Raw genomic sequence first — 72089 nt, forward strand, 5'->3', positions numbered from 1 at the left:
GTACTCCCTCACCATCCTTTTACAGTGCTCCAGCCGACTCAGCCTTGACTGGGGAGCGGTGACACAGTCTTGCTGGGGAGCCAGAAAGCTGTTAAAAGCTTTGGAGAGTGTTCCCCTGCCTGTGCTGTACATGCTGCCTGATCTCCGCGCCTCCCCTGCTACCTGGCCCTTGGAACTGCGCCTTCGGCCACTAGCGCTGTCGGATGGGAATTTTACCATCAACTTGTCCGCCAGGGTCCTGTGGTATAGCATCACTCTCGAACCCCTTTCCTCTTCAGGTATGAGAGTGGAAAGGTTCTCCTTATACCGTGGGTCGAGCAGTGTGTACACCCAGTAATCCGTAGTGGCCAGAATGCGTGTAACGCGAGGGTCACGAGAAAGGCATCCTAACATGAAGTCAGCCATGTGTGCCAGGGTACCTGTACGCAACACATGGCTGTCCTCACTAGGAAGATCACTTTCAGGATCCTCCTCCTCCTCCCCCTCCTCAGGCCATACACGCTGAAAGGATGACAGGCAAGCAGCATGGGTACCCTCAGCAGTGGGCCAAGCTGTCTTTTCCCCCTCCTCCTCCTGCTCCTCCTCCTCCTCCTCCTCCTCCTCAATGCGCTGAGATATAGACAGGAGGGTGCTCTGACTATCCAGTGACATACTGTCTTCCCCCGCCTCCATTTCCGAGCGCAAAGCGTCTGCCTTTATGCTTTGCAGGGAACTTCTCAAGAGGCATAGCAGAGGAATGGTGATGCTAATGATTGCAGCATCGCCGCTCACCATCTGGGTAGACTCCTCAAAGTTTCCAAGGACCTGGCAGATGTCTGCCAACCAGGCCCACTCTTCTGTAAAGAATTGAGGAGGCTGACTCCCACTACGCCGCCCATGTTGGAGTTGGTATTCCACTATAGCTCTACTCTGCTCATACAGCCTGGCCAACATGTGGAGCGTAGAGTTCCACCATGTGGGCACGTCGCACAGCAGTCGGTGCACTGGCAGATTAAACCGATGTTGCAGGGTGCCTAGGGTGGCAGCGTCCGTGTGGGACTTGCGGAAATGTGCGCAGAGCCGGCGCACCTTTTCGAGCAGGTCTGACAAGCGTGGGTAGCTTTTCAGAAAGCGCTGAACCACCAAATTAAAGACGTTGGCCAGGCATGGCACGTGCGTGAGGCTGCCGAGCTGCAGAGCCGCCACCAGGTTACGGCCGTTGTCCCACACGACCATGCCCGGTTGGAGGCTCAACGGCGCAAGCCAGCGGTCGGTCTGCTCTGTCAAACCCTGCAGCAGTTCGTGGGCCGTGTGCCTCTTCTCTCCTAAGCTGAGTAGTTTCAGCACGGCCTGCTGACGCTTGCCCACCGCTGTGCTGCCACGCCGCGCGACACACTGACTGCTGTCGACGTGCTGCTGCTGACACATCTTGATTGCGAGACAGAGGTTGCGTAGGAGGAGGAGGGTGGTTTAGTGGTGGAAGCATACACCGCCGCAGATACCACCACCGAGCTGGGGCCCGCAATTCTGGGGGTGGGTAGGACGTGAGCGGTCCCAGCCTCCACTAAATTCACCCAATGTGCCGTCAGGGAGATATAGTGGCCCTGCCCGCCTGTGCTTGTCCACGTGTCCGTTGTTAAGTGGACCTTGGCAGTAACCGCGTTGGTGAGGGCGCGTACAATGTTGCGGGAGACGTGGTCGTGTAGGGCTGGGACGGCACATCGGGAAAAGTAGTGGTGACTGGGAACCGAGTAGCGCGGGGCCGCCGCCATCATGCTTTTGAAAGCCTCCGTTTCCACAAGCCTATATGGCAGCATCTCCAGGCTGATCAATTTGGCTATGTGCACGTTTAACGCTTGAGCGTGCGGGTGCGTGGCGGCTTACTTGCGCTTGCGCTCAAACACTTGCGCTAGCGACGGCTGGACGGTGCGCTGAGAGACATTGGTGGATGGGGCCGAGGACAGTGGAGGTGAGGGTGTGGGTGCAGGCCGGGAGATGGTAGTGCCTGTGTCCTGAGAGGGGTGTTGGATCTCAGTGGCAGGTTGTGGCACAGGGGGAGAGGCAGTGGTGCAAACCGGAGGCGCTGAACGGCCTTCGTCCCACCTTGTGGGGTGCTTGGCCATCATATGCCTGCGCATGCTGGTGGTGGTGAGGCTGGTGGTGGTGGCTCCCCGGCTGATCTTGGCGCGACAAAGGTTGCACACCACTGTTCGTCGGTCGTCTGCGCTCTCAGTGAAAAACTGCCAGACCTTTGAGCACCTCGGCCTCTGCAGGGGGCACTTTGGGAAACAGTTGGTGGATTATTCGGTCTGGCCCTTCCTCTACCCCTGGCCACCGCACTGCCTCTTCCAACCTGCCCTGAGGCTGCACTTGCCTCCCCCTCTGAAGACCTGTCCTCAGTAGGCTTAGCAAACCAGGTGGGGTCAGTCACCTCATCGTCCTGCTGCTCTTCCTCTGAATCCTCTGTGCGCTCCTCCCTCGAACTTACTGCAATTACTACTACCTGAGTGATAGACAACTGTGTCTCATCCTCGTCGTCCTCCTCACCCACTGAAAGCTCTTGAGACAGTTGCCGGAAGTCCCCAGCCTCATCCCCCGGAACTTTCCAAAGGTTGGGCATCGGTCACGACAAACTCCTCCGGTGGGATAGGAACCATTGCTGCCCATTCTGGGCAGGGGCCCGAGAACAGTTCCTGGAGTCTGCCTGCTCCTCAGAATGTGTCATTGTAATGGAGTGAGGAGGCTGGGAGGAAGGAGGAGCAGCAGCCAGAGGATTCAGAGTTGCAGCAGTGGACGGCGTAGAACTCTGGGTGGTCGATAGATTGCTGGATGCACTTTCTGCCATCCACGACAGGACCTGCTCACACTGCTCATTTTCTAATAAAGGTCTACCGCGTGGACCCATTAATTGTGAGATTAATCTTGGGACGCCAGAAACGTGCCTCTCTCCTAATCCCGCAGCAGTCGGCTGCGATACACCTGGATCAGGAGCTCGGCCTGTGCCCACACCCTGACTTGGGCCTCCGCGTCTTCGCCCGCGTCCACGTCCTCTAGGCCTACCCCTACCCCTCAGCATGGTGTATTACCAGTAGTGCAGAAACAGAACGCTGTAATTAAATGTGCCGCTTATTGGCCTGTGGTTGGAGGCTGACTTCGCTTACGGAACGCACAGCAGAGCCAGGAAAGAATTTTGTGCAAGCCTGTAGTGAGACGTAGGTGCGTATGACTGAGCTAGTGGAATTCACAGCGCAGAAGCAGTCAAGTGTTCAAAGGCCACTAGTAGGCCTTAAGTGTTTTGCTTCTATTTTTTTAAAGGCTGAGCTGAGACAGCAGACAGATACTGTAGGCAGCGTATATATGTATACTGTTTCCCTCTGGACGGGATGACGGCGGTGATGTAACGAGCAACGCAGAGCCAGGAAAGAATTTTGCGCAAGCCTGCTGTAACACTTAGCTGCGTATTAATTAGGACTACTACCCCCAGCAGAGACGCAGTACACTGAGGACGGTCACAGGCAGCCCAAATAGATTTTTTTTTTCCCAAATTTTTTTGAAAAAGCCCACTGCCTATATAGACAGTATATCTCTTTCACCTTTCCCACTGTCCCTGCCTCACCACTACTGGCCCTATACTATGTAAAATTACTGCAGACTGAGGACGCAATGCTCTGCACGGCCGATATACAAAAAAAAAAAAACGTGCAACACTGCTAAAAGCAGCCTCAACAGTACTGCACACGGTCAGATGTGGCCCTAAGAAGGACTGTTGGGGTTCTTGAAGCCTAAAATAACTCCTAACACTCTCCCTATAGCAGCTCCAGCATCAGCAGCACTTTCCCTGATCTATGTCAGAATGCATCTGTGGCGAGCCGCGGGAGGGGCCGATTTAAATACTCGGGTGACACCTGATCTCGCCAGCCACTCACTGCAGGGGGGTGGTATAGGGCTTGAACGTCGCAGGGCGAAGTTGTAATGCCTTCCCTGTCTTTCTATTGGCCAGAAACGCGCTAACATCTCAGAGATGAAAGTGAAAGTAACTTGAACATCGTGTGGTGCTCGCCTCGAGTAATGAGCATCTTGAACACGCTAATACTCGAACGAGTAGCAAGCTCGGACGAGTACGTTCGCTCATCTCTATTCATAATGCTTGCCTAACCCAATGAGATTAACGCTGTGACTAATGACCCATTCCTTTCCTGTGTAAGAACTATGCCAAGTCAATAAACACTCAGTGCGCCCGCCTTATACAGAGAGAGTCACCTGTTACATGCCGTAGCTTTCTCTACGTATCTGAGGAAACTAATAACTGTCTCAGTGTCTAGTTCTTGGTTTCTGGGATGCATCCAGGTACGGCTTTAATTTGGACCTCAAGACCTGAAAGGTTATGTGACCGTGCAGCGGTCCTTAACATAACATACTTTGCGTCCATTGAAATCTGGCGGAGTGAGATGGTTGAGTGACCTCTTATGTAATAAAGAAATAAAAAAAATCGACAAACTATGACGCTGAAAGCGAGATATTTAAATATCTCAGAATTAGCTCCTTTCTAAAGGAAACACCCATCCACAAAACAAAACTCCCTACTATACTTATAAACAAGATCACTAGACCCCCTCCCATGGGCAGATCTGAGACAAGATCTTACTACGACATATTAACCAACAATATGACACTGACTAAGAAAACATATATGTCTAGTTGGGATCTCGAACTCAAAAAAACAATATCCATCGACTTCTGGTCCAGATCATTCAATCTGATGTCGAAAGCTACCAAGGGACTTAATATACTAGAAACCCAAACAAAATTTCATCCAAGATGGTATTACACCCCCTCACTATTGTACAATAGATCGAACTTGGGCAATGGACTGTGTTGGAGAGAATGTGGACAAAGAGGCACGTTATTACACGTGTTTTGGTCATGTCCAAAACTGAAACTGTTTTGGGGGAAAATACTCAACCTTTTACAAAACATATTAAGATGCCATATACCTAGAAATGCCAAAACAATCCTACTACTAATAGGCTTTGAAAATCTCCCATATCATCTCCCATTCATTCACAACTATGCTTTGTAGCGGTGAGTGTAGCTGTGCATATGGCTGTCTGATATTCCCCTCAGGCCAGATTAATATGGGCGTATTTGTGTGCATATTTCTCACAGAATAGAAGTTATTGATTTTAATGGGTTCGTTGACATGCAAGTATATTTCCTGCACATTATGATGGTGCAAAATAATTAAAAAAATACAGCATGCTCATTTGCACAGCAAAAATCCCCATAGAAGTCAACTGGTATGTGCAAATGCGTGCAAAATAAGCTAAAAGATGCATAAAACATTGTGTTATTGCACAGAAAAATGTTAGTTTCTCTCTAGTTAGAGTACCTAGACGGTGAGTGAGGAGACTCAAAAGGCCATTCATGATCTTCTGGGTAATATGCAAATAAGGGAGATGGAATAATACCTCCACAGTGCCACCTATTGGAAGGCAGCATTCCAATGGATGACATTGTGGAGGTATTATTCAATCTTCCTGATTTGCACAGAAAGAACACATCTGGAACTCATTAGAGCAATTAATTATTTCAATCTGTGGGGGGGGGGGGGGGTTTCCCCCGCGCAAATAAACATGTCCTTGCACATGGAAATAGCAAGAGCACAAAAAAGTATTTTTTATTTTGCAAAATGCTATGCTCATGATTGTGCAAATATGCATACGCTCATGTAAATCTGACCTAAGAGTTCATGCTTATGGTAATGATTCCAAACAGCAGTCACTATGGGTCCATATTTTGAGCCCCTAGGCCATTTTTGTGTACTTGAGACTCTTTATTCTCACCAAGAAGCAATGCTAAATACTTCTATAATACAGCTTGTAATGAAGCCCGTAGCAAGCTATTGGCACTGCGTTATTGGTATGTACAAGATTGATGCATCGGGTGGATAAGTAATTACTTCCTGTCCTGGCACAACCCTTTCAAGCAAGTTATTATTATTACATTTAGGGCTTAAACAAACGAACGTGTCTGCGCACATTTTTGCGTGCCTGAAAATCACGTCTGTAAAAGGTGACAAAGCAATCTCATTGATATTAATAGGTTTGTTCTCATGCACATGTTTGTTGCTCATACAATTCCTGCATGCAAGAAAAGATAGGTCTTGCCCTATATTTCTGCGTGCTACACAGAAAACTGCCATGGACGTATATGGCAGGTAAAAAAAATCAGGGGGAAGGGTGGGAACCTGCGTAAAACACAGGGAAAAGAAGACAGTTTGCCCTTATATGGCTTTAAATAGCCACTTTAATCCATGAAAAGGGAATATCATGCACCCGTGTGAACTGGTATTTCGAGTACAAAAATCATATTGCTCTGTGCTGAAACACACGTATCAGCCTGCTTATTGCCATCTCAAAAACGTCTTCATGAGCAAATATGCCCCATTGAGGCAAGTGTACTTGCGCACACGCTTGTCTGTCATAGCCTTATTGTCAGCAGAAGCAAGAATGAAGCAGCACTCACCCCACAAATTCCTATAAAAACCTAAGTTCCTTTATTTTATGTGTAGAAAAGACACATAGGGGGAGGAGGACACAATGTAACAGATGACAGCTATTTTGTTTCTGACACTTTCTCTAGTTTTAACTTATTATATTTTTATCTTTTTAATTCTACAAATGAATTTCAATTAAGAAAATTAATCCACCAGGAATATGTTACTTTTTAGAGATGAGCGAGCGTACTCAGCCACGCCCCTTTTTCGCCCGAGTACCGCGATTTTCGAGTACTTCCGTACTCGGGCGAAAAGATTCGGGGGGCGCCGTGGGTGAGTGGGGGGTTGCAGCAGGGAGTGGGGGGGGGGAGAGGGAGAGAGAGAGGGCTCCCCCCTGTTCCCCGCTGCTACCCCCCGCGCCGCCACGCCTCCCCCCGCCCCCCGGCGCCCCCCGAATCTTTTCACCCAAGTACTGAAGTACTCGAAAATCGTGGTGCTCGATCGAGTAATTACTCAAAACGAGTACGTTCGCTCATCTCTATTACTATTATTTTCACATAATTATATTTTATACATTTACATTTCACTGTTTTCAGGTGTTATCTACAAAATGTTAAGTCTGTATGATCTGATAGGACGTCCACAGCAGCTGTTGACAAATGACGCTTACTCTTCAGTCTTATGTCATATCTTTATTGTAAATGTCAAAAGTAGGTAGAAATGCAATAAAATAATTTGAAAATGAATCAGCGCGGGATGAAGGCCAACTTGTAATACCGAGGAAAATTTCCAAATCCACTCATTAAAGGTGCTAGGTCTATTTCTTCTATACCCACAGATGACCGGAGGCTGAAGTTCTGCAAAATTGTGGTGAAAAACAGGAATAACTCCATTCTTGCAAGACCTTCTCCGGCACAGATACGTTTTCCTGAAGGGTAAAAGAATATTTGAGTGAATCAATAATTATCTGCACTTCCAAATATTATGAGTTTTAGATCCCATCTCTAAGGGTGCATTCACATGAGCGTGTGCTGTACATAGGTGCGCACAAAATCGCATGAATGCAGGTCCATGTCCATTGAAGCCCTCCTCTGAAAATCATCCCTAGAATGTATTAAAAATAAAAAAATATATATATTCACCTCTCCTCAGCTACAGGGGCTCAGGTGCATCTATCCTGCCTTCTTCCTGCTCTGCTCTGAAACTCTTTCAGCAGGCCGGGATTTAAAATTCCTGGCTGCTGAAAGGACTGTATCTGATTAGCTGAGCGCTCAGCCAATCACAGGCAGCTCTCAGCCATTCATTGAATGACAGCTGAGTGGTACCTGCGATTGGTCACATCACTCAGCCAATCACAGACTGTGCTTGGCCATTCATTGAATTCTATGAATGGCCATGTGCTGCCTGTGATTGGCTGAGTGCTGTGACCAATCGCAAGCAGCACTTAGCTGTCATTCATTGAATGGCTGAGAGCTGCCTGTGATTGGCTGAACGCTCAGACAATCAGATACAGCCCTTTCAGAAAGCAGAGTGTGTGTGTGTGTGTGTGTGTATATGTGTATATATGTGTGTGTGTGTGTGTGTGTGTGTGTGTATGTGTATGTGTATGTGTGTGTATATATATATATATATATATATATATATATATATTTTTTTTTTATTTTTTTTTTTTTAAAACATTCTAGTTAAAAGGGATTTTCATCTGAATTTTTCAAAAGCCATACTTTTTTTTTCAATTAACATGGCTATATGAGGACTTGTTTTTTACTTGCCGAGCTTTATTTTTTTGGGATAGATATAATGCATTGTATAATTTTTATTAATTTTTTTTTGTAGGGCAGGGAGAAAAAAAGTTCGCCATTTTTCTTAGTGTTAGGCTTTATACACACAAGAGTATATACACGGCTACGTAAGCGTGTTTTCGTGGCCAGACGATATATGCAACCAGCTGAGGCATTGGTTTCCAATGCATTAATTCACTTGGGCGAATTTCCGGTGCCTAAAAACATAGCACTGTAAAAAATAGAACATGCGCAACTGCAATCCGTGCCTGCTGTTATACGCTAGGTAAAAAGATAGCTCTGGTTCTATCTCTTGACCGATGTACGCTATCGGCTCCCATAGACTCCTATGGGAGCTGGAAAAAAAGCGAGGGGGAGGCAGTTAAAGATCGTCCAACGTTGCGTAAAGCTTACAGATGCATCTGTATAGACACTTGAAGTCATTCCGAGGATTTATGCCGAGTGAGGGATTTCTGGGCTGCATCATATTTTTTTCGCTAAAAACATTGTGTAGAAGATATATATCTATACAAGGTGAAATGTCTATTTCACAGTCTGAGCCAGCAGAACGGAAAGTGCTGGCCGCATCCTGTACTGCTAACTGGTATCAGAATATGCAGCTGATAAAAATACATGCTGATAACCTCAGGGCACATATTTACCCGCACATAACCCTCAGGCGTCAATTGACGACACACTGCTCACTCCACCCTTGCCCCCTCCATCGAACACGGAAAGATGGCGCTGGTTTGCACCAGAAACCACATGATGTTGGACGTCCATGGCGACAGCAACTCACGCAGGACCGGATGTAAAAAAAACATATTTGGACCCCCCAATCCCATACTTTGATTTCCAATCACGTATTGCTTCCTGCATGTCCATAAAGGGCAATTGACTCATCATGCTATATAAGATGCTATACACCTACTAATAAACAGTCGAGGAAGACTTTTTTTACACTGACAGTCCGCCTCGGTGTCAAGTTCTTCTGTGCATGCACAATCTCTGAGGGTTAATCAGGAAGGGTGCAAACATTCCAATTGATTACGCCGTGGCCTCCTCTCCTCACTGTCAGTAAGTGACATCAGTGGGTACAGGAAATCTGATGTCACCCCTTGATAGTGAGCAGAAGAGTTTGTCCACTTGATAGATTAACAGCATGTTTGCTCATTACATAGGCACGCCATTCACTATGTCATGATTCATTTTCCCAGTGGGGAACTTAAACCCTTCATGCCTGGTTCCTCTGCAAAGTACTACTGATTGCCTCCAGTGAACAAACTGGGTTTGTTAGAAAAATATGTTTTTTACAGAAGCTTTTACGGAGGCTAAAAAGAGTGGCCTGTTCTTCATTAAGTTAGAATACCCTAGGATGATGTTTGAAAAGCGGGTTGTGAACAAGACAACTCCAAAAATCCAATATCCTAAGAAATTGCTATTGTTTTTGTGATTTTGTTTTGGTTGTGTTGCTAACTTGCCCATGGCACAGTGTACACCATAAATGAATGGTTGTGCCCATAAAAATTCTTAAATTACTATAATGATGGCCAAAAATTAAATATGCTGCCTGACTTGATGATATTAACAGTATAATTTTAAGTACTTACCTGAAGAGAACGGCATGAATCCATCATTCCGACTGAACTTGCCTTTATCATCCAAAAAGTGTCCAGGATTGAATTGATTTGGGTAAGAAAACTGCTTCGGATCTCGAAGAACAGAACTGAGCATCGGGAAGATGGTTGTACCCTAGGAATAACACCCAGTCAGATGCATTGTAAAGATTAATACTATTGTTTATATCGTTTTGTGAACATTGTACTATTGAAGTGTACTGTAGTTGTTACTAATGCCTGGTTTAGACACAACAATTATCACTCAAAAGATGTATTTTGAGCAACTTTTGAGCGATAATCGTTGTGTGCCTTTACAGGGCAAAGTGATTTCTCAAGTTTTGAGCGATCACTTTACGCTCCGAGTGGGGTATGCAGAAGACAAGCGGGGCTGCGTTTCTTCTGCATCCACCTGTTCTCTTCTCGGAGCGCTCCGCTGTTATACAGTGGAGCGCTCCCAGCAGGGTATACAGAACACAAGCGGGGCCATTTGTCTTCTGCATCCAGCAGTTCTCTTCTCGGAGCACTCTGCTGTTACACAGCTGAGTGGTCCGAGCGGGGTATGCAGAGCACAGCTTCACCGCTGTCTTCTTCATACCCCGGCTGTTCACGGAGCGCTCAGCGGGTATACAGCTGTGCGCTCCATGCAGGGGATTTTGAACACAGCTGGACCGCTGTGTTCTTCATACTACAGTTGTTCACTGGGCTCTAAATTGGTATACAGCTATGCACTCCTTGTGGGGTATGCAGAACACAGCTGTGTTCTTCATATCCTGGCTGTGTTCACGGAGCAGGATACAGCTGAAACAATAGTATCAGCTGTATCCCGCTGTGAATTCCTTATAAGGCTGATCGTTCTCTATCAGCATTCTGAAAGGGAGAACGATCAGCAACTCATTAACGAAAACTGCATGATATCAGTGCAGTTAGATGCAATGATTCTCGCTAAAAAGAGGGCTTTGAGCGATTTTTGAGCGAGAATCGTTGGGTCTAAATTGTCCTTAAGTGCTCTTTGCTTGGGGTGATAAATCGTTCACTTCATTCACTTATTCATAATTCAGTTTCTGCATGCAGAAAACTAAACGATGTATTGTCCCATTTAAGGGCGCCCACCCACTGGCGATTTTTTTTCCTTTGCGTTTTGCGTTTTTTCTCAAGAGCAATTAGTTTTGAATGTACTCCTGTCCACTGGCGTTTTTTGTTTCAGTCCGTTGCAATTTTTAACATAGGAACTGTCAGTTGCATATGTGTCCTTATTTTTCTCTTAATGCACCCATGAATGTCAATGTAAATTAACGCAAAAAGCCGCGAAAATGCCGCGAAAAAGCTGCGAAAACGCCGCGAAAAACGCACCAAAAATGCGACGAAAACGCTGCGTTTTTCACGCACGAAAATCGCAAACGCCAGTGGGTGGGCGCCCTAAAGGTGACTACCCACTAACGTTTTTTTTCACTGCGAAATTCGTAGCAATTTTTTTTTTCTGCAGGGGGTCTATGGGACTTGTAATGTTAAAATCGCGATAGCGCAAAATCGCGATTTACCGCGAAATCGCGATTTTGCGCGATCGCGATTTTAGCTTTACAAGTCCCATAGCCCAAAGACCCCTGCAGAAAAAAAAAATGCTGCGAATTTCGCTGTAAAAAAAACGCTAGTGGGTAGTCACCACTTATGAACAATAGCTTGCTTACTGTGAATGGAGGTGGATGAGCCGGAATAAACCCCAGCCCGGTCTGTCTCCTTTTACTAGCGATGATCCTTCCTGTGTAACAGCACAGGAACGATTAACGCTAGGACAACTTGTCGGGCATCTGCATTCGACAAGTAGTCCCATGTAAAAGGACCTTTATCTATATCAGCTAGCTGCTACCACTGAACACAGATGACAACAGTTTTACCTTTGGAATAAAAAAATTTCTAAACTTCAGGTCACGGGTTACTTTGTGTGGGAGTCCCAGTGGTAGGAGGTCAATAAATCTTTGAATTTCATGAATTACTGCATCCATGTATGGCATATGAGATCGATCCTCTATACTTGGAGCCCTGTCCCTTCCAATGACTTTATCAATCTCTTCATGGATGCGTTCTGTTGGGATGGAAGGCATTTGGGGTATTAACATACAAGCATCTTGACCAATGCATCACAGGAAAATCAGGACTTCCAGCACTCTCATAAATAAACTGTAGCTTTTATTTGACCATTGTACCTACCAATGCATTTATAAATATTATGTATGTACTAAAGATGAGCGAGCACCAAAATGCTCGGGTGCTCGTTGCTCGAGTTGAACTTTCCGCGATGCTCAAGGGTTCGTTTCGAGTAACAAACCCCATTGAAGTCAATGGGCGACTCGAGCATTTTTGTATATCACCGATGCTCTCTAAGGTTTTCATTGGTGAAAATCTGCAAAACCCAAGAAAGTGCTGGAAACGACACAGAAACGGATAGGGCAGGCGAGGGGCAACATGCTGGGCTGCATTTCAAGTTCCCAGGTCCCACTATTCAGCCACAATAGCGGCAAAAGTGCCCCCCCCCCCACACCAATTTTTACTTAGGACAAACCCTCATTAGCAAGGCACACCTTAGCTAAGCACCACACTACCTCCAACTAAGCACAAGCACTGCCTGCGGGACACACCCCTGCCTCTTCTCCTGTGTTACATGCTGCCCAACCGCCCCCCCTCCCCCCACAGCGCACACCAAAGTGTCCCTGCGCAGCCTTTAGCTGCCCTAATGCCTCACCACCCTCATGTCTATTTAGAAGTGCGTCTGCCATGAGGAGGAACCGGAGGCACACACTGCAGACGGTTGGCAGGGCCAGGCAGCGACCCTCCTTTAAAAGGGGCGGGGCGATAGCCCACAATGCTGTACAGAAGCAATGAGACATCCAATCCTGTGCCACCTCCGTCAGGAGCTGCAAATGTGGGCATAGCAATGGGGAATCCATGTGCCACACAGTATTCATTCTGTCAAGGTGTCACATAGCTCAATCCACACTGCAAGGGGAAAGCCCTCTGCCCTCTACCCAAGTCAGTCAGTGTCTTTGTGCCAGACAGGTCAAACACCGCGATGGGAACTAAGTTTGCACCAACAGCATAGGTGGGTCCTAGGAAGCCCAAGACATGAACAAAAAATTGATCTGAGCGGCCAAAAATGGCAGACTTGCACCGCGCCCACGACATAGGCCTCGGCCCACAGCTTCAGCAATCCTAGGCAGGAAGCGGACTTTCACTGCACCAAGGACATAGGCCTCTGCACAAACCCTCAGCAATCGCGGGCCTACAGCGGACTCCTATGCTAGCGTAGCTGTGCACGTCTCATTAGCGCTGTATTGCTCCTGTAGTTTGTCCGAATGCAGTGCCCCGGATAGTAGAGCTAACGCCAGATTAAATACAGGTGGGCTTCGGCCCACACTGCATGCCCCAGTCAGACCGGGGTTTTTTATAAATAGTCACAGGCAGGTACATCTCCGCAATGGGAATTCCGTGTGCACCCACAGCATGGGTGGCTCCCTGGAACCCACCGGCGGTACATAAATATATCCCATTGCAGTGCCCTGGACAGCAGAGCTAACGTCTGATTAAATGCAGGTGGGCTTCGGCCCACACTGCATGCCCCAGTCAGACTGGGTTTTTTTATAAGTAGACACAGGCAGGTACAACTCCCTTTTGTGAAGTCCGTGTGGACCGACAGCATGAGAGGGTCCCAGGAAGCCACCGGCGGTACATAAATAAATCCCATTGCATTGCCCAGCATAGCTGAGGTAACGTCAGGTTAAATGCAGGTGGGCTTCGGCCCACACTGCATGCCCAACCTGACCGGGGTTTTTAATAGATAGGGAATTTGTACCTGCCTGTGTCTATGTGAAATCCCTGTGGACCAACAGCATGGGTGGCTCCCAGGAAGCAACCGGCGGTACATAAATCCCATTGCATTGCCCAGCACAGCTGAGGTAACGTCAGATTAAATGCAGGTGGGCTTCCGCCAAGAATGTTTTCATAGTTGGAGGAGGACAGGAAAGTTTTTGAGGCAGTACGTGTCCTGTCCCCGTGTCCGTGGTTATATGCACCTTCCCAGTGACCGCGTCGCTGAAAAGTTGTCGCGCCTGTGGAACCTAGTAGCGTAGCCTCGCCACCATCATGTCTTTGGGAAGCCTCCGTTTCCACTTCCCTGTAACATTGCAGTGGCAGCAGTATAGGCAGAGCCGAGAATTAGTAACATTTCAGCGGTAAGAGTATGCACAAACCCCTGTAACATTTCATTGGCAGCAGTGAGGACAGACCCCACTAACATTTCATTTGCAGCAGTATACACAGACCCCAGTAACATTTCAGTAGTATCAGTATAGACAGGCCCCAGCAACAGCAACGTAGAAGCAGTAGAGACAAAGCAGCAGATTCACATTTCCCTGGCAGCAGTGTAGGGAGAGCGTAGTATTGGTAAGATTTCAGTAGTAGGAATATAGACAGGCCCCAGCAACAGTAACGTAGAAGTAGTATGGCCAAAGCCCACTATTAGTTACATTTCTGTTATAGCAGTATAGACCTGCCCCAGTAACATTTCTGTTGAAGCATTATGGGCAGAGCCCAGTATTAGTAAAATTACAGTAGTAACAGTATACACCAACCAAGGTAACATTTCAGGAGCAGAAGTATCAGCAGACCGAAGTAACATTTCTGTTGCTGAAGTATAGTCAGACCCCTGTAGCATTACTGTGGCAGAAGTATAGGTAGGAAGAGTTACATTTCTGTAGCAAATGTGTAGGCCAACCCCAGTCACAGTGGTGTACCATGAGTGCAGGTGAAGACCATAAAAATTACTTGGATTACATTGTAGGCGAGGGCTCAGAAAGTTGTTGTACCGACAGTACAAATGTACCCCAGAAAAATTGCCCATGCCCAACCCAGAGGGCAGGTGAAACCCATTAATCGCTTAGCGTACTGTGGCTTAATTTTTAACTAGGCCTGGAGGCTGCCCAGTCTAAAAAACAATAGGTTCAGGTGGAAGTTTCAATGTTTTAATGAGAATTGAAACAGATAAATATTATTTAGAAAAGTTATATGAGCCTTTTGGCCCACAGAAAAATTGCCCATTCGCGGTGATTACGTGAGGTTTCAGGAGGAGGAGCCGGAGGAGGAGGACGAATACCATACACAGATTGACAAAGTTCTTTAGGTAGCGCTGATGTCCACTGGTGGAGAAGAGAAGTCTGGGGAAATCCAGGCTTTGTTCATCTTTGAGTGTAAGCCTGTCGGCGCTGTCAGTTGACAGGCGGGTACGCTTGTCCGTGATGATTCCCCCAGCTGCACTAAGCACCCTCTCTGACAAGACGCTAGCCGCAGGGCATGCCAACACCTCCAGGGCATACAGCGCGAGTTCGGGCCACGTGTCCAGCTTTGACACCCAGTAGTTGTACGGAGCAGAGGCGTCACGGAGGACGGTGCGTACTCCCTCACCATCTTCTTACAGTGCTCCCTCCGACTCAGCCTGAACTGGGGAGGTGAGAGACAGTCATCCTGGGGAGCCATAAAGCTGGCAAAGGCCTTGGAGAGTGTTCCCCTTCCTGCGCTGAACATGCTGCCTGATCTCCGCGCCTCACCTTCTACGTGGCCCTCGGAACTGCGCCTTCTGCCACTAGCGCTGTCAGATGGGAAGTTTACCATCAGTTTGTCCACCAGGGCCCTGTGGTATTGCATCACTCTCAAACCCCTTTACTCTTCGGGAATGAGAGTGGAAAGGTTCTCCTTATATCGTGGGTCAAGCAGTGTGTACACCCAGTAATCCGTAGTGGCCAGAATGCGTTTAACACGAGGGTCATGAGAAAGGCATGCTAACATAAAGTCAGCCATGTGTACCAGGGTACCTGGACGCAACATATGGCTGTCCTCATTAGGACGATAACTTTAAGTATCCTCCTCCTCCTCCTCAGGCCATACACGCTGAATGGATGAGAGGCAAACTGCATGGGCACCCTCTGCAGTGGGCCCAGCTTTCTCTTCCTCCTTCTCAGGCTCCTCACCCTCCTCCTGCTCAGGCTCCTCCCCCTCCTCCTCCTCCCCCTCATCAGGCTCCTCCACCTCCACCTCCTCCCCCTCCTCCTCAGGCTCCTCCCCCTCCTCCTCCTCCTCAGGCTCCTCCCCCTCCTCCTTCTCTTCCACGCGCCGAGATATAGACATGAGGGTGCTCTGACTATCCAGCAACATACTGTTTTCCCCGCCTCCGTTTCTGTCCACAAAGCATCAGCCTTTATGCTTTGCAGGGAACTTCTCAAGAGGCATAGCAGAGGAATGGTGACGCTAATGATTGCAGCATCGCCGCTCACCATCAGGGTGGACTCCTCAAAGTTTCCAAGGACCTGGCAGATATCTGCCATCCAGGCTCACTCCTCTGTAAAGAATTGAGGAGGCTGACTCCCACTTTGCCGCCCATGTTGGAGTTGGTATTCCACTATAGCTCTACGCTGCTCATACAGCCGGGACATGTGAAGCGTAGAGTTCCACCGTGTGGGCACGTCGCAAAGCAGTCGGTGCACTGGCAGATAAAAACCGATGTTGCAGGGTGCGCAGGGCGGCAGCGTCTGTGTTGGACTTGCGGAAATGTGCCCTGACCTGGTGCACCTTTCCGAGAAGGTCTGACAAGTGTGGGTAGCCTTTCAGAAATCGCTGAACCACCAAATTAAAGACGTGGGCCAGGCATGGCACGTGAGTGAGGCTGCCGAGATGCAGAGCCGCCACCAGGTTACGGCCGTTGTCACACACGACCATGCCCGGTTGGAGGCTCAGTGGCGAAAGCCAGTGGTCAGTCTGCTCTGTCAGACCGTGCAACAGTTCGTGGGCCGTGTGCCTCTTGTCTCCTAAGCTGAGTAGCTTCAGCACGGCCTGCTGACGCTTGCCCACCGCTGTGCTGCCACGCCGCGCGACACTGACTGCTGGCGACGTGCTGCTGCTGACAAGTCTTGATTGCGAGGTAGAGGTTGCATTGGAGGAGGAGGAGGAGGAGGAGGAGGAAGGTTTAGTGGAGGTGGCATACACCGCCGCAGATACCAGCACCGATCTGCGGCCCGCAATTCTGGTGGTGGGTAGGACGTGAGCGGTCCCAGTCTCTGACTCGGTCCCAGCCTCCACTAAATTCACCCAATGTGCCGCCAGGGAGATGTAGTGGCCCTGCCCGCCTGTGCTTGTCCACGTGTCCATTGTTAAGTGGACCTTGGCAGTAATAGAGTTGGTGAGGGCGCGTACGATGTTGCATGAGACGTGGTCGTGCAGGGCTGGGACGGCACACCGTGAAAAATAGTGGCTACTGGGGACTGAGTATCACGAGGCTGCCGCCACCATCATGTTTTTGAACGCCTCAGTTTCCACCAGCCTGTAGGGAAGTATCTCCAGGCTGATCAATTTGGCTATGTGGACATTTAAAGCTTGAGCGTGCGGGTGCGTGGCGGCGTATTTGCGCTTGCGCTCCAACGATTCTCTTAGCGACAGCTGGACGCTGCGTTGAGAGACATTGCTGGATGGGGCCGAGGACAGCGGAGGTGAGCGTGTGGGTCCAGGCCAGGAGACGGTCGTGCCTGTGTCCTGAGAGGGCGGTTGGATCTCAGTGGCTGGTTGGGGCCCAGGGGGAGAGGCAATGGCGCAGGCTGGAGGCGGTGAACGGCCTTCGCCCCACCTTGTGGGGTGTTTGGCCATCATATGCCTGCGTATGCTGGTGGTGGTGGCTCCCCGGCTGATCTTGGCGCGACAAAGGTTGCACACCACTGTTCGTGGGTCGTCCGCCGTCTCCGTGAAAAACTGCCACACCTTAGAGCACCTTGGCCTCTGCACGGTCGCTTGGCATGAGGGGGTGCTTTGGGAAACAGCTGGTGGATTATTCGGTCTGGCCCTGCCTCTACCCCTGGCCACCCCACTGCCTCTTCCAACCTGTCCTGCGGCTGCAATTGCCACCCCCTCTGAAGACCGGTCCTCAGTTGGCTTATCACACCAGGTGGGGTCAGTCACCTCATCATCCAGCGGCTCTTCCTCCGAATGCTCTGTGTGCTCCTCCCTCGAACTTACTGCCCTTACTACTACCTCACTGATAGACAACTGTGTCTCGTCGTCATCGTCCTCCTCACCCACTGAAAGATCTTGAGACAGTTGCCGGAAGTCCCCAGCCTCATCCCCCGGACCCCGGGAACTTTCCAAAGGTTGGGCATCGGTCACGACAAACTCCTCCGGTGGGAGAGGAACCATTGCTGCGCATTCTGGGCAGGGGCCCGAGAACAGTTCCTGGGAGTCTGCCTGCTCCTCAAAATGTGTCATTTTCATGGAGTGAGAAGGCTGGGAGGAAGGAGGAGCAGCAGCCAGAGGATTCAGAGTTGCAGCAGTGGATGGCGTAGAAGACTGGGTGGTTGATAGATTGCTCGGTTTTTAATAAAGGTCTATAACGTGGACCCAAAAATTGCGATATGAAGCTGGGGACCCCAGAAATTGTCCTCTCTCCTACACCAGCAGCAGCCGGCTGCGATTCACCTGGGCCAGGAACTCGGCCCAAGCCCACACCCTCACTTGGGACTCTGTGTCCTCGACCGCATCCACGTCTTCTGCCCCTACCCCTCAGCATGCAGGATTAAGAATCGAGCAGAGACAGAGCGGTGTAAAAATGTTTGTGAATTATTGCCGCGCAGTTGCTGGCTGCCAGCGGTAATATAACGCTAAATGAAGCCAGAGATAAATTATAAGGAAGGATGCAAGCAGGACTAGCAGTGCACTATGCAGTTGAGATTCACCTCCAGTCCCACAGGCCACGTAGTAATGTGCACTGGGACACAAGCAGACGTAAAAAAGGATTCCTTTTTTTTTAATTAGTTTTTTCCAATGCAATGCAGGCAATGGAACGTGTATTGGACTCTCCCTCTATGGCTATCTGGCACCGTACACTGCGCCGGCAGCTGTGTGGTAACACAGAGCGGAGAAAAATATTAGTGGTTTTTAAACGTGCACTTGGAAGCAGAGAGTGCTTACGTTACGCTAACTGCCCCCAGCAAAAAAATGACACTGAAGGCTGAACTGAGGCCTTGCAGTGCACTATGCAGTTGAGATTCACCTCAAGTCCCATAGGCCACACAGTAATGTGCACTGGGTTACAAGCTGCCGTACAAAAGGATTCCTTTTTTAAAATTAGTTTTTTTCCAATGCAATGCAGGCAATGGAACACGTATTGGACTCTCCCTCTATGGCTGTCTGGCACCGTACACTGCGCCTGCAGCTGTGTGGTAACACAGAGTGGAGAAAAATATTCGTGCTTTTTAAACGTGCACTTGGAGGCAGAGAGCACTTACGTTACACTAACTGCACCCAGCAATAAATGACACTGAAGGCTGAACTGATACCTTGCAGTGCAATGCTGAGGTACTACAACTCCCAGAAACCACGGAGTTAAATGCACAGGTAGACAGGATTCCACACTACCACTGTCCCTGCATCACCAATACTTCCCCTATACTACTTAGTACAGACTGCAGCCTGAGAACGCTATAGCTGTAATGGGGCCGCACGCCCGATATACCAAAAAAAAAAAAAAAAAAGGCAAACTGCTCCCAGCACCCACAACAGTAGTGTACTAGGTGAGCTGTGGCCCTAAGAAGGACCGTTGGGGTTCTTGTAGACGCTAACACTGTCCCTATAGCAGCAGCATCAGCAGCACTTTCCCTGATCTCTCCCAGTGTGTGTCTGTGGCGAGCCACGGGCGGGGCTGATTTAAATACTGGGGGGTCACTTGATCTCGCCAGCCACTCACTGCAGGAGGGTGGGATAGGGCTGGAACGTCACATGAGGAAGTTGTAATGCCTTCCCTGTGTTTCTATTTGCCAGAAAAGGGCGCAAATTTCTCAGGGAAGGAAATGTAATGGAGTTGAGTGCCGCGTGGTGCTCGTCTCGATTAACGAGCATCTCGAACACCCTAATACTCGAACGAGCATCAAGCTCAAACGAGTGCGCTCGCTCATCTCTAGTATGTACCAATGGAATTTCAGATTTATTGGAAATTTAAAAAAAAATGCTATATGTTATTTTTATGATATGAGAAGGTGGGAAATTTGAAGTGGGAAATTATTGATTTCTGAATGTGTTCTTTGGTGTACTGATAACACATTAATTTAGAAAATTAATTATATTAAGCAAAACAATTTGGATTGTTACCTTGTGGGAAAAATGTTTGCCAATGCACCCAAGATTTTTAAGTCTTGTCATCATCTGCAACCTGCCCTACCACTGCTCTGTGTAGCGTGCAGCATGTTAGAGATGTCTTGTAGGAGACCCACAACCTGAGCAGACATAGTAACATAGTTTGTAAGGCCAAATGAAGACAATGGCCATCTAGTCCAGCCTGTTTTATCCTCCTGTGTTGTTGATCCATAGGAAGGCAAAAAAAAACCCCAAGAGCAGAAGACAATTAGCCCTTTTGGGGGAAAAATTCCTTCCTGACTCCCTAATGGCAATCAGACTAATCCTTGGATCAACCCCTTATAGTTCCTACCTCCCTATATTCCCTGATTAACAACTAACCTAAGATTTATATCCTGTAATATCCTTCCGCTCCAGAAAGACATCAAGTCCTCTTTTAAACTTCTCTATGGCTTTTGCATTCACCTCATCCTCAGGCAGAGAGTTTAATACTCTAACTGCTCTTAGGCCTCCCTCACACAGGGCGTTTGCAGAAATGCAGCGTTTTTCAACGCTGCGTTACTGCAGATTCTGCCCCGTTTCAGCAGCGCTGGCATACTTTATGCCAGCGTTTTGGCTGCGGTTTCAGCTCGACTGAAAACGCAGCCAAGAATGCTGAAAACAAAAAAAAAAGCAATACTCACCTAGCCGCTGCAGTCAGTGTCGCGGCCGCTGGTCTCTGCCGCTGATCCGGGCTTCCTCGGCACTCCCAAGTCTATTGCCGGAGGCCAGGTTTGAGAACCCCGCCTCCGGCAATAGAGTGCTGTGATTGGTTGTCTGTGCTTGCTCGATGCCCAATCACAGCCCTTCATTGACTGTCTCAGCCAATCAGAGCTTGCCGGCACTGATTGGCTGAGACAGTCAATGAAGGGCTGTGATTGGGCATCGAGCGTGCCGACAACCAATCACAGCACTCTATTGCCAGAGGCGGGGTTCTCAAACCTGGCCTATGGCAATAGACTTGTGAATGCAGGGGAAGCCCGGATCAGCGGCAGAGACCAGCGGCCACGACCCAGACTGCAGCGGCTAGGTGAGTATTGCTTTTTTTTTTCTCCACCTAGCAGGGACTGATTTTTGGGGTAGGGCTTCTATTGCAAGCCCTCACCCCGAAAATAGGCGAGCAGTTAACGCTGCCAAAAACGCGGCACCAAGTTTTACCGCGTTTTCAGCAGTGCTAAAACCGCTGCCCATTCATTTCAATGGGCGACGCAGGGCTGAAAACGCCCCAAAATAGAACATGCATCACTGTCAAAGCGCAGCGTTGGAAGGCGCTGCGTTTTCAGCCCTGTGTGAGCAGCCCCATTGAAATGAATGGGAGTGTTGTACAGCGTTTAGCGCTGGGCTGAAAAGGCAGCGCTAAACGCCGTACAAAACGCCCTGTGTGAGGGAAGCCTTACAGTAAAGAACACCTTTCTGTGTTGGTGATAAAACCTGCTTTCCTCTAGACGTAGCGGATGCCCTCTTGTTACTGTCACCATCCTGTGTATAAACAGATCATGGGAGAGATCCTTGTATTGTCCCCTCATGTATTTATACATAGTTATTTGATAGCCCCTTAGACATCCCAATTTTGATAGCCTCTCTAGGTATTCCAGTCCCTTCATTCCATGTATTAGTTTAGTTGCCCTTCTTTGAACCCCCTCCAGTACTGTAACATCTTTCCTGAGCACTGGTGTCCAGAACTGTACACAGTATTCCATGTGAGGCCTGACAAGTGCCTCATATAGTGGGAGGATAATGTTCTCATCCCTCGCCCCTATACCTCTTTTAATGCACCCCAAGACATTATTAGCTTTTGCAGCAGCTGACTGGCATTGGTTGCTCCTGTTAAATCTACAATCCACTAGTACCCCCAGTTCTTTTTCCACCTCACTTTTCCCTAGCAGTACCCCATTTAGTGTATATTGGTGACATCCGTTACTCCTGCCCATGTGCATAATCTTACATTTTTCAACATTGAACTTCATTTGCCATTTTTCTGCCCAAGCCCCCAGCTTATCTAGGTCCGTTTGTAGCCGTACCTTGTCCTCCCTTGCATTAATTATATTGTATAATTTTTTGTCATCTGCAAATATTGATATTTTACTGTGCAGCCCCTCTATCAGGTCGTTAATAAATATATTGAATATAATGGGGCCTAATACTGAACCCTGTGGCACCCGGCTAGCGACGGTGGCACAATCAGAGTACGAACCATTTATTACCACCCTCTGCTTTCTATCTTTGAGCCAATTCTTTACCCAGATACACACAATTTTACCCAATCCGAGCTGCCTCATTTTATATATCAGCCTATTATGCGGCACGGTGTCAAATGCTTTAGAGAAGTCCAGATATACAACATCAATAGACTCTCCCAGGTCCAGCCTAGAGCTTACTTCATCATAGAAACTAATCAAATTGGTCTGACATGATCAACCCTTCATGGACCCATGCTGGTGAGGAGTTATTCCGTTGTTCTTCTTGAGGTACTCTTCGATGGCGTCTCTCAGAAGCCCCTTGAATATTTTTCCCGTTACTGAAGTAAGACTTACTGGTCTGTAGTTACCAGGCTCCTTTTTGGTCCCCTTTTTGTAAATTAGAACCATGTTGGCAATGCGCCAATCAAATGGTACAACCACGGTCTTGATAGTATCCACAAATATTAGATATAGCGGCCTAGCTATCACATCACTTAGTTCCTATAGTACCCTAGGGTGTATTCCATCTGGGCCTACAATAAACAAGTTGTAGAGGCATCAATATGCTTGATGCTTCTCTCCTGTGTTCCCCTAAGTGATGCCTGCTGCTGGTATGTAATGTGATATCTGAGCCATGCTGGCAGCAGCTTCTGTCACTGCAGGGATGGAGAATGGAGTGCCAGGCTGCCATCATGATGGCGAGTGGGCACCTGTAAGTTACTACTGTAATGATGGTGGAGGGGCACCTGGTTGACATTGTTGGGATGGTGGAGGGGCACGTGGCTGCTATTACTACTGTAGGGATGGGCATTCACAGTACAGGCTCCACTCCAGGAGCCTGTTTGTAAGTCCAATTTATATATGTGTCCAAAGTACATGACGTATATACTTTTAAGCCACTGCACGAGCACTGAGGTCATCGCTAAGGTCGTCAGCAATCGTGCAGAACTTGTAAACTGAAAGTCCTGCTGCCGGCCCGCAGGTTCCTCTTCAGCTTCTCTTCTTATGGGAAGCGCTGAGCGGGAAACTGTCACACAGCTATCAAAACCTATCTTTTGACGTGCCACATAAAATTGGTCGCCATTTTTCGGTCGACAGTATGCTATTTTTCCTGGCGCCCAAAAATTACTCATCTGAATAAATGCATTGGAATCCAATGCTTCAGATGGTCGCGATTTTTTGATGCGGCTACAATAGCTGCGTGTATACGGTCATGTGAATAAAACCTAAGGCCTTAGTCAGACGGGCGTTTTTAGCCGCGATTTGCGCATGCGCATGCGTCCGGCGATTTTATAAAACCATTGCTTTGCAATGGTATCGGACACATGAGCGCTTTTTATGCGCTCATCCGATAAATTATAGAACAGAAATCGCAGATCGCACATATCTGCGATCTGCGATTCCTGTTCTCTTCTCTATATGCGCTCAATGGGGCCGGTGGCAGCAGTGCAGACCCCATTGAGAACATATAGAAGACAAATCATTCTTCTCTGCCACAGCTGTAACAGCTGTGACAGAGAAGAACGATGTTTGCCCATTGAATTCAATGGAGCCGGCAATACAGCCGCTCCATTGAAAGCAATGGGCTGCCGGCGTGCGCGGGGTGAATTGTCAGGAAGGGCTTAAATATATAAGCCCTTCCCTGCAATTCATCCTAAAATGTGTTAAAATAAAAAGAAAATTGTATAGTCACCTTTCCGCTGCAGCCGGAGTCCAGCCGCGGCCGCTGTCAGTTCTCCTGAACTGCTTCTCGGCACTATTTAGCCGGCGGGGCTTTAAAATCCCCGCCTGCTGAATGATCTGCCTCTGATTGGTCACAGCCCTGACCAATCAGAGGCAAGTTTCACTCACACACCCATTCATGAATTCATGAATGGGTGAGTGACTGCTGCCTCTCAGCGCTGAGTCAATCAGGGGCAGGTCTGACTCACATCCATTCATGAATTCATGAATGGGTGTGAGTGAGACATGCCTCTGATTGGCTCAGCGCTGAGCCAATCAGGGGGCAGGTCTGACTCACACCCCCTTCACACCCACTGCAGGACGGCCGCGCGGAGCTCCGGCTGCCGGGAGAAGGTGAGTATATATATATTTTTTATTTTAACACATTTTAGGATGAATTGCAGGGAAGGGCTTATATATTTAAGCCCTTCCCGACAATTCATCCCGGCCTCACCCGCAGCGCATTGCTTTAAATGGAGCCGGCTCTATTGCCGTCTCCATTGAATGCAATGCGCTGGACAGCTCCGGCCCGTTTCTAATGAAACGCGGCTAGGAGCAGATTTTCGGGCGATTTGCGGGTGACTTGCGCGCATCGGTCACGCGATTTGTGGATGCGCATCCGTCATGCGATCCGCAAATCGCGTCAAAAAACGCCCGTTTGACTAAGGCCTCAGGCTGTATTTGCACGGCTAAGTGCATTCTTGGTCATAAATCTGTGATTTTTTTTTGTGATTGCAATGGGGTTTGGCGTTGAAAATTGCATGTACAGTGATGCAATGCGTTTTTAAACATGTTTTTCATGTGCATGAAAACAAATCTAGCATGTTGCTTCAAAAGTTAAAATAGAAAAAAAAAATCACATGGCAAGCAAATGCGATGCAATTTTTTTCCACACACCCATAGGAATTAATGGGCAATTCTTGGAGAATAAATTTCCAAAAATTGGATATATTGCAATTTTTCTAAGCGGAAATTTACACATGTGTTTAAACCATCAGAAAATAACGGGTTCTTTACTTGTGTGAGTTCTGTCTACATTTCAACAGTAATTAAATGTGTATTTAAAGATAGTGACTACAAATTTCATTTGGCTCTTAAATTTTTTAATTTATGTATTTTTTTAAAGTCTGGAACCCTGCAGAAAAGCATGGCTACTTTCCTCTGGAGTCATTCTTCTAGTATAGGGACATTGAAATATGGCGAGCTTACCATGTAAGTTGCAAATGTCGCACAACTATGCTGACTGATTTACTTCAAAGTTGTATTCAAACAAAAGTTTTGTGCAACCCTATGTTACATAGAGTGAAATTTTGAGACCGACAATTGGTGCATTTCATTTTGTGCAATGGTTAAGTAAACAGCATGTAAGGCCTGTAATGTAACTCGATTGCCTTGCACTTTTGGACAATGTAAATTGACTATAACAACTGGGCCCAATGTATAGCTTTATTCAAGAGTTGAAGCCTATTAATATCTCAAGCACTTTACCAACCTTCAACATCTGGATGTTTGAGAAGAATCATTAATCCATAGCGCAGTGTTGTGCTAACAGTTTCAGTCCCAGCAGCAAACAAATCAAATGTAGTATTGACAAGTCCTTTCATGTGAAACTCTGTCTCAGGATTGTCTTTTTCCTGTGGAAACAGGGTTAAATGTCAGAAAATTGAAGTAGCTCTTTAATATTGTCAAATTTCCTTTGTTGTCAGCTCTTTACTTTTTCTCCATTACAATTGCATTGATTTAAAGGAAACCTGTTAGAACCATCCCATCCCTAAAACTTACTTTTCTAGCCAGCAAGGTTTGAGAAATCGATCACTTCTGATGCCCTCTCTTTTCAGAATGAGCCCATGTACCTCTATATTTAGGTTACAAAGTCATCCTGTGTTGTATACAAATAAGCAGAGAAGAGTCGTGCTGATTTATGAACTGCCAAGCCCCCTTTTTCTTGTTAGATAGCTTCTCACATCCCACATTACACAGTAATCCCGGTCTATCCAGAGAAAGGGGATCTAATTAGTTTGGCAGCTAATGAATCAGCATTACTCTTCTTTGCTCATTTGGAACCTCATTGTGGTGGTACATGGACTCATTAGGAAAATATTGAGTATTAGAAGTGATTGATTTTTCATTCCCCACCAGCTAATATAGTTAGTTTTAAGGGTGAGATGGTGGTGACAGGCTTTTTTTTAAGTCAGGGGCAAAGCTAACAGGAGGGCTTGGTCTGGCATGTGTCTAAAGTGTTTGGTGCTAGGCTTTTGTCTATAAATGTGAATGCTGACTAAATCCTGTAAGACATGTGCAGAGCTTAACTTTCCTTCATCCAGGGCAAAGATTCATTTTGCAGCCCTGGCCATTTTTATGACTATCTTGGCCAAGGCAAAGCGGCTTGTTGCTACTCTATTTCTGGAATTCAGGACTTAGGACCCATGTCTTACTAGCTAGCAAAACTCTAATTAGGTCCCTGCGCAATTTATATGGAACAAGCTTACCTGTTCCATCTTAATGAGGAAGCAGTCAATGAAATCCCGGGGATCACTGGGATCGAAAGTTTCCTTATGCGTTCTTACACTTTTTTCAACAAATTCCTGAATACAGTCACTAGCACTAAACATTTTTTGATGAGGTCCTGGGATCTTTCCCATAACTTTAGGATATACATTGTACATCTGAAAGAAATTAGTGTAGTAAAGTCATGTCATGTAGACATTTAACACTTAGCATTAATGTATTTTTGGACTGGAAACAAACTCTTCCTTACCTGTGCCCAAACAGAGCTAAATCCTTTAAAGATTTGATTGAAGTGACTTAGAAGCTTCAGAAACTCTTTGTCCTCATACTCAAATCGATTTCCAAATACCACCGAACAGATGACATTTGATACAGCTTTGGAAAAATAGAGTGTTGGATCCAATGGCTGAGCTGTCATTGAAGAGGAGGCAACTGCGTCAATTTTTTTTCAAGTTTTTGAAGACTTGCAGCAATATGTGTGCTTTAGAGTATGGTTACATAACGATACATGCCGCATGACAGAAGGTGGCAGAAAAGTCACTTGACTGATTCATAGATGCAAATTGGCAGTTAAAAGAACAACCAAATTATGGTCATATCACAGTAAAGTCACTCTTGCATATAATTTACATTGATTTATATAGTGGAAACACTTGCCTGAGACTTGTAACCTGCATACAAAACCCAACCAAGTTGAATTTTCTTGGATTGTGATGTTACAAACACATTAGGTCGCAATGTGATACTCGTTAGGCGCGATATCTCATGTGGCATAAGTCGGTATGTAGACTTATGGCAGCTGCTATGAACAAGACTTGCCAGAGAAAGGTCATAAAGGAGAACCTGGATGAAGATTGGCAGAGCACATAATCACTGCCTTCCAACAAACTATTTCCTTGAGCTCATACTACCAGTGAAGTACAGTATATACTCGAGTATAAGCCGAGTTTTTCAGCACAAAAAATGTGCTGAAAAAGCCCCCCTCGGCTTATACTCAAATGAGGTTAAATAAAAGCAAAAAAAGACTCAATACTCCCCTATCATCCGGCGTCTGTGTCCCCGGCGCGATGCTCTCTCCGGCGGTGCGGCCAGCTGCTGCAGTCTTCTCCCCGCTGTCTTCTCCCTGGTTTGCTTTTAATATTCCCACACTCAGCGCTGTGACTGGATCGAGCACCAGCCAATCACAGCCGGCGCTCGATACACCAATCACAGCCATTCAGAATGACATCACTAAATGGCTGTGATTGGTTTATCGGGCAGAGAGTATCGCGCAGGGGACACAGACGCTGGCTGATAGGTGAGTATATACTTTTTTTTTTTACCTACTATATACTCGAGTATAGCTCGGCTTATACTTGAGTCAATAGGTTTTACCAATTGTTTGTGGTAAAACTTATTGACTCAGCCTATACTCGGGTCGGCTAATACTCGAATAGATACGGTAAATGGTAAGTGATGTCATGTCACTTTGTGCCATATCATTTTCTTTTGTAGAGTTCTGTCATATTATGTGATATTCCTCTATATATAAGAACTAGCTGATATACCCGGCTTCGCCCGAGTTAATTTGGTACTGGTGTTTATCTGGTGTTCACACGGAAAATCTTATGAAGTCATGGTTACTTTAGAGATACTGAGGAAAAACATATGTTCCCCATTTTGCATAGTTCTCTGCGTTACCCAGGAAACCCCACATGGAGGCACCCATGCGACGTTACCTTTATATAAAATGACATCAGGAAGTGAGAGAATTAGATTACGTACATAAAATTTGGACACTAATTGTTTTGCGCTTAGAATTGAATAATCGAGTTGGGACCCATTAACTTTTCATACTTATGACACAATCAATGCTTGTGCCAAATTTCATGTTTCTATGACATTGGGAAGTGAGAGATTTAGATTATGTACGTAAAATTTGGACGCTAATTCTTTTGCGCATAGAATTGAATAACGGAGTTGGGACCCATTAGGTTTTCCTATTTATGACATAATCAATGCTCGTGCCAAATTTCCCGTTTCTATGACAACGGAAAGTGAAGAAATTACATTCTGCACGTAAAATTTGGATGCTAATTCTTTTGCGCATAGAATTGAATATTCGAGTTGGCACCCATTAGCTTTTCCTATTTATGACATAATGCTCGTGCCATATTTCCCATTTCTATGACACTGGAAAGTGAAAAAATTACATTCCGCACGTAAAATTTCGACGCCAATTCTTTTGTGCTAGAATTGAATAATCAAGTTGGGACCCATTAGCTTTTCCTATTTTTTACATAATCAATGCTCGTGCCAAATTTCACGTTTCTATGACACCGGAAAGTGAGAAAATTAGATTCCATACGTAAAATTTGGACGCTAATTCTTTTGCGCATAGAATTGAATAATGGAGTTGGGACCCATTAGCTTTTCCTATTTATGACAATCAATGCTTGTGCCAAATTTCCTGTTTCTATGACACCGGAAAGTGAAGAAATTACATTCTGCACGTAAAATTTGGACGCCAATTCTTTTGCGCATAGAATTGAATATTCGAGTTGGGACCTATTAGCTTTTCCTATTTATGACATAATCAATGCTCGTGCCAGATTTCACGATTCTATGATACCGGAAAGTGAGAAAATTAGATTCCGTACGTAAAATTTGGACGCTAATTCTTTTGTGCATAGAATTGAATAACCGAGTTGGGACCCATTAACTTTTCATATTTATGACACAATCAATGCGCATGCCAAATTTCATGTTTCTATCACATTGGGAAGTGAAAGATTTAGATTATGTACGTAAAATTTGGACGCTAATTCTTTTGCGCATAGAATTGAATAATGGAGTTGGGACCCGTTAGATTTTCCTATTTATGACATAATCAATGCTCGTGCCAAATTTCCTGTTTCTATGACACCGGAAAGTGAAGAAATTACATTCCGCACGTAAAATTTGGACGCTAATTCTTTTGCGCATAGAATTGAATAATCGAGTTGGGACCCATTAGCTTTTCCTATCTCTGACATAATTAATGCTCCTGCCAAATTTCGAGTTTCTATGACACCGGGAAGTGAGAGAATTTAGATTCCGTACGTAAAATTTGCACGCTAATTCTTTTGCGCATATTATTGAATAATCGAGTTCGGACCCACTAACTTTTCCTATTCATGACATAATCAATGCTCGTGCCAAGTTTTAAGTTTCTATGACATTGGGAAGTGACAGATTTAGATTATGTACGTAAAATTTCGACGCCAATTCTTTTGCGCTAAAATTGAATAATCGAGTTGGGACCCAATTACTTTTCCTATTTTGGAGATAATCTATGCTTGTGCCAAATTTCATGTTTCTACGACATTGGGAAGTTGGAGAACTTTTGGCGAGTCAGTGAGTGAGTCAGTCAGTCAGTCAGTGAGTCAGTGAGGGCTGCACACGAACGGAATTTCCAGCGCATTATTTTAGGCACATTATCTGCCCCAGACCGCAGCCAATATACTCCTATGAGGATCCGCAGTTGTCCCCAGACGGCCGGATTTGTATCGCGTTTTTTCACGTGCGTGAAAAAATCTGCGACCTGTCCTAATTTGGGTCGGATTCTGCGCGTGAAGCCTCCAATACAAGTGAATGGCCGCCTGCACACGAGCGTTCCAGATTCCGCTAGCGGATTTTCACGCGCGTATGGTACCTAAATGTGCTTGCGGATAGGTGCGGATGCGTGAAAAATCACGCGCAGATATACGCGGATGTGTTGCGGAAAAAAACGCGCAGAAAAACCAGCAGACACCCCTTATTGTAAACCCAACCCCTAGAGAACTGCCCATTCCTTGGAAAACAGCTTAAAAACCAACACCCAGACTCCGTTTTGTCCCTCTTGCTTGTGCGAGCACCGTTAAATTATTCTGGCAACATGCTTTCACCCGGTGAGCAGATGTCTTTGTGGGCATGGTTGATCCATGTAACTTTTTTCAGGCGCTTCTCCAGCGTGACTTTATTTCAGTCACTGCAAAAAAATTCACAAGAGGAAGGCCGCCTGCACACGGGCGGAAATCCCGCGGCGGTATTTCCCGCGGTATTTCCGCCGCTGAAAGTCTGCATAGGAGTGCATTACAATACGCACTCCTATGCAGACGGCCGCGGTTTGGCCGCGCGAAATGTCGTGCGGCACACAAACCGCGGCATGTCCTATTTTTGTGCGGGGCTCGCACTCACCCGGCCGCCGGCTATAGACTGCGCATGCGCCGGCTGCGCAGCAGCCGGCACATGAAAGAGCCGGGGCCGCCAGGTGCGGGTGAGTACGCGCTCGTCACTGCAGGCTCTCAGGTCAGGTCCCGCGGCGAGAATTCTCGCCGCCAGATCCGACCCGCTCGTCTGCAGGCGGCCAAATTCATTACTACAGATTTTGCATTCTTAGATCCTGCATTGGCAAGAAATACTACCTATCTCCCTCTACAAATTTGCCTGTGAAGCTCTGTGCTGTGTGTTGGGACGCCTCCTACCATGCCTACTTCCTGTAGTCATAGCAACCAGTGACTCCATCTGCAGCTGCACTGCGGATGTACTGCGTGAAAAAACGCACCCATTCACTTGTATTGGAGGCTTCACGCGCAGAATCCGACCCAAATTAGAACAGGTCGCAGATTTTTTCACGCGCGTGAAAAAACGTGATACAAATCCGTCCGTCTGGGACAACTGCGGATCCTCATAGGAGTATATTGGCTGCGGTCTGGGGCAGATAATGTGCCTAAAATTACGCGCTGGAAATTCCGTTCGTGTGCAGGCACCCAATGGGTGCGTTTTTTCACGCAGTACATCCGCAGTGCAGCTGCAGATGGAGTCACTGGTTGCTATGACTACAGGAAGTAGGCATGGTAGGAGGCGTCCCAACACACAGCACAGAGCTTCACAGGCAAATTTGTAGAGGGAGATAGGTAGTATTTCTTGCCAATGCAGGATCTAAGAATGCAAAATCTGTAGTAATGAATTCGGCCACCTACAGACGAGCGGGTCGAATCCGGCGGTGAGAATTCTCGCCGCGGGACCCGACCCGAGAGCCTGCAGTGACGAGCGCGTACTCACCCGCGCCTGGCGGCCCCAGCTCTTTCATGTGCCGGCTGCGCGCAGCCGGCGCATGCGCAGACCGTAGCCGGCGGCCGGGTGAGTGCGAGCCCTGCACAAAAATAGGACATGCCGCGGTTTGTTTGCCGCGCGAGATTTCGCGCGGCCAAACCACGGCCGTCTGCATAGGAGTGCGTATTGTAATGCACTCCTATGCAGACTTTCAGCGGCGGAAATCCCGCGGGAAATACTGCCGCGGGATTTCCGCCCGTGTGCAGGCGGCCTTCCTCTTGTGAATTTTTTTGCAGTGACTGAAATAAAGTCACGCTGGAGAAGCGCCTGAAAAAAGTTACATGGATCAACCATGCCCACAAAGACATCTGCTCACCGGGTGAAAGCATGTTGCCAGAATAATTTAACGGTGCTCGCACAAGCAAGAGGGACAAAACGGAGTCTGGGTGTTGGTTTTTAAGCTGTTTTCCAAGGAATGGGCAGTTCTCTAGGGGTTGGGTTTACAATAAGGGGTGTCTGCTGGTTTTTCTGCGCGTTTTTTTTCCGCAACACATCCGCGTATATCTGCGCGTGATTTTTCACGCATCCGCACCTATCCGCAAGCACATTTAGGTACCATACGCGCGTGAAAATCCGCTAGCGGAATCCGGAACGCTCGTGTGCAGGCGGCCTTTATATATATATAGATGTATTTGACTAACATGCACTTTATTACTAGCACTGAGCTATAGATGTGAATCGGTAGATTAATGTGAAGTGTCCCTATAAGGCACTAATACTATGTAGGAGTGGGCATGTAAATTGGCTGAAGTCAGGGGTCATGTGTGGACGCTGTAGCATTGTGCCATAATGGTTATATATATCCTTGGAAGGTTCAAGTTAAAAATAGGGGAAACTCAGTGCAATTTGTGGTAAGGCAGTTTGAGTGTACAAGGACAGAGTGCGCTTGCCATTAGTCAGTTAGCAGTGCAGAGAACAGTCAAATCAAAAATAAAAACACTCATGAATTTAGAGTATGGAGTACTTTTCGTTCTTTTTTTCCAAATTATTATATGTTCAACTTTTTAATGTCAGAAAAAATCTGCTGAGATAAGACACTTTTTGCATATTTTCTTTAATGATGTATATGTTTGAGCAGTTCTTACCTTGACTCTTTTGTAATTCTTCCATAAGGAACTGGGCCTCTTCTTGAATTCTCTGTTCAATGCTTCTTTTACCCATCCCAAAGTTCCTTAATGTCATCAGAGAGAAGCGACGTAGCTGTTTCCAGCGCTCCCCATTACTGCCTACTACCCCTGAAAAGATATGTAGAATGTCTGGTAAGAATATCCCTAACAATGGTGGAAACAGTATGAAACCAATTACAGGGGATTTTTTCATCATGAGCATTTTGTAAAATTGTGTATCACTGTCTGTTGGCCACTGTGCCCAGGTGAAGTTTAAAGGGGCTGTGCCAAGTTATAAAGTCATCTCCTATCCACAGGATAGGGGATAACTTTATGATTGCTAATGGACCGACTGTGGGATCCCACTGATCCCAAATTGGTCCTCGAGTGAATGGGGTGGAGGTTGTACCACTGCTCCATTCACTTAAAAGACAGTGCAGGAGATTACCGATTTCAAGCACTTCGGTAATCTCCGGCACTGTCATTCAAGTGAATGGAGCAGTGGGGTACGTGGGCAATTTCTGCTTCATTCAGGGTCTGACTGGATCCCCATTCTCAGGATTTGTGGGGGTCCCCACAGTCAAACCCCCACCTATCATAAAGTTATCCCTATACTGTAGATTTTATGACTTGGTACAACCCCTTTAAACACTGACGTAACTATAGGGGATGCAAGGGATGCAGTTGCACCCGGGCCCAGGAGCCTTAGCGGGCCCATAAGGCCTCATTTCTCATTTCAGAAAGTCCAGTTTTATGAATAAAGCATTATAGTTGGGTCCCTGTTACAGATGTTCATTGGGGCCCAGAAGCTTCAAGTTACGCCTCTGCGTTAAGGGCATAAGAGAAGTTGGGGGGCCCCAAGATAAACTTTTGCACCCAGGCCCATCAACCTTTAGCTACGCTCCTGCCTTTAAATATACATAGACTTGAATGGAGAGCCAAGGACTCATGCTCATTTTTCCATTCAACCTCTGCTTGAGTATAGCATCTATTAGCCACTTCATCTAGTGAAATGGGGGCCAGGAGATACCATTGTTCTCTTGATAACTGGTGGTATCAAAGATAGGACTTCTAACTGACAGAAATTCATAGCATATTTTCTCATTATGCTATAAATATTTATAATGGGAAAATCACTTTTAAGGCTTGAGTTAAAAGAATAAAAAAGTTGCTATAACTAAGGACTACATTGTCAAAACTGTGCAAGCTTACTTTTTCATGCATTTTTTTCCTGAAATGAAATTGAACCTGATAATTGGGGAGGTTATCATATTTCCTGGTTTTGTGTTGAAAAAAGTGTTGCTTCATCAAGAGAAAACAGTAATCTGCACAAAATAAAAACTGTGGTCTAATACTGCTAAGTAGAATATAAACCTCATGAATATCTTTTTTTTTCACCTGCTAATGTATAACTGTACAAGCACAATTGCCACTTCATTCAAGTAAGTGCCTACTCTTATGTACAAGACTGCCAACATAGCACCAGTAAAGGTTCATCCACCCATAACACGAGTGCAAGAGAAAACACTTTTCTTAAAGGGGTTGTCCCGCGCCGAAACGTTTTTTTTTTTTTTCAACCACCCCCCCCCCCCCCCCCCCCGTTCGGCGCGAGACAACCCCGATGCAGGGGTTAAAAAAGAACACCGGACAGCGCTTACCTGAATCCCCGCGCTCCGGTGACTTCTTACTTACCGGTTGAAGATGGCCGCCGGGATCTTCTTCCTCGGTGGACCGCAGGGCTTCTGTGCGGTCCATTGCCGATTCCAGCCTCTTGATTGGCTGGAATCGGCACGTGACGGGGCGGAGCTACACGGAGCCCCATTGAGAAAAGAAGAAGACCCGGACTGCGCAAGCGCGTCTAATTTGGCCATTAGACGCCGAAAATTAGACGGCCTCCATGGAAACGAGGACGCTAGCAACGGAGCAGGTAAGTGAAAAACTTCTTATAACTTCTGTATGGCTCATAATTAATGCACAATGTACATTACAAAGTGCATTAATATGGCCATACAGAAGTGTATAGACCCACTTGCTGCTGCGGGACAACCCCTTTAATTTCTCCCAATGGGATTTCCTTTGGCTCACAGCCCAACTTGGTGGAAACTCATAGGTTGAAATCCCGAAGCCGTTTAACCCCTTGAGTGGCGGGTTTCTTACCACCCTGTCAGACCCACCAGGGCAGGTTTTTTAAATGGGCCACTCATTTAATTTCAACTAATTTTGCAGTCTTGTTCCAAGAGCCATAACTGTTTCATTTTTCTATTGACACAGCCATATGAGGGCTTGTTTTTTTGCGGGACAAGTTGTACTTTTTGATGGCGTCATTTTTGGGTATATATAATGTATTGCATAAATTTTGTAAAAAAATTTGTAGGGAAATAGGGGGGGGGAAGAAATCCTGCCATTTTGGTTTTTTTTATTTCATTGTATTCAGTTGTTCAGTGTACAGAATAAACAGTGATAACATTATTCTCTGAGTCAACACGATTCCGGCGATACCAAGTTTATACAGTTTTTTTATGTTTTGCTATTTTTGTACATTTGAAACTTTTTTTTTTCTTAAAGGTTTGCTTTTCTGTCGCCACATTCCAAGAGCCATGGTCATTTTATTTTTCCATTGCCAGAGCTCTATAAGGCCTTGTTTTTTGCGGGATGAACTCTAGTCTTCATTTATCTAATTTTTTGGAACATGTAAAATTTTGATTGCTTTTTATTCCATTTTTTTCTAGTGGCAATATTAACAAAATCTGTAATCCTGGCTTGTTTTTTATTTTTCATTGCATTCTCTGAGCAGTATAAATAATATATTAAAGTAATTCTACAGGCCAGTATGATTATGCCAATACCAAATTGTAATAGTTTTTTTCTTTTTCATGACTTTTTCACACTTAAAATAAAAAAGTAATACAAGTTTAAATCACCCTCCTTTTGCCATATCTATAATAAAAAAAATCTAAATCATAAAAGAAAAATACGGATTTGGTATCACCGCATCCATAAATGCCTGATCTAGGCATTATTTACCCTGTATGGTGAACGTAGTCTGAAAAAAAAATAAAGAACGCCACAAATGCACTTTTTTAGTCACCCTGTCTCCCAGAAAAAATGCAAGAAAAAGCGAGCAAAAAGTCATATGTATTCCAAAATGGTACCAACGTTAACTACAGGATGTCCTGCAGAAAAATGAGCCATTGATCAAGTATGTCGATGGAAAAGTAAAAAAGTTATTGAAAGCAGAAGAAAATAATTAAAAAAATTTAATGTCTTTAAAAAAAAATACAAGTGCTACAGCAAAAAAAACTATACACGTTTGGTATCATAGTAATCGTACTGACTGGTAGAATAAAGTTATGTCATTTTTGTTGCAGTTTGTGTGCCGTAGAAACAAAACGCACTGAAGGATGGTGCAATGTCATTTTTCTTTCATTTTAATCCACTTAGAATTTTGTAAAAGTTTTTCATTACATTATATGGTACTTTAAATAGCACTATTAAAAAATACAACTCGTTCTGCAAAAAACATGCCCTCATACAGCGACGTCGACCAATAAAAAAAGGAGTTGTGATTTTTTTAAACAGGGGGAGGAAAAAAAGAAATAGGGAAAAAAGAAAAAAAGGGGCCGTGTCATTAAGAGGTTAAACAATGTACTAACTTCCTTCTCTCGGTCATTGCGATGCAGGGATACCACATGTGTAATTTTATTTTTAATTTTTTACAAAGTAAAGGGAGACAAGTGTTTTTGTTTTTATTTATTTTATGTTTTAAATAATGTTTAACTTTTTTTTTACTTTTGTCCCTTTTAGGGGACTTCCACAGAGACCCATCAGGACCCCCTGATCACATTCCGAGGGGGTCCAATGGTGACAGCCCTTTACATGCTGCAGTCACATAGACTGCAGCATGTAAAGGGTTAACACAGCAGAGATCAGAGGTTCTCTCTGATCTCTGCTGTAAGAGCTGGTGCCTGGCTGTCCTCTGACAGCCAAGCACCAGCTCTCCCTGCCACAGAATCCTTCGACTTGCTTCTGACAAGCCGATGGTCTCTATGGCAACCTGTAAACAAAGCAGGACTTTAGAAGCAGGAGATTGCCAGAATATCGGCAATATCTTCCTGCTTCTGTTTTTCAATGTTCTGCTTTGCTCTCTGTGGGACTGTGCAGGCAGAGCACAATGCCACAGCTATAAATTCACTACCAGATTTTGATATAATAAATAAACAATTAGAGAAAGATAGAGAAGAAATCGAAGAGGTAACACTTTCAAATGTCAATGATAATGAAAAGAAAAAAGAAGAGAAAGAAAAAGAAAAAGAGGAATATAGAAGATCAAACAAAGAAGAACTTTCTAATAACAAAGAACTAGAAATAAAAAATAAATTAAAGAAAACAGAATATTTTTTAGGGGCACGCCCAAAAATTTTTTCCCCAAAAGAACCACCAGCAAATACGATTCCAACAAGGAAAAAAACCACAAACAAAGCCACCTTTACTCCACCAATCATCAGATCAAAAATTCTTCAATACTTCCACACTCCATCACCAAAATTGCAAATAAAAAAGAAAAAATCAGACGAAAAAGAGGCAAAAGAGGAGGAAAAAAGAACAACACTAGAGATGAGCGAACACCAAAATGTTCGGGTGTTCGTTATTCGGAACGAACTTCCCGTGATGCTCGAGGGTTCGTTTCGAACAACGAACCCCATTGAAGTCAATGGGCGACCAGAACATTTTTGTATTTCGCCGATGCTCGCTAAGGTTTTCATGTGTGAAAATCTGGGCAATTCAGGAAAGTGATGGGAATGACACAGTGACGGATAGGGCAGGCGAGGGGCTACGTGTTGGGCTGCATCTCAAGTTCACAGGTCCCACTATTAAGCCACAATACCGGCAAGAGTGGGCCCCCCCCCCTCCCAACAACTTTTACTTCTGAAAAGCCCTCATTAGCATGGCATACCTTTGCTAAGCACCACACTACCTCCAACAAAGCACAATTACTGCCTGCATGACACTCCACTGACACTTCTCCTGGGTTACATGCTGCCCAACCGCCCCCCCTCCCCCCCACAGCGCACACCAAAGTGTCCCTGGGCAGCCTTCAGCTGCCCTCATGCCACACCACGCTCATGTCTATTTAGAATTGCGTCTGCCATGACGAGGGACCGCAGGCACACACTGCAGAGGGTTGGCACGGCTAGGCAGCGACCCTCTTTAAAAGTGGCGGAGCGATAGCCCACAATGCTGTACAGAAGCAATGAGAAATAGAATCCTGTGCCACCGCCATCAGGAGCTGCACACGTGGGCATAGCAATGGGGAACCTATGTGCCACACACTATTCATTCTGTCAAGGTGTCTGCATGCCCCAGTCAGACCGGGCTTTTTAATTCATAGACACAGGCAGGTACAACTCCCTATTGTGAAGTCCCTGTCGACCCACAGCATGGGTGGCTCCCTGGAACCCACCGGCGGTACACAGAAATATCCCATTGCATTGCCCAACACAGCTGAGGTAGTAATGTCGTGCTTAATGCAGGTGGGCTTCGGCCCACACTGCATGCCCCAGTCTGACTGGGGTTCTTTATAAGTGTACAGATGTAGTAAAAACTCCGTGTGCACCTACAGCATGGGTGGGTGCCAGGAAGCCACCGGCGGTACATAGAAATATCCCATTGCATTGCCCAACACAGCTGAGGTAGTAATGTTGTGCTTAACCCTTTCCAATCCAATTTGTATATGGTTTTCCTAGGGGGCTTACTCTTTTTCTGCTGTTATACAACGGCGCTATATGCTGGCTAAAGCCAGTACTGCATGAGCTGACACGTAGGATAGGCTCCGACAGCAGAGAGGCTGGCAATATACAGTAAGAGAACCCCGACGGACGTCTACCAACAACGGAGCTGTACAGCCTTAAACCCTAATGTCTTCACAGGTCACACAGTGGACTGGAAAGGGTTCATGCAGGTGGGTTTCGGCCCACACTGCATGCCCCAGTCAGACTGGGGTTCTTTACAAGTGGACACATGTAGGTTAAACTCCCTGTGGACCCACTGCCTGGGTGGGTGCCAGGAAGCCACCGGCGGTACATAGAAATATCCCATTGCATTGCCCAACACAGCTGAGGTAGTAATGTCGTGCGTAATACAGGTGGGCTTCGGCCCACACTGCATGCCCCAGTCAGACGGGTTCTTTAGAAGTGTACAGATGTATTAAAAACTCAGTGTGCATCTACAGAATGGGTGGCTCCCTGGAACCCACCGGCGGTACATAAAAATATCCCATTGCATTGCCCAACACAGCTGAGGTAGTAATGTCGTGCTTAATGCAGGTGGGCTTCGGCCCACACTGCATGCCCCAGTCAGACTGGGGTTCTTTACAAGTGGACACATGTAGGTTAAACTCCCTGTGGACCCACTGCCTGGGTGGGTGCCAGGAAGCCACCGGCGGTACATAGAAATATCCCATTGCATTGCCCAACACAGCTGAGGTAGTAATGTCGTGCGTAATACAGGTGGGCTTCGGCCCACACTGCATGCCCCAGTCAGACGGGTTCTTTAGAAGTGTACAGATGTATTAAAAACTCAGTGTGCACCTACAGCATGGGTGGCTCCCTGGAACCCACCGGCGGTACATAAAAATATCCCATTGCATTGCCCAACACAGCTAAGGTAACGTCAGCTGTAATGCAGGTGGCCTAAAAATTAATTTGATTACACTGTAGGCGAGGGCCCACAAAAATTGCTGTATCAACAGTACTAATGTACATCCCAAAAATTGGCCATGGCCAGCCAAGAGGGCAGGTGAAACCCATTAATCGCTTTGGTTAATGTGGCTTAAGTGGTAACTAGGCCTGGAGGCAGCCCAGTGTAACGAAAAATTGGTTCAAGTTAAAGTTCCAATGCTTTTAAGCGCATTGAAACTTATAAAAATTGTTCTGAAAAATTATTTGAGTGAGCCTTGTGGCCCTAAGAAAAATTGCCCGTTCAGCGTGATTACGTGAGGTTTCAGGAGGAGGAGCAGGAGGAGGAGGAGGAGGAATATTAGACACAAATTGATGAAGCAGAAATGTCCCCGTTTTGGATGGTGAGAGAGAACGTAGCTTCCATCCGCGGGTGCAGCCTACGTATTGCTTACGTATCGCTGCTGTCCGCTGGTGGAGAACAGAAGTCTGGGGAAATCCAGCCTTTGTTCATCTTGATGAGTGTTAGCCTGTCGGCACTGTCGGTTGACAAGCGTCTACGCTTATCTGTGATGATTCCCCCAGCCGCACTAAACACCCTCTCCGACAAGACGCTAGCCGCAGGACAAGCAAGCACCTCCAGGGCATACAGCGCTAGTTCAGGCCACATGTCCAGCTTCGACACCCAGTAGTTGTAGGGGGCAGAGGCATCACCAAGGATGGTCGTGCGATCCGCTACGTACTCCCTCACCATCCTTTTACAGTGCTCCCGCCGACTCAGCCGTGACTGGGGAGCGGTGACACAGTCTTGGTGGGGAGCCATAAAGCTGGCCAGGCCCTTAAAGACTGTTGCACTGCCTGGGATGTACATGCTGCTCGATCTACGCACATCCCCTGCTACCTTGCCCTCGGTACTGCGCCTTCTGCCACTAGCGCTGTCGGCTGGGAATTTTACCATCAGCTTGTCCGCAAGGGTCCTGTGGTATAGCAACACTCTCGAACCCCTTTCCTCTTCGGGAATCAGAGTGGGCAGGTTCTCCTTATACCGTGGATCGAGCAGTGTGTACACCCAGTAATCCGTAGTGGCCAGAATGCGTGCAACGCGAGGGTCACGAGAAAGGCATCCTAACATGAAGTCAGCCATGTGTGCCAGGGTACCTGTACGCAACACATGGCTGTCTTCACTAGGAAGATCACTTTCAGGATCCTCCTCCTCCTCAGGCCATACATGCTGAAAGGATGACAGGCAATCAGCCGGTGTACCGTCAGCAGCGGCCCAAGCTGTCTCTTCCCCCTCCTCCTCATCCTCCTCATGCTCCTCCTCCTCCTCCTGTACGCGCTGAGAAATAGACAGGAGGGTGCCCTGACTATCCAGCGGCATACTGTCTTCCCCCGCCCCCGTTTCCGAGCGCAAAGCAGCTGCCTTTATGGTTTGCAGGGAATTTCTCAAGATGCATAGCAGAGGAATGGTGACGCTAATGATTGTAGCATCGCCGCTCACCACCTGGGTAGACTCCTCAAAATTACCAAGGACATGGCAGATGTCTGCCAACCAGGCCCACTCTTCTGAAAGGAATTGAGGAGGCTGACTCCCACTGCGCCGCCCATGTTGGAGTTGGTATTCCACTATTGCTCTACGCTGCTCATAGAGCCTAGCCAACATGTGGAGCGTAGAGTTCCACCGTGTGGGCACGTCGCACAGCAGTCGGTGCACTGGCAGCTTAAAGTGATGTTGCAGGGTGCGCAGGGTGGCAGCGTCCGTGTGGGACTTGCGGAAATGTGCGCAGAGCCGGCGCGCCTTTACGAGCAGGTCTGACAAGCGTGGGTAGCTTTTCAGAAACCGCTGAACCACCAAATTAAAGACGTGGGCCAGGCATGGCACGTGCGTGAGGCTGCCAAGCTGCAGAGCCGCCACCAGGTTACGCCCGTTGTCACACACGACCATGCCCGGTTGGAGGCTCAGCGGCGCAAGCCAGCGGTCGGTCTGCTGTGTCAGACCCTGCAGCAGTTCGTGGGCCGTGTGCCTCTTATCGCCTAAGCTGAGTAGTTTCAGCACGGCCTGCTGACGCTTGCCCACCGCTGTGCTGCCACACCGCGCGACACCGACTGCTGGCGACATGCTGCTGCTAACACATCTTGATTGCGAGACAGAGGAGGAGGAGGAGGAGGAGGAGGAGGAGGGTGCTTTAGTGGAGGAAGCATACACCTCCGCAGATACCACCACCGAGCTGGGGCCCGCAATTCTGGGGGTGGGTAGGACGTGAGCGGTCCCAGGCTCTGACTCTGTCCCAGCCTCCACTAAATTCACCCAATGTGCCGTCAGGGAGATGTAGTGGCCCTGCCCGCCTGTGCTTGTCCACGTGTCCGTAGTTAAGTGGACCGTGGCAGTAACCGCGTTGGTGAGGGCGCGCACAATGTTGCGGGAGACGTGGTCGTGCAGGGCTGGGACGGCACATCGGGAAAAGTAGTGGCGACTGGGAACTGAGTAGCGCGGGGCCGCCGCCTCCATGATACTTTTGAAGGACTCAGTTTCCACAACCCTATACGGCAGCATCTCAAGGCTGATGAATTTTGCTATGCGGACGGTTAACGTTTGAGCGTGCGGGTGCGTGGCGGCGTACTTGCGCTTGCGCTCGAACACTTGCGCAAGCGACGGCTGAACGGTGCGCTGAACTACACTGCTGGATGGGGCCGAGGACAGCGGAGATGAGGGTGTGGGTGCAGGCCATGAGGCGGTAGTGCCTGTGTCCTGAGAGGGGGGTTGCATCTCAGTGGCAGGTTGGGGCACAGGGGGAGAGGCAGGGGTGCAAACCGGAGGCGGTGAACGGCCTTCGTCCCACCTTGTGGGGTGCTTGGCCATCATATGTCTGCGCATGGTGGTGGTGGTGAGGCTGTTGATGTTGGCTCCCCGGCTGAGCTTTGCGCAACAAAGGTTGCACACCACTGTTCGTCGGTCGTCAGGCGTCTCTGTGAAAAACTGCCAGACCTTAGAGCACCTCGGCCTCTGCAGGGTGGCATGGCGCGAGGGGGCGCTTTGGGAAACACTTGGTGGATTATTCGGTCTGGCCCTGCCTCTACCCCTGGACACCGCACTGCCTCTTGCAACCTGCCCTGCTGATGCCCTTGACTCCCCCTCTGAAGACCTGTCCTCCTGAGTAAGCGTTGCACACCAGGTGGGGTCAGTCACCTCATCGTCCTGCTGCTCTTCCTCCGAATCCTCTGTGCGCTGCTCCCTTGGACTTACTGCCCTTACTACTACCTCACTGCAAGACAACTGTGTCTGATCGTCATCATCCTCCTCACCCACAGAAAGTTGTTGAGACAGTTGGCGGAAGTCCCCAGCCTCTTCCCTCGGACCCCGGGAACTTTCGAATGGTTGGGCATCAGTGACGATAAACTCCTCTGGTGGGAGAGGAACCGCTGCTGCCCAATCTAAGCAGGGGCCCGAGAACAGTTCCTGGGAGTGTTCCCGCTCCTGAGCAGGTGTCATTGTAGTGGAGTGAGGAGGCTGGGAGGAAGGAGGAGCAGCAGACAGAGGATTTGGATTTGCAGCAGTGGACGGCGCAGAACTGCGTGTTGACGATAGGTTGCTCGAAGCACTTTCTGCCATCCAGGACAGGACCTGCTCACACTGCTCATTTTCTAATAACCGTCTCCCGCGTGGACCCATTAATTGGGCGATGAATGTGGGGACGCCAGAAACGTGCCTCTCTCCTAATCGCGCAGCAGTCGGCTGCGACACACCGGGATCAGGAGCTCGGGCTGTGCCCACACCCTGACTTGGCCCTCCGCGTCCTCGGCCGCGTCCACGTCCTCTAGGCCTACCCCTACCCCTCAGCATGCTGTATTACCAGTGATTTGATTTAACAGGCAGGAAATAAATTGGCGCAAGACTGCAGGCCAAATATAATTTTTGCCCTTTTGGGAAAACGAAAGGCCCCACTGCCTCTAGTGAATGAATAATCTAAGTTTAATAACTGTGCTGTGTCCCTGCTTATGTGTCACAGAACGTGAGGGTAGCAGAGTTATTATAACTCTGGCAGAGCAGGTATTTTTTTTCCCAATTAAGGAAAGCAAATGGCGAAGCCAGCAGTAAAGCGTAGCTGGGTGCGTATGATTTAGCAATGTTTTTCACGCAGCTCACACGTGTCCACAGGCGTTAGGACGGACAGAGGCTGGACAAATAGATTTGTTTTCACTTGTTTTTCCACCAAAAGGCAGCACTGCGTATATTCAATGAACATGAGAAGTTTAATAACTGTGCTGTGTCCCTGCTAATGTGTCACAGAACGTGAGGGTAGCAGAGTTATTATAACTCTGGCAGAGCAGGTATTTTTTTTCCCAATTAAGGAAAGCAAATGGCGAAGCCAGCAGTAAAGCGTAGCTGGGTGCGTAGGATTTAGCAATGTTTTTCACGCAGCTCACACGTGTCCACAGGCGTTAGGACGGACAGAGGCTGGACAAATAGATTTGTTTTCAGTTTTTTCCCACCAAAAGGCAGCACTGCGTATATTCAATGAACATGAGAAGTGTAATAACTGTGCTGTGTCCCTGCTTATGTGTCACAGAACGTGAGGGTAGCAGAGTTATTATAACTCTGGCAGAGCAGGTATTTTTTTTCCCAATTAAGGAAAGCAAATGGCGAAGCCAGCAGTAAAGCGTAGCTGGGTGCGTATGATTTAGCAATGTTTTTCACGCAGCTCACACGTGTCCACCGCCCGTAAGGACGGACACAGGCTGGACAAATAGATTTGTTTCCACTTGTTTTTCCACCAAAAGGCAGCACTGCGTATATTCTATGAATAATAACTGTGTTGTGGCCCTGCCTATACAATTCTTTCCCTGCAGTATCAATGGAGGGTGGAATGCTCTGCAGAGGCGATTTTGAGAAGCCCAAAAAAAATGCAGCACAGCTAACAGCAGCCTGGACAGTACTGCACACGGATAAATATGGCCCTAGAAAGGACCGTTGAGGTTCTTGAAGGCTACACGCACTCCTAACACTCTCCCTGCCTATGCAGCACTTCTGTCCCTAATGCCAGGTGCAACGCTCTGCAGAGCCGATTTTGAGAAAAAAAAAATTCCACTGCTAACAGCAGCCAACACACAGCTATCAGTGGCCCTAATAAGGACCTTTGGGGGGTCTTGAAGCCTACACTAACTACCAATTCTTTCCCTACAGCAGCTCCGGTATAAACAGCACTGTCCCTCATCTAACTCACACCGCATCTGAGGCGAGCCGCGGGAGGGGCCGACTTTTATATTAGGCGAACACCTGATCTCGCCAGCCACTCACAGCAGGGGGGTGGTATAGGGCTTAAACGTTGCAGGGGGAAGTTGTAATGCCTTCCCTGTCTTTCAATTGGCCAGAAAAGCGCGCTAACGTCTCAGGGAAGGAAGTGAAAGTAACCAGAACACCGCATGGTGTTCGTTACGAATAACGAACATCCCGAACACCCTAATATTCGCACGAATATCAAGCTCGGACGAACGCGTTCGCTCATCTCTAAACAACACCAACAATAAAGAAAAAAACTCACATGAAAACCTAAATGAAGAAATTAACAACACGGAAGCAATAGAAAAAGGGATTTTCAACATTTCAAAGAAAAAACTGATGAGGGGGAGGTACAATTATTATGCAGAGGGTTGACGTTTAGTCCATCAATTCGCTCATCACAATTTGATTTATTTATTGATTTAAATGAATTTATAAAAAAATTGACAAGAAGTAGATATTTTTTAATGAATGAAAAATCAATTCCTACTAATAATGAAACGGAATTTCATATAGATATGCCCATAACCACGGAGCTCAAAAATAAAAGTAATTTATTTCCAACTGAAGCTAAAGGATCAAACATAGAATTATTTTTCAACAACGTAGCACGAGATTTTAAAAACTTACATAAAAATAACAACCAATATAAAGATAATTTATCAAAAAAAGAAAGAGAGGTTCTAAAAAAACTAACAGAAAACAAAGAATTGGTAATAAAAAGAGCTGACAAAGGGGGAAAATCGTAATAATGGATATAGATAGATATATACAAATAGGTAATGACCTAGTAAATGATAAAAATAACTACATAAAAGTCACAAATGATCCCACATTAACGATCCATAAAGAACTAAAAACAATGGTCAAGGAAGCGGAAGCAGAAAACACAATCAGTAAAATAGAAGCAAAATATATAATAAATATAGAACAAGAAATCCCATTCCTATACCACATACCAAAGATTCATAAAAATACACAAAATCCCCCCAGTAGACCTATAATATCAGGAATAAATTCAGTAACTAGCCGCCTAGCGGAATATATAGATAAAATCTTACAGAAATATGTCATAAGCCTCCCTACTTATATAAAAGACTCCAGCCAAATAGAAATTATACAGAAAATAGAATGGAAAGAAGAATATATGTGGTGTACACTTGATGTTGAATCTTTGTACACTTGCATTCCACACGAATTAGGGGTAGAAGCAATTGAGTGGTTCATTGATAATGACCCACTCATGCCACATTCTCAAAAAAAAGTATATATTAAAATTTATTATCTTTGCACTAAAAAACAATTATTTTTCTTTTTTTAAAAATGTTTATTTTCAGATAACCGGAACAGTGATGGGGAGCAAACTAGAACTAGAAAATTTCATCACTAACATCAACAAAAACGAAACAAATCTAAAATTTACGTCCACAATTGACAATAAAGAAATCATTTTCTTAGATTTAGTTTTATATATTAAAAACAATACCATAAACACAAAAACTCATTTTTAAAAAGGTAAATAAAAACAGTTACCTACAATACAATAGCTGCCACCATAAAAAATGGAAAAATAAGATACCATATAGTCAACTACGACGAGTATATAGAAATTGCAGCGAAAAAGATATCTTTGAAGATCAAGCAAAAAATATAATTCATCGTTTTGAAAATAAAAATTACCCAAAGCAGTTATTAAAAGATGCATACCAAAAAACCATAAAAGGTGAAAAAACAAAGGAAAACATAAACACAAAACAAAACACCTACAGCAACAATATTTTTATTACAAAATTTAGCACAGACCACAACAATATAAAAAATATTATACAAAAAAACTGGTCCCTTCTAAAAAGTGACCCCTATCTAGCTAAAACACTAGAAAAAAACCCGAGAATCATTTTCAGAAAAAATAGAACGATTGGTAATAGCTTAGCTGCATCAAATCCCCTAAATAACAAAAAAGAAAAAAACAATTCATTCAAAGAGAAAAATAAAATAATAACAGGTGGTTTCAAATGCAACAACACGAAATGCAAATGCTGTACACATATATGTCACAAACAAAATTATATACAAAAAGGTGAGGAAAAAATAGAAATAAAAGAAAAAATGACATGTAAAAGTAAAAATATCATCTATCTGTTAGAATGCCCTTGCGGCTTGCGATGCGTCGGAAGAACAAGTAATAGCCTGAACATTAGGATCAATCAACATCGGTATAACAGAAAAAGGGGGTATGAAAAACACAGTATATCAAAACATTTCAAAGAAAAACACAATAAAAACAGTGAAAAATTAAAACTAATTCCTTTAGAAACTATACAACAAAACTCAATAATGAAACTGAGAAGAAAAGAAATGTACTGGATTTATCGTCTAAACACTTTAATGCCAGAAGGACTAAATGAAGTATTGGAGAAATTTTAATAAGATAAACGCTTACACATGGAAGATTTTATAATAAACAATAGACAAAAAATATAGTAAAACTACATAACAAAAAATAGAGAGTTTTTATGTAAAATATAGGAAAATAAATAGATAGTAATCTTATATAATAATTTTATAGGGAAGTTTTTAGAATTGACCAGGATTATGGTGTGAATAGGAGAAACAATCGAAACAATAAAGTTTAATGAAAAAAACTATGGAACGCAATGCATTCCATGAGAGCTCCGTGGATAGACAAATGATAAATAAATCACCCTAATTGAGAGAGAGAAAAAAAAAAAAAAAAAACACGCCCATGGTTGATTGGGAAGTGAGCCCCACATACATGTTATCCCACACTATATAAGGCAGCATATATGACAATGTCTGTATGAACTTGAAAAAGACACAAATTGTGTTGAAACGCGTTGTTTTAACAAGAATAAAAAAGATTGGTTTTCTGCCAAGGCGCGGGATAGTTTTTATTTTTATTTCTATACTCCGTTATCCAGCCAGACTGTGCTTACAAACACGGTGAAAGGATATCCCCGGACGCCGCTCCAAAAAGGAAACATGGAGAAGCAAGAAACCTGCTGAAGGCAAACGTGGACAACAGGTGCAGAGGGGTTGATTCCTTTACCATCGGATTAACCCTTCTGGCACCGGGTAAGTCCACCTCTCATTTAGCTATAAAAGCATTTTTAAACTGCTAGTGAGGCGCATTTTAAATTACATTTTCTACAATGCCACAGCTTGTGACATTGTGCTCTGCAGCTCCCATAGTGATACACAGCCCAGAAATCTCCCGGGCTATATCGCTATGAGCAGTGGCGCTTGTCCTGAAAAATTTCCGGGCGTGCCACTCAAGGGGTTAAGGGCTGCTTTGCTGTGTGTGCGCTGGAAGATGAGTTAGCCAGATTCTAAATGCTCAGCAGCATGCATGCTCTGAGATCACTCCAGGAGAAGCCATCCTCACTTGGCAAGGGTAACATTGCAAAACAATTGGAAAAAAAAAAACATTCTTTGCTCATCTTGAAAGAGTTCCATTTTTGAAAACATACAGAGATTAAAGCATGTGTGATGGCAGGCATTAGAATCTGCTTAATTCAGCTATCTGGCGCATGTGTAATGTTCCAGTGAACTCAAGGTGTAGACACCTTGACCCACAGTGCATGTCTGTTTCCTAATGGGGACAGAGGGGGCTACAATTGAAGTGCAGGATTTCACAATGATTTTCACTGATGTAAGTGGCAAGAGGAGACAGGCATCCAGTGGAGGGCATGTGCATTATGTAATGATGCCATGACTTGGGCTGCGGTAGGCCGCCCCCATGTCTCAAAGCAAAAGTATTGGCATACTTATATTGTACGTTTTTTGGCTAACAAGCCTCCTTCTAGTTCATTAAAAATATGTCTGGGATGTATTGAATGTGATATTAAGTGCTACAATGGCAGTTTAAGGTCCAAAATCCTGATGACACATTCCCTTTAAATATACAATCTTCATATGAAAAAAAAAATCTGCCTTAGTCCTTACCGTGCCCGCCATTACTTATCCTATCCAGAATTGGCATATGCCCCCTGGCACCAAAGTCATCCGCATTGTTAATGAGAGCCTCCTTCACTGCATCACAACTGCACAATACCACAACAGGATCCATGCCCATGTGGATAGTATATACTGGTCCATATTTTTCACTCAGCTAGTGGGGAGGCAAGCACAATAGGTCAAGATAAGTAGGTGACTTTATCCTACCATGAAATAACTGTTCAGCATATCATACGTTATCGTTACATCATAAATATCATGATGACCATGCAACTAAAGTTAGACATGTGTTAACTTGATTTCTATCATTTGGATTGACTGTGGTAAAGTAACTATTTCATGGTAAGTGCTGCTAATTGTTTTTAACTTTGAAGTCAGGGTGGGCTGTGGAGGTGTCCTTAAATAATAAGGACTCAGCGGAACTCCTGTTTATCCTATCTCAGTATGACAAGCATAACCAGATGTTTTGCAAACTTCCAAGCCAAAAAGAGTGGCTACCAAAATGTTAATGCCACATTTCAGTTTCTATAGTATCCTAATTTTACTATCTTCATTCTTGAAGAAGACCCATAAACAGCAGATTAGAATTTATATTTTAAATATTGAATCTGGTATTTGTAGTGGCTTGCCTGTTGTTCATTGGGCTAAGCTGCATTACAATGACATAGCACTCCATAAAATGGGTTAAAGGGGCTTTCCAGGCAAAAACTATTGATGACCTATGCTCAGAATAAATCATAAATAGTTAATCACCAGGGATCTGCCACACAGGATTCCCAGGGATCACCTGATTGCCCGGCCCACTGCACTGATGTGTATCATAGGGGACAGGAAATTGCCTAAGTGGATTTCCTTGAGTCTATTACACTTCCACCTCTTATATAGCTGGCGCACATGGAAGTATAATAGTCGCTTCAACTTCTGCTACATATGAGAGGAGAAGAAGGATGGAATCTGCGGGGTATCAAATGGAGGAAATCAGGTAAATTGTAACTGTGACCCTAAATTCTGACAACCACCTTGTATTGAAGCTACAGATACAATTGCAGGAACTAGGAGACAATGTATACATATAGGTTATAAATTAGTTAAGGGACAGAAAACAAAAAGCTATTGTAAATGGCATATACTCAAAATGGGTGAAAGTGAACAGTAAAATACCATGAGAATCTATGTTAGACCCAATTATTTTTAACCTTTTTATTAATGATATTTATGAAGATGTGGGCTATTACCTCTCTTCTCTATCTCCAAATACCCTCTGACAGAGAAGGGGAATCTCTTGTCTAATGAACTGAGCCAGCCCCTTCATATAGATGATTATCATACAAGGAAAGGGAGGAAGCTTCCTGCATCTGGACCTATGCTGGAATATCACATTTTACAGCAGTAGCTCAGAACTTCCAGGACAAAGCAGCAAGGACTGAAATCGGGCAATCCATTGAGTTTTTAAAATTAGAGCACTTTATATATTACGTTTACGTTTGCAAAACATTAAATAACTTTTTCTCATATTGGACAACCTGCTGTAAACCTCCTAATTCCTAAATTAACCTCCTAATTGCATAGTCTGGAATTATATAAACTTACCTTATTCAGTGACTTAAACACTTCATTGCCATCGAGTTGAAGAATATTTCCCAGGATGGGCAATGGTGTTGGTCCTGGTGGCAAATTACCATTGCTCTTCCCTTTCCTGGCTTGTGTTAAGCTTAGAAGAATGAAGACTATAAATACTATCAATAACAAAGTGGTTGCTCCAAAGAGCTCCATGCTGACAATGCTCTTTAGAATTAAATGTAGCACTGGGTGTCTCGTTACTATATATAGATAGGCTCTCCCCAGAGGGCTGTATTTGGCACACTTGACACTAGGTTACTCAGTAGCCACTGAGATGTTTATTTCTCTGACAGGTGAACCCAGTTTCTTGTATAGAAGCCAATTACACTATTGTCAATGAGAATCAAGTGGCATAAACCTGCCTCAATGCACTGTTAGCACAAAGATTAGGAATATCATTATTAACCTATCCATTACTGGAAGTAAAGCATGTAGAACTTTGAAAAGAACACAACAACAACAGTTTTTTTTCTATTATCTCACAAACTATCTTTGTAATTGCGATTTCTTTGGCAAAATAGTATTCAATCTTTTTTTAGTATACATATTGGTTTACAATATTTTTTTATTTTATATAAAAGCTTAACTCCTTAGTGACCAGCCATATGTGGTTTTGCTGCAATCTACTGGAAGGCACAGGTGTCCTATGTCTGTAAAAAATGCAGAATGGCCCGGGAATAGACAAATGCCATGTGAACAAGTAGTGTATAGGATACTATGGAGGTCCCACTAACCAAATACAAAGTAGGTGTGAACAGAGATAAGTAATTGAACAAGAACTGGTAATTTGGTGCAACTCTCCAAAATTAGAGGATGAACTTTGGTGATTGAAGATCAACTTCTCCTTTATCAGGCACAGTACTAAAATGCAATAACCAGCAATAAAATATGTATTTCGAAGAAAAAGAAGTAAAAGAAAACTTGGCAAAAGAAAAGTAAAATACACATATAAGATACTGGAAATTGTAAAAATTGTGATAAGGTAACAAACATAAAATATATATCAATTCATACAGGAAGTAAAGATTCGGTCCTAAATTATCAGATAATAGTAAAAGATAGACGGTAAAGGCAGCACTCCGCACAGCGATAAATAATCAATATGTGACCTTTATTAAGTCCATGGTCCTAAGCGTCAGCAACGTTTTAACCCTGCCCGGGTCTTTTTCAAGCTGACAACTCATTAGCAAACATCCCAATATATTTACAAAAACACACCCCCTTCTTACAGAAATAACAATTAGGTGTGGTATAGTCATTACCAGTAGGTGTGCAAGTATCCAGTTTATGCGTCAGCAGTTATCACACCTCCCATTGTGCCTCCACACTGATAAGCCTCCTGTTACATGCAGGATACAGCGCCAGCGTCCCCGATCGTGACGGCGCATATGCAAGGTCTCGGAGATCTCACTAGACCTAGTGAGCTCCTGACGTAATAACCATGGGGAAACCCTGGCTCCTGACGCATGTGCACTAGCACAAGCTGTGCAGACAAGCCTCCAGGCAGCTGAACACCACTTGAAAACCCTAATTAACCCTTCATGAGCCTAAAATGCTGGTAAAAAGTAAATCCACAGGATGTACAGAGCCTCCCCTCAATCATAAAATAGTTCAAATAAATATATATAAATATATAATCAGTGATTAAAATGAAAAAAAAAAGCATAATTCATTAAAGCTCATAAATAGTCAATAAATAGCAGTAAAAAATTTGACGAGTTGCAAAATATCATTTATTAATGCATAACAGCAAATATAATTTATAATTACATTAATTATAGAAAAAAGGGGGGGGGGATTTCATTTAGAAAACAATAGGGCATTTTTCAGGGAGATGATCTGAAAGAATGTCAAACCGAAATAATATGCGAAACCGGAGACACCCACAACCTTCATAGCAACGAATCCACCAACCTAAAAATACAATAAAAACATTATTAAAATCAAAGCATATACAATTAAAAACAAAAGAAAAACTAGCAATTATGCAGAGAAATGCCAAATACCGTTTTGTTAGATGAATGACGCCATATTAAATTCAAGGTTTAAGGCCACTTGGACACAGCGTATCTAGGTCAAAAATCCATCTCAATTCCTTTTTAAATAACAGGCCCTCCCAATCACCGCCCCTGATATTAATAAGGACATGATCGATCACCCTAAATTTAAGCTGGCTTATAGCATGACCCGCCGCAACAAAATGTTTTGGAATGGGGAGATCCAATTTTTTGGTACGTATCATGCTTTTATGACTTAAAATACATTGACGGATCTCATCTCTGCAGTTGAGTACATCTCTTCTAACAGTTCTGTTTTCTTTCACATACCTGATAGTGTTCCATTCACTCATGCGCTGCATTGGGGGGGGGGGGGGGGGTTCTTCCTGTCTCCCTCATTCAACATAAGGGGCCTGAACTCTCCTTCCAGAATGCATAATGTCGTGCTTTCCCTGAAAAGGTATAGTACTAAAGGTAAATGTTTATCTCTACCTGGAAAACAATTTTTACAAGGGTTCCACAGCGCACATCCCACGTCTGACCCAAAGGGGGTGTCAATCTTATTTCATAAGTCTATTACTTTCTGCTGTGACGCCCAATACTCCGACGAATAGGGTAGGGTCCTCCTTTTGAGGGGTTCCATCAATAATGTTAAAATAACTATAACTAACCTGTATGCCCCAAGCTCGAATCAGGTTTCCTGACCGGTCAAGCACTTAGACTTACTCAGACATTGTGCAGTGGGCCCTTTCTTGCTTGGAGGCGATTTCAATGTTACTCTTAATCCCCTGCTGGACTCATTAGTGGGTCGTTCCCAGGTGTCGCAGGTGAAGCTTAGAGAATTAATTTGCTGCCTGCAGGATCTGAATGCCATGGACGCTTGGCGCTTCCTTTCCCCATCTGTTAAAGATTACACTAATTTTTCTCAAGTTCACTCCTCTTTTCAGAGATTGGATTATATTTTCATTTCAATGAGTCTGCTGACGTCCTGAGGATGGCCTCAGATGAGCGTGTTTTTGTGCGTGCATATGCACGCACAAAAACCACGCTTCTGTTACAAGCAAAGCATTCCCTATGGTGTGTTCACATGTCTATGTTTTACAGGTGCATGCCTATAAAGATAGGACATGCATGCATAATAGGGAATGCACGCATTGTCTTCAATAGAGCCATGGCTGTTGCTGAAGGCTCCATTGAAGATAATGGTCTGCCGGCACCCCCAAATTTTTTTTCAGGGAAGGGCTTTGAATATAAGCCCTTCCCTGAAAAACAACAATTTTAGTGTAAAAAAAAAAATTACCTGGCCGCCGCTGCCGTGTCCCCGCCGGGATGAAGAACACATCTGCTGCATGCAGCAGATGTTTCCTTCATCTCCGAATGGAAAAAGAACTCCCTGCTGACCTGCAACATCTATGACAGATGCAGAAAAGGAATTCTAAATCCCAGCAGGGATGAAGAACACATAATCTCTGCGGGGAATAGAGAATTCCCTGCTGCCCCTGCCACATCTGTGACAGATGCAGCAAAGGAATTCTTCATCCCTGCAGGGAATAAAGAATTCCCTACCACAGCTGTCACAGATGACAGCTGCGGTAGCGGATCAAGCTGCTGGCATCCAGTATTTGTTTTTCAGGGAAGGGCTTTAAATATAAGCCTTTCCCTGAAAAGCAAGAAAAAATGGTGATAAAAAAAAAAAATCTATACTCCCCTTTCTTCAGGTGCCAGGGCTCAGCCGCGTCCAGCTGGCTCTTCTACTGAACTGCTCTCATTTAAAATCCCCACCTGCTGAATGGGCTGCCTCTTATTGGCTGAGCACTGTGACCAATCAGAGGCAGCTCTCAGCTATTGAATGACAACTGAGAGCTGCCTCTGATTGGTCCCAGCACTCAGCCAATCAGAGGCACCACTCACTCACTCATTCATGAATTCATTACTGGATGCCGGCAGCTTGATCCCCTACCGCAGCTGTCATCTGTGATAGCTGTGGTAGGGAATTCTTTATTCCCTGCAGGCATGAAGAATTCCTTTGCTGCATCTGTCACAGATGTGGCAGATGCAGCAGGGAATACTTTATTCCCGCGGGGACATGGCAGCGGCGGATAGGTATTTTTATTTTTACACTAAAATTGTTGTTTTTCAGGGAAGGGCTTATATTTAAAGCCCTTCCCTGAAAAACAATTTGGGGGTGCTGGCAGACCATTGTCTTCAATGGAGCCGCCGGCAGCAGCTGCGGCTCCATTGAAGACAATGCATGCATTATTATTAGGATTTTTAATGCTAAAATTCTGTTTTTTTGAGGAAGGGCTTATATGTAAAGCCCTTTCCTGAAAAACAATTCAGGGGTGCCGGCAGACCATTTCCCTCAATGGAGCCGCCAGCAGCAGCCGCGCCTCTATTGAAGACAATGCACGGACCTGTATTCATGCATGTTTTTGCAAGTACATGGGTGAGCACATATGTACGCACCTATGTACGCACAAAAACATGCTCATGTGAAGCCACCCTGAGTAAAAGCTAACATAGACCTCATAACAATTTCCAACCATGCACCTTTACAGGTAGATCTTTGACCTCTCCAGGTTACTTCTCGGGAGTGGATGTGGCGACTAAATGCTTCTCTGTTAGACTTACCGGAGGATAAAACCCATATTAAAAAACACATACAGGAGTTTTTCCAGTTAAATTCTCCTTAAGGACAAGCAACACCCATTGTCTGGGAGACTCATAAGGCATTTGTGAGAGGCCTTTTGATCACCTTGGGCTCTAGGGTCAAAAAACAGCAACAAAAAGAAATTGACGAGAAATTATCACAGATAGCTAAACTTGAATACATAGCAAAACTCTCCCAGAGCAAGAATATTCTTGAGAAGCTGTCCTGAGGAGGGAATTAAAGCTGTGCCTGGAATCTAAATTCAACAGAAAGCATCTTTATTTCTAACAAGTTGTTTATGCCCAGGTTAACTGAGGGAGCAAATTCATGTATGCATTAATAAAGAAGACACAAGTAAAAAAACATATCAACTCAATTAAAACTCACTTGGGTTCCCAGTCACGTCTACCTTAGACATTGCCAAAGAATTTCAAATATTCTACTCCCACCATTATAATCTCGGAGGTCAATCATCCCCAGTCGACAAATTAGGTGTGGACGCCTGGATTGATTCCTTCCTCAAGCATCTAAACCTTCTTAAGTTAAACAAGGAAAAGGGGATCTCCCTTATGGCCCCGGTCTCAGAAGCAAAGGTGGAGAGACCCTTGGACTCTTCCCCTCCAAGTAAAAGTCCTGGCCCAGATGGCCTTCCCCTTATATATTATAAATCTTTCTGTTCTTCCTTGGTGCCCCGTCTAGCTGAACTCTTCAACTCCTTTCTCCAGCGTAATTCTCTTTCTAGACAGGCCCAGGTAGCACACATCACATTGATCCCAAAGGAGAACAAGGATCTGGAGAGTTGTGGTAGCTATAGGCCCATTTCCCTAATTAATCTAGATGTTAAGTTGTGGGCTAAACTACTTGCCAAAAGATTAGGGGACCACATCCCCAATCTGATAAACCGCAAGCAGAAGGGCTTTGTAAGGGGGAGAGAGGGCAGAGACAGTTGCTTTGGGGTTTTGCATGCCTCCCAGTTCGCCCAGTCACAGGGTATACCCCTGACACTAGTAAGCACTGATGCCAAAAAGGCTTTTGACAGGGAGGATTGGACGTACATGCAATCAGTACTGCTGCACTTAAAGATCCCTCCTGTTTTTGTGGCCGCAATTTTCTCCTTATACGCAGAGCCATATGCTAGACTCAAAATTAATAGCACTTTGTCCCCTTCTTTTGACATCAGGAATGGCACGCGCCAGGGATGCCCACTTTTGCCTACTCTTTTCATTCTTACGTTGGAGCCCCTCCCCCAGAGTGTTAGACTGGATCCCGAGATTCAGGGTCTGAAGCTGGGCAAACAAGTGCTCACACCTGTGGCTTTTGCAGACAATATAGTTTTCTTAATAACATTCCCAGAGACAGGTCTCCCCAAGCTTATTTCTTTATTGGAACAGTTTCGTGACCTCTCCAATTTTAAAATTAATTTCTCTAAATCGGGGCGTGGCCTGGCAGAGCAAGAAGATGGCGGCGTAATCTTCTAGCTCCGATCGGGAACTCACCTAGAAGCGACTTCACCGCAACTGAATGGTCCCTCTTCTCACCCAAAGCACCGGACGATCTCCTCTTCCTGCTGCAATGTCCAGACGGAGAGCCTCCTGCCCGCAGCCAAGAGCGCCTTGACTACTTATTCTTGGCCCCTGGGGCCCGGCGTGCTCCTGCAGAAAGAGCCGCAGCTTCACACACTTCAGAGGCGGAGAGCAGAGAGGATGAAGCAGCGCCGATAGCCTCAAGGGATGAATCCCCACCGGACCGTTCATCGCAGGGACGGGTGAGTGCTTCTACTGCTTCTCTTCCTCACCCACAGCCAGGAGGGAAGAGACATAGCCCACACTCACCCAAAATGGTGCCAACCTCCTCAGCGCACATATCACAAAATGCTTCCCCTACTGAAAGCCCTCTAAAGCAGAGGCCAAGAACCGACAATTTCAATGCTCCTTATACTCAAACCTCATCTCTAAGGGAATATATCTCATTAATGCCATCATCTTCACAGCCAGCGTCAGAGACATTCATAAAAGATATGGTAGTGGCTCTGAGCAACTCCCTCCAAGCCAGCATTAACTCCCTAAATAACTCTCTTAAAGTCACCATAGAAGAGATAGGCGACAGAGTGTCACACACAGAAAACAAGATGGGTAAATTTTCACAATCACATAACACCTTAATTGACGCCCACTATGAACTGGTAGATGAAGTGGACCAACTTAAAGCAAAGATTGCAGATATGGAAGACATGATGGCGTCCTTTGTATGATAAAAGTGGATTCTCGCTATAATGTCTCTCGGAATGGCATCTGCAATAAATTTGGGCTTAGGTAGTCTATGAGCTCTGTCGATAATTAGATCCTGCGCAGAAGCATCTGGAAGTAGTGCAGCCATTAGTTGTTTTAGGTCGTTTGGAATTTCCGAGGATGTGACCGACTCAGGGATGCCGCAAAATTTTATATTATTACGTCTATTCCTGTCTTCCATAAAGAATTAGGTTGGAGAAGCAGCACTACCAGTTGATTTAAATCCAGGCATATAACAGCCAATGATGCACGATCCCAGTTGGTGATCCAGACCCAAGGATCAGAAAAGCAGTAATCCGTATAGATGTAGCCAGGCCAGCACTCAGGAGTTGTTTCTTTTAAGTAAAAGTCATCTTTATTCCTCAATACAATGAAAGCGACGTTTCGAACCTCAGATCTTTGTCAAGCATAACAAGGACACAGACAGAGACAGAATATATAGCCACAGATAAAAAAAAATCACATCCAATCATGCACTGGGTCAGACACAGTGTCCAACCCACAAGTGGTGACAGCAAATCCAAAGCAGGGCAGTACAGCTGATCTCCATTCATTATAAATTATATGTGCATAGAAAAAAAGTATACTGCACCTGTCTGCGATCCTCGGGTTCCCCATGATGAGCTCGTGGAGCTGCTGCCTGGCGTCTCTCACTCATCAGAGCACAGGCACTGCCTCTCACTCCCAGGAGTGCCCTTACCCTGACTAGACCTGTAGGAGCAACTGCACATGTGCGGTGACGTCATCTGCTTACCTCAGCGAAAAGCACATTTAACCCTCCTTCTAAGGATGCGGCCATTTTGACATATAGTAAACTTGTTAATAATGACCTGAAAAAGCTCACAAATTCTACCAATAAGAAAGGGAGTCTGAATTTGACCTTCAATGAGAAAATAGCGCTACGCACACTAAGCAATGATCCAGCCATCACAATTAGACCTGCTGACAAGGGGGGTGGGATTGTAGTCATGAATTCATCTGGTTACCATTAGGATATAATGACACAACTTAGTGAAACTGAGGTATGTGAACCCCTTAGTAGCAACCCCACCTCCTCGTTCTATACTCAATTAAAATTTGACATAGAGGAAGCCTTGAATAATGGTGTGATTGATGCTAGATTAGCCAATTTTTTGTGTCCCAAACACCCGATTCTACCGATATTATACACTTTACCTAAAGTGCATAAATACCTATAGAAACCCCCGGGACGCCCCATAATCTCGGGTCGGAACTCACTCTTCTCCAATGTCTCTAGATTTTTAGACAAAGTGTTAAGACCCTATGTGGAAAAGAGTGTATCTTACATTCAAGATACCACAGACTTTTTAAATAAATTACGAGACACGACAGTTGACGATACCTATATTTTGGGTTCGTTCAACGTCGTTTCCCAGTACACAATCATAGATCATGTACAGGGACTGGAGTCTGTCAGATGGCATCTTGTAAGATCACGATTGACCAATGATCAAATCAACTTCATACTAAGTCTGCTTGAGGATGTACTCTGCAAGAATGTGTTCACCTATAATGGCACTTTGTACAAACAGCGCCGCTGGACCGCAATGGGGTCAAATATGGCCCCTAATTATGCAAACCTTTTTCTTGCACACATTGAGGAAACGCACATCTATACCTTCCCGGCCTGGACCAATGTTCAGGCCTGGTGGAGGTATATCGATGACGTGTTTTTTATTTGGAGCGGCTCGGAGGAAGAACTCATGTTGTTTCATTCAGAAATTAATGATCTGATACCCTCTCTCAAATTTACTATTTCCTATTCCCACTATAGGATACAATTTCAGGATGTAAATGTCATCAAAAAAGATGGAAAACTTGTGACTGACATTTATCGTAAACCAACCGACAGGAATAATGTCTAAACTACTCCAGCTTCCATCCTTCTGGCACTCTGCGATCCCTCCCCTGGAGTCAAATGTTACGGGTGAGAAGGATCGTAGATGATGAATTCATTGACAGTCGACTGGAAGACATGGCCACTAGATTTGTAGATCGAGGGTACCCTGCAAGTGTAGTTCACAACTACAAAAAATGTGCTAAGGAGAAAAATCGGTTAGATTTATTATCGGATACTAGGAGATCCGAAAAAATGTGTAAACGTATTCCTTTTATTACAACATTCTCCACGATTAGTATACTCATGTCCAACATTCTGTAAAAACATTGGCTCATTCTGTCAGTCAGTCATCCGGATATACAGGAGTTTCAAGAGCCCCCGTTAATGTCCTATCGTAGAAGATCCAACCTCCGAGACAACTTAGTACGAACCAGTAGGGTGCTTTCTTCCAACTCACATGATATTACAACAGTCCAGAGAAGAGGATGCTTCCCATGTATGGGTTGTGCGTCATGTAGTAATCTGCTGAGAGGGGATATATTTTCTCACCCTCGGACTGGACGTAGATATAAGATCAAGGGGTGTTTTACATGTCGCTCGTCCTATGTAATATACATGGTGATTTGCCCGTGCAGGATGTTATACATAGGAGAAACAACAATGGAAATACGTAATCTTATTTCCAAACATAAGAGCACGGTGCGAACGGAAAATAAAGATGTTCCAGTGGCGAAGCATTTCTATGAGGCGGGCCACACGGTGAGCCAGCTTCGGTTTCGCATCATAGATAAAGTGAGGGAATCTCCGAGAGGAGGGGAACGTGAAGGCAGATTAAACTTTTTGGAATTAAAATGGATCCATGAACTCAGTACACTTGCCCCAGAGGGATTGAATCTGGAATTTAATGTTACACTTTACATTAGAACTTGTGCATGTTACTGAGTTGATTCACGTATACCTGATTACATGTGCTATTATTGGTTCTATAAACTGCTGATTAAACAAGATGAATCGCTGCTAGATATGACCAGAAATGGGAGTGTGGTTTGTGTTGCAGGTAATGGGGACTGATATTGTTTTAAATAATATTTTTTTTAAACTTGTTCTGTACCTTGTCTAATAATGTCTGTGTTTTTATGTTACAGGTGGGACAGCGGTACCACAGTGGGACAGCCTTCTTTATCAAGCATTGTTGCATCTTTCAAAATTATGCGTAAAATTATGCATGGTATTATTAAAATTGTTTTTTCTAATGGATGTTTTTTCTAATAAATGTTTTTTCTAAAGATGTTTTTTCCAAAAATGGTTTTTGGATTTTTTGAATTTATTTAATAAAGATTTTTTTTGTGCATCAATGGAGTCTGACATTCTCATATTCCTATGAAATAATCTGGTTTGGGTGAACTATGACCCTATTGTAAAGATAGCATAGGGAAAAATTGTTTTCAGGTCTTTTCCCTTAACAATAGTATTAAATGTGGTTGGTCTTCACCTGGGTTATGAGATTGCATGTTTCATACATTTATTGCTATGTCAGTTATGTTTTAAATAATGCTACCTTGCCGCTTGTGGGTATATAAGTTTCCTTATGCATAATTTCCCTGTTATGAAGATTGCCATGCTAATTACACTTTAGTTATGCTATCTTGCTGCTTATGGGTATATTAGTCTTCTTATGCATAATTTCCCTGTTATGAAGATACATCTATACCTTGATAGACGGACACCTGACATTTTAGCACATTACACCGTCCTGCTGCTGTCCTTCACTGAGCTTTGCAGTATGTGTAACCTCTACCCCCGTGGAAGCACTGTTTACACTACACAGGGCTGGGTAACCTGTTTGTGCATTGCCTGGCAACCAGGAGAGGTGAGACACCGCCCCTAGGCTGAGGTAAGCAGATGACGTCACCGCACATGTGCAGTTGCTCCTACAGGTCTAGTCAGGGTAAGGGCACTCCTGGGAGTGAGATAGAGGCGGTGCCTGTGCTCTGATGAGTGAGAAACGCCAGGCAGCAGCTCCACGTGCTCATCATGGGGGAACCCGAGGATCTCAGACAGGTGCAGTATACTTTTTTTCTATGCACATATAATTTATAATGAATGGAGATCAGCTGTACTGCCCTGCTTTGGATTTGCTGTCACCACTTGTGGGTTGGACACTGTGTCTGACCCAGTGCATGATTGGATGCGATTTTTTTTTTATCTGTGGCTATATATTCTGTCTCTGTCTGTGTCCTTGTTATGCTTGACAAAGATCTGAGGATTGAAACGTCGCTTTCATTGTATTGAGGAATAAAGATGACTTTTACTTAAAAGAAACAACTCCTGAGTGCTGGCCTGGCTACATCTATACGGATTACTGCTTTTCTGATCCTTGGGTCTGGATCACCAACTGGGATCGTGCACCATTGGCTGTTATATGCCTGGATTTAAATCAACTGGTAGTGCTGCTTCTCCTACCTAATTCTTTATGGAAGACAGGAATAGACGTAATAATATAAAATTTTGCAGCATCCCTGAGTCGGTCACATCCTCGGAAATTCCAAACGACCTAAAACAACTAATGGCTGCACTACTTCCAGATGCTTCTGCACAGGATCTAATTATCGACAGAGCTCATAGGCTACCTAAGCCCAAATTTATTGCAGATGCCATTCCGAGAGACATTATAGCGAGAATACACTTTTACCATACAAAGGACGCCATCATGTCTTCTGTCCGTGAGCTGATTCAACTCCCAGCTCCCTATGAAAATATTTGTCTCTTTACGGATCTTTCACAAACCACCATGACTAATAGGAAAAAAATTTCTACCATCACCGCGGCACTACGCCATGCCAGAATTCCATACAGATGGGGATTCCGCGCGAAACTCTTAATCCGGAGAGATGACACCACCCACATCATCTTCAAACCTGAAGAAGCAGATCACCTTCTCAAATCCTGGGGAATCAACACACCTACTCCCGAACGCCAACATCCTACCGCAAAAGGCTTTTGAGGACAAGCTCAAGAAGGGACCCTAAAGTGAACTATCTGGGGATTTATTGGCCCCCAATAGCACCTCCGTCAGGTGTTCTCATATGCTCTTTATCAGGCCAACTCTTGTCAGTCCCTCCCCCCCACACACTTTTCAAGCCTACAGCTTGCAAAATCCACATGCCTTTATTTTTGAACCCACTGTTGTATTCTGGGGCTCCTTTCTCATTTAAATGCCCCCTGAAGTCTTCAAAGCTGATCTCTCAACGTTCTCTGCTTCTTTTAAGGCAACTTTCAGCATGTTACATATGTTTGACATGTTTACCTGTTTTTACAATTTTATGGTCTACAGATTCATTTAATATTCTACGAGCATACATCACTCTTTTGAAATTTCATAATGGCAATTAAGATTATGTCTATTAATGCAAATGGGCTAAACTCCCTATTCAAAAGAGCTTCCCTTTGGAAAGAAGCTTTATCTACAAACACAGATATTCTATGCGCTCAGAAAACCCACTTCGCAGCCACGACCTGTCCAAAATTCTCACATAAAAAATTTCCAAAAATGTATCTAGCCTGCTCCTCAAAAAAACAAGCAGGAGTCATGATAACATTTAGAGAGTCCTTATAAGTTGAAATTTCAACCCAAGAAATAGACCCTAAAGGAGATACCTGGTCTTGTCTGGCTCCCTAAACCACAAACCCTTCACTCTAGTCAATCTATATGCCCCAAACGTAGCTCAAATAAGCTTCTTAAATAGAATTATCAAAAAGGCTAGTAGACACGAAATGGGTAACCTAATCGTATGCGGGGACTTTAACGCGGTTCCAGACAAATACCTCGACTCCACAAAAGGTTCTGGGAGGACTGCTCCTTCCCTACTCCCCTGGATACATAAGGAAGCCCTATTTGATATTTTCAGATGTTTAAACACTTCAGCCAAAGAATTCTCCTTTTATTCAGCAAGACATAAATCCTTCTTGAGGATAGATTTAATACTGGTTAACAGAAACACCCTCACTCTAGTTAAAACGGCTCAGGTCGGCGTGGCTATATGGTCTGACCACGCTCCCGTATCAATTTCTATCCTTCTGGAAGAGAGCAGAGAAAAAACAAAATCCTGGAGAAATAACGTCTTTTTGATGAAACTTCCAAAACACCAAACCACCATCTTGGCTGCTTTAAAAGATTTTTTTTTAAATCAATACAACTCCAGACATTTCCATTTTAACTATTTGGAATGCCCATTAGTCATTCTAATTAAAATTAGTGCTCATCACAAAAAAGAAAAAAAAGCAAAACTTGATACTCTTATCACAAATTTCTAACATTGAAAACCAACTAAAAAACACCCCTCTAGACTCTCTTCACAACCAATTATTCTTAAGACATAAATTGAGACACACCCTTATGGACAGCTATGACCGAGATATGAGAGCAATGCGAACAACTCTATACACTTCATATAACAAACCCTCCTGCATGATGGCCAATCGAGTCAAAAAAAGAATTCAAAAATCCAAGATCCCTTATATCATCGACCCTCACAACCCTTCTTCAAAACTCTACCATCCCTCACAAATCACAGAAGCCTTTCGCCAGTACTATTACAACCTCCTCAACTTAAAAAACTACGTCACCACCCCCCAACCCTCCAACAACTGTATCCATAACTTCTTAAAAGAGGTAAAGCTTCCCACCCTCACATCATCGCAACTTGCTTCCCTCAACACTCCATTGTCCTCTACTGAAATAATAAACACCATCAAAACCTTAAAACCATATAAAGCCCCTGGCCTGGATGGGTTTTCTAATGACTACTACAAACTTTTCTTCTCCCCCTGGCATCACATATGACCCAAGCTTTTAATCAGGGCATAGAACATAGTCAATTCCCTAAGGAAATGCTAGAAACCACAATCATAACGATCCCAAAACCTGGGAAAGATCCCATCTCGCCTTCCAACTTTAGGCCTATCTCCCTTTTGAATTGCGACATAAAAATATACGCTAAAGTGCTAGCTCAAAGGCTCCTAAAAATTTTACCTGACATTGTTCATTCTGATCAGGTGGGCTTCACGAAAGGGAAACAGGCCTCAGATGGAACCAGAAGAATCCTAAATCTACTACACAAAATCGAATCCTCTCGTGCCCCTGCACTTTTGGTAGCTCTAGATGCTGAAAAAGCATTTGATAGACTCCACTGGGACTTTGCGTTCGTCACTCTAAACAAATTTGGCTTCTCAGGCTACATATTCAATGCCATTTGAGCCTTATACACGTCCCCCTCAGCGAAAATCTTAGTAGACGGCATGCTATCAAAACCTTTCTATATATCTGACGGTACCCGCCAGGGTTGTCCATCATCACCCTTGCTCTTAACTCTTGTGATGGAGCCTTTGGCGGAACACATAAGAAACAACTCTGACATCTAGGAAATAACCGCTGGACTACGTCAACATAAAATCGGTTTATTCGCTGATGATATCCTTCTTACTCTCACAATCCTCTCTTATCCCTGAGATCAGTTCACAATGCTCTGACCAAGTTTGAGGAAACATCTTTCTACAAACTTAATATAACTAAATCACAAATCTTACGTATCAACGTCAATGAAGACCTCAAACGAGACATAAAAAGGGAATTCTCATTCCAGTGGCAAGAGAAATTTATTCCGTATTTAGGCATAAACATCTGCTCCCCTATATCGGACTTAATCTCTGTAAAATACCCCCAACTCCTTACCGACCTTCAGAAGGAACTGGACTTTTTCCAACTTCACCCGACTACGTGGATGGGCCGCATTGTTTTATATAAAATGATAATACTACCCAAGATCCTCCACTATTTCCGCACACTCCCTGTTCCAATCTCGAGACAGTCCATCATAGACCTCAAAAGACAACTCTCCAAATATATCTGGCAAAACAAAAAACCCAGAATAGCGCTTTCTATCTTATCACTCAACAGATGCCAAGGAATGCTAGGGCTTCCTAACTTAGAATCCTACTGAAAATCCACTATATTAAGTCAACTACTACAGTGGACACGTCACAATCATCATATAAGCTCGCCTTCAATAGAACTAGATTTTAACAACCAGAACCTCCTAAAACCTCTATTGATAGCTTTAGTTATCGCCTCATCTTCTACACTATCAACCTGCTTCAAAATACCTAAGCTCTCACCACCCATGATGGCTTCCTTGGAAGCATGGAAAGACTTAATTCAAAATGCAGACAAGAACTCAATGAGATCTCTCACAAACATACCAATTAGAACCCTGGAATATTTTATTCCTCACTTACAGCTCAATTCCTGTGAAAAAAAAGGCATACACTACATCTCAGATATTTTTTCTCCACAAGACCCCTCGTCCTTTCAAACACTACTTTCCAGATTCCACCTGACAACCCCAGAGTTCTATAAATACACACAAATATGCTCTTTCCTCCAAGTCCACCATCTCCGAGACCTTAAAGTCCCGGAGTTAGTCTACAATTTACTTTACCCTACACACATCAAACTGAAGACAAGAACCTTCTATGACAACCTGACAGGGACGTTTAGGCCTCCCGGGAAATGTCATCTGGTAAACTGGAAAAAAGACCTTGATCAAAAAATTACACTTGACCTATGGCTCAAAGCCTTCAAATGGTCTGGTCTAGCCTCACAGGGAGCTAACTTAATCGAAACCCACTTAAAAGTGCTCACACGTTGGTACCTCACTCCAACCCTTCTAGCTAGAAGAGGTCTAACCACCAATAATCTATGTTGGAGAAACTGTGGCCGACAAGGCTCTCTAATTCATAATTTTTGGTCATGCCCCTATCTACTTTCCTTCTGGAAGGTGGTCTACACACTCCTCCTTGAGATGTCAGGCTTGAACATCCCTTTCGAACCTAAAACAGCCATACTGCTACTAGACCCCAGACCTATTCACAAAGCGCATAAAAAACTAATAGGGCATATCCTGTTGGGAGCTAAACTACTATTAGCCAGAAAGTGGAGATCGGAGGAAACGCCGAAAGTGAAGGATTGAATACAACTGATATCAGAACATAGTGTATACGAGAAAATAATAGCCTTACGCAATAATAACGTCTCAAATAGAGATGAGCGAGCACCAAAATGCTCGGGTGCTCGTTGCTCGACTCGAACTTTTCGCGATACTCGAGAACTTGTTTCGAGTAACGAACCCCATTGAAGTCAATGGGGGCCTCGAGCATTTTTGTATATTACCGATGCTCCGCATAGGTCTTCACTTGTGAAACTCTGGAAAACATCCGAAAGTCATGGAAACACCACAGAAATGGATAGGGCAGTGCAGGGGCAGCATGCAGGGCTGCATCTCAGGCTCCCAGGTCCCACTATTAAGCCACAATAGGGGCAAGAGTCTGCCCCCTCCCCTAACAATTTTTATTTCTTACAAACCCTCATTAGCAAGGCACACCTTAGCTAAGCACCACACTACCTGCAACCACGCACAATCACTGCCTGCGGGTCAAACCGCTGCTTCTTCTCCTTGGTTACATGCTGCCCAGCCCCCCGCAAGACCCTGCGTCCACAACGCACACAAAAGTTTCCCTGCGCAGCCTTCAGCTGCCCTCATGCCACACGCTCACTTCATAGCTACACCACCCTCATGTTTATTTCCAAGCGCATCTGCGATGAGGAGGAACCAGAGGCACACACTGCAGAGGGTTGGCATAGCCAGGCAGCGACCCTCTTTGAAAGGGGGGGTGGGGGCGATAGCCCACAATGCTGTTGAGAATCGATGATAAATTGACGTACGATCATCATTCCAATCTGGTGCCACCTCCGTCACAAAATAGTCAGGGGCTGCACACGTGGGCATAAAGGGGACTTAGGTGCCAGCACTTCCACACATCTCCAAAATGCAGCAATATTCTGTGTGGGAAGCACGTGAGCAGGCCCAGGGTCAGGCTCGGTCCCAGCCTCCATCTTGTGTGACCCAAGGTGCCGCGAGTTGCATAGCAATGGGAAATCTATGTGTCCAGACACAATTCATTCTGTGTAGGTGTTAGATAGCTCAACACCGCAATGGAAAGTCTTTGAGTTCCTTGGGCTTGCCTATGCTGTTGGTGCACAAAGATGGTATTACACAAGAAATCAGAGCGCCCAAACATCGCAGAGCTTCACGCCGCCAAGGACCTCGGCCCTCATTTCTACCCTAGTCAGTGTATTTGTGCCAGACAGGTAAAGCAACACAGTGGGGACTAATTGTGCACCCACAGCATAGGGGAGCCCCAGGAGCTTAAAGATGATATTACGCATAAAGAAATCACAGCGCCAGAACATGGCAAAGTTTCACCCTGCCAAGGACCTCGGCCCACACCCTCAGCAGTCATGGGCATAAAGCGGACTTCGATGCTAGTACAGCTGTGAACATCTCATTAAATTAGTTGCGGTTGCTTTCACTGCTCCAAAGACTGGATTAACCAGGAACAAATTCCACAGGCCCAACCTGGCGCAGTTGCATTTTCCCCAGGACATAGGCCTCAGCCCACACCCTCAGCAATCGCGGGCATGAAGCGGACTCTGATGCTAGTACAGCAGTGAATGTCTCATTAATGCAGTAACGCTCGTCTTCTTTGGCCCAAACCAGTGTCTCAGATAACTGTGATAACACGAGAGAAAATACATGATGCCCAGTGCTGATCCCCTGACCCCAAGCAGGAGGAGGAGGTGGCCTTACAAGGCCAAGAAACCATGACCAGGACCCGCTGTAGCCTGTGTGGTAAGTATGTGAGCGGGTCCTTGGCCAGGCTCGGTCCCAGCAAACACCTTGTGGGATCCAAGGTGCCACGAGATACATAGCACTGGGAAAACCTATGTGCCCACACACTATTCATTCTGTGTAGGTGTCAGATAGCTCAATCGACACCGCAAGGGGAAAGCCATCTGCACTCTGCACCCTACCCAAGTCATTCAGTGTCTTTGTGCCAGACAGGTAAAACACCGCTATGGGAAGTCTTTGTGCACCCACAGCATAGGTGAGCCGAAGGAACCAAAAGAAAGTAATAAACATGAAGAAATTACAGTGCCCAAACATGGCAGACTTTCACTCCACCGAGGACATAGGCCACTGCACACACCCTCAGCAAACACGGGCATGAAGCGGACTCCGATGCTAGTACAGCTGTGAAGGTCTCATTAAATCAGTTAGGTTTTCTTTCACCACTCCAAAAACTGCATTAACGAGGAAGAAGTTCCACAGGCCCAACCTGCTGCAGTTGCAGTGCCCCTAGGACATAGACCTCAGCCCACACCCTCAGCAATCGCGGACATGAAGCGGACTCCGATGCTAGCACAGCTGTGAAGGTCTCATTAAATCAGTTAAGTTTTCTTTTACCGCTCCAAAGACTGGATTACCTGGAACAAGTTCCACAGGCCCAAGCTGGTGCAGTAGCAGACCCCTGTAACATTTCTGTAGTAGAAGTATAGGCAGACCCCAATACCATTTCTGTAGTAGAAGTATAGGCAGACCCCAGTAACATTTCTGTAGTAACAGTATAGGCAGACCCCAGTAACATTTCTGTAGCAGAAGTATAGGCATACCCCAGTAACATTTCAGTAGTAACAGTATAGGCAGACCCCAGTAACATTTCTGTAGCAGAAGTATAGGCAGATCCCAGTAAAATTTCTGTAGCAGAAGTATAGGCAGACCCCAGTGGTACAATTGGCTACGTACTCCCTCACCATCTTTTTATAGTGCTCCCTTCGCCTTGACTGGGGAGAGGGGACACAGTCTTGCTGGGGAGCCATAAAGCTGGCAAAGGCCTTGGAGAGTGTTCCCCGGCCTGCGCTATACATGCTGCCTGAGCTCTGCGCCTCCCCTGCTACTTGGCCCTTGGAACTTCACCTTCTGCCGCTAGCGCTGTCAGATGGGAAGTTTAGCATCACTTTTTCCACCAGGGCCCTGTGGTATTGCATCACTCTCGTACCCCTTTCCTCTTCGGGAATGAAAGTGGAAAGGTTCTCCTTGTACCGTGGGTCGAGAAGGGTGTACACCCAGTAATCCATGTTGGCCAGAATGCGTCTAACGCAAGGGTCACGAGAAAGACAGCCTAACATGAAGTCAGCCATGTGTGCCAGGGTACCAGCATGCAAGACATGACTGTCCTCACTAGGAAGGGGACTTTCAGGATTCTCCTCCTCCTCCACCGCCCATACACGCTGAACAGATGAGGCAAGCAGCATGGGTACCCTCTGCAGTGTGCCCAGATGTCTCTTCCCTCTCCTCCCCTTGCTCCTTCCCCTCCTCCTTCTCCTCCAAAACGCGCTGAGATAGAGACATGAGGGTGGTCTGGCTATCAAGCGACATACTGTCATCCCCCGTCTCCTGTTCCAACCGCAAAGCGTCAGCCTTTATGCCTTGCAGCGAACTTCTCAGCAGGTATAGCAGCGGGATGGTAACACTAATGATTGAAGCATCGCCGCTCACCATCTGGGTAGACTCCTCAAAGTTTCCAAGGACCTGGCAGATGTATGCCATCCAGGCCCACTCCTCGGTAAAGAATTGGGGAGGCTGACTACCACTACGCCGCCCATGTTGGAGTTGGTATTCCAGTATTGCTCTACGCTGCTAATAGAGCCTGGCCAACATGTGCAGTGTAGAATTCCACTATGTGAGCACGTCGCACAGCAGTCTGTGCTCTGTCAGAATAAACCGATTTTGCAGGGTCCTCAGGGTGGCAGCATCCGTGGTGGACTTGCGGAAATGTGCGCAGACAGTGCGCACCTTGCCGAGCAGGTCAGACAAGTGAGGGTAGTTTTTAAGAAACCGCTGAACCACCAGATTCAAGACGTGGGCATGGCATGGCACGTGTGTGAGGCTGCCGAGCTGCAGAGTCGCCACCAGGTTACGGCCGTTGTCACACATGACCATGCCCGGTTGGAGGCTCAGTGGCGAAAGCCAGAGGTCGGTCTGCTCTGTCAGACCTTGCAACAGTTCGGGGGCCGTGTGCCTCTTGTCACCTAAGCTGATTAGTTTCAGAAAGGCCAGCTGACGCTTGCCCACTGCTGTGCTGCCGTGCGATACTGACTGCTGACGACGTGCTGACACTTCTTTATTGAGAGGTAGAGGTTGCATAGGAGGAGGAGGAGGGGGTGGGTTTAGAGGAGGTGGTATAGACCGCCGCAGATACCAGCATCGAGATAGGACTCGCTATTCTGGGTGTGGGTAGGACGTGAGCGGTCGCAGGCTCTGACTCGGTCCCAGCCTCCACCAAATTCACTCAATGTGCCGTCAGGGAGATATAGTGGCCCTGCCCGGCAGTACTTGTCCACGTGCCCGTGGTTAAGTGGACCTTCCCAGTAACCGCGTTGGTGAGGGCACGATTTATGTTGCGGGAGATGTGCTTGTGTCGGGCTGGGACGGCACACCGGGAAAAATAGTGGCGACTGGGGACCGAGTAGCGTGGGACCGCTGCCGCCATCATGTTTTTGAAAGCCTCCGTTTACACAAGCCTGTACGGCAGCATCTCCAGGCTGATTAATTTGGCAATGTTCACGTTTAAAGCTTGTGCGTGCGGGTGCGTGGCAGCGTATTTGCATTTTCGCTCCAATACTTGTCCTAGCGACAGCTGAACGCTGCGCTGAGAGACATCGCTGAATGGGGTCGAGGACAGTGGAGGTGAGGGTGTGGGTGCAGGCCGGGAGGAGCTAGTGCCTGTGTCCTGAGAGGGGGGTTGGATCTGAGTGGCAGGTTGGGGCACAGGGGAAGACGCAGTGGTGTGACCCTGAGGCGGTGAATGGCCTTCGTCCCACCCTGTGGGGTGCTTGGCCATCATATGCCTGCGCATGCTGGTTGTGGTGAGGCTGGTAGTGGTGGCTCCCCGGCTGATCTTGGTGTGACACAGGTTGCACACCACTGTTTGTCGGTCGTCCGCGCTGTCACTGAAAAACATCCACACCTTTGAACACCTAGCCCTCTGCATGGAGGCTTGGCCCGAGGGTGTGCTTTGGGAAACAGTTGGGGGATTCTTCGCTCTGGCCCTGCTTCTACCCCTGGCCACCCCACTGCCTCTTTCAACCTGTCCTGCTGCTGCACTTGCCTCACTCTCTGAAGACCTGTCTTCAGTAGGCTTAGCAAACCAGGTGGGGTCAGTCACCTCATCGTCCAGCTGCTCTTCCTCAAACCCTCACAGATAGACAACTGTGTCTCATCATCATCATCGGAAGTTGCCAGAAGTCCCTAGCCTCATCACCTGATCCCCGGGAACTTTCCAAAGGTTCATCATCGGTCACAACAAACTCCTCAGGTGAGAGAGGAACCATTTTTTCCCACTCAAGGCAGGGACTCGAGAACAGTTCCTGGGAGTCTGCCTGCTCATCAGAATATGTCATTTTCATGGAGTGAGGAGGCTGGGAGAAAGGAGGAGCAGCAGCCAGAGGATTCAGAGTTGCAGTAGTGGACTGCGTAGAAGAATGGGTGGCCGATACATTGTTGGATGCGTTTTCTGCCATCCACGACAGGACCTGCTCACACTGCTCTGTTTGTAATAAAGGTCTACCACGTGGACCCATAAATTGTGATAAGAAGCTGGGGACCCCAGAAACTTGCCTCTCTCCTAATTCCACAGCAGCCGGCTGTGTTTCACCTGGACCAGGAACTCGGCCTGTGCCCACACCCTCACTTGGACCTCAGCGTCCTCGTCCGCATCCTCGTCCACGTCCTCAACCCCTACCCCTACCCCTCATCATGGTGGATTACGAATAGAGCAGGGGCCAAATAAATTACCCCACTATACAGCACTGACAACTGGGCCTTAATTCACTGCACACAGACACTTGTAGATAGCGGAGGCTGCATGCTGTGACTAGGAAAAAAGTAACCCGCTGTCTCGCGCTGATACCTTGGGGTAATTTACTCCTCGCAGAGACTTGTAGATTATAGAGGCTGTGTGGAGTGGGAGAAGACTGTAAAGCCAGTGGATAGTGTTTGTAACTGCGGCGATTTCAACCCCACCAACGGAAATGGTATTGTGGGATGCTCTGCACAGCGGTTGAGCTGAAATACTTTGCAGTGGCC

General features: G+C 45.6%; 1 protein-coding gene across 1 annotated transcript; it reads right to left on the reverse strand.

The window, feature by feature from the left end:
• Positions 1–7196: 7196 nt before the first annotated feature.
• On the reverse strand, positions 7197–50403 carry LOC136632210 (cytochrome P450 2C16-like). Its single transcript, XM_066606940.1, has 9 exons — positions 50221–50403; positions 48619–48784; positions 32680–32829; positions 26730–26890; positions 26461–26637; positions 25464–25605; positions 11768–11955; positions 9867–10008; positions 7197–7403 (listed from the first exon to the last, which is right to left on the reverse strand). The coding sequence occupies exons 1-9, from the start codon at positions 50401–50403 to the stop codon at positions 7222–7224; spliced, it is 1491 nt and encodes a 496-aa protein (XP_066463037.1). The 3' UTR covers positions 7197–7221.
• Positions 50404–72089: the final 21686 nt, after the last annotated feature.

The sequence above is a fragment of the Eleutherodactylus coqui genome, chromosome 6 (genome assembly GCF_035609145.1).
Source record: "Eleutherodactylus coqui strain aEleCoq1 chromosome 6, aEleCoq1.hap1, whole genome shotgun sequence".
Classification (NCBI taxonomy): Eukaryota; Metazoa; Chordata; class Amphibia; order Anura; family Eleutherodactylidae; genus Eleutherodactylus; species Eleutherodactylus coqui.

Excerpts from the sequence above, each read along its gene's own strand:
- LOC136632210 (XM_066606940.1), bottom strand. The coding sequence starts at position 50,403 with ATGGAGCTCTTTGGAGCAACCACTTTGTTATTGATAGTATTTATAGTC. Across the intron at positions 26,891-32,679 it reads AGAATTACAAAAGAGTCAAG|CTCAGCCATTGGATCCAACA; the intron begins GTAAGAACTGCT and ends CTTCAATGACAG. Across the intron at positions 10,009-11,767 it reads GAAATTTTTTTATTCCAAAG|GGTACAACCATCTTCCCGAT; the intron begins GTAAAACTGTTG and ends TGTTATTCCTAG.